The sequence below is a fragment of the Muscardinus avellanarius genome (genome assembly GCF_963383645.1).
Source record: "Muscardinus avellanarius genome assembly, chromosome: X".
Lineage (NCBI taxonomy): Eukaryota > Metazoa > Chordata > Mammalia > Rodentia > Gliridae > Muscardinus > Muscardinus avellanarius.
In genome coordinates this window covers 41,557,658-41,616,379 of record NC_137792.1, presented here as the reverse complement: position 1 = coordinate 41,616,379, position 58,722 = coordinate 41,557,658, and the positions used below count along the sequence as shown (strand labels likewise).

At 46.0% G+C, this 58,722-nt stretch overlaps 1 protein-coding gene across 11 annotated transcripts; it reads left to right on the top strand.

Moving 5' to 3' along the window:
- Positions 1-15,557: 15,557 nt before the first annotated feature.
- Positions 15,558-58,073, top strand: GRIPAP1 (GRIP1 associated protein 1; the record flags this gene model as incomplete). 11 transcript variants are annotated; one of them, XM_080719609.1, is made up of 26 exons in its annotated part: positions 15,558-15,599; positions 19,834-19,900; positions 20,039-20,100; positions 22,747-22,773; positions 23,578-23,685; positions 28,260-28,410; positions 29,330-29,514; positions 29,673-29,720; positions 30,871-30,902; positions 30,993-31,040; positions 31,157-31,256; positions 37,536-37,613; positions 37,830-37,922; positions 38,634-38,768; positions 41,761-41,856; positions 42,161-42,373; positions 42,508-42,621; positions 45,582-45,659; positions 45,744-45,839; positions 45,964-46,020; positions 46,130-46,229; positions 51,098-51,228; positions 55,677-55,799; positions 55,931-56,024; positions 56,784-56,938; positions 57,981-58,073. In XM_080719609.1, the coding sequence occupies 26 exons, from the start codon at positions 15,558-15,560 to the stop codon at positions 58,071-58,073; spliced, it is 2,526 nt and encodes an 841-aa protein (XP_080575735.1). The 11 variants fall into 11 exon arrangements, with proteins under 11 accessions (XP_080575735.1, XP_080575738.1, XP_080575739.1 ...); XM_080719612.1 differs by lacking the exon at positions 22,747-22,773; XM_080719613.1 differs by lacking the exon at positions 29,673-29,720.
- Between the last annotated feature and the right edge of the window lie 649 nt (positions 58,074-58,722).

Sequence of the window (58,722 nt, the reverse complement as noted above, 5' to 3'; positions counted from 1 at the left end):
TTACACCTTGGAGACAGAGGGCCAACCCAGGGTAAAAGTTGAAAATATGATGCTAAGCCGGGCATGGTGGCCTACACTTGTAATCCCTGTGCTTGGGAGGCTGAGACAGGAGGATCGCGCAGGTTCGAAGCCAGCCTCAGCTACTGAGTGAGGCTCTCAGCAACTCAGTGAGACCCTGTTTCCAAATAAAATATAAAATAGGTCTAGGAGTATAGCCCGGAGGTAGAAAGCCTCTGGGTTCCACCCCCAGTACCACCAAAAAAAAAAAAAAAGAAAAGAAAATATGATGCTAAGCAAAATCAGCCAGACACAGGATAAATATTGTAGAATTCCAGAATACAGTGTTACCATGGGCTGGGGGAGGAGGATAGTGGGGAGTTATTGCTTAATGGGTACAGAGTCTCTGTTTGGGATGATGAAAATATTCTGGAAATAGATCGTGGTGAATATATTTAATGCTCCTGATTTGTACAGTTAAAAGTGATTATAGAGCCGGGCGTGGTGGCGCAAATTTGTAATCCCAGCATTCGGGAGGCTGAGACCAGAGGATCGGGGTTCGGGGACAGCCTCAGCTACTTAGTGAGGGCCTCTACAACTTCATGAGACCCTATTTCAAAATAAAAAATAGGGCAGGGAGTGTAGCCCAGACCAGCCAAAAAAAAAAGTGATTATAAAAGCTAGGTGTAAACCGGGCATGGTGGTACTCTTTTGTAATCCCAGTACTTGGGGGGCTGAGACTGGAGGATCACAGGTTCCAGGCGAGCCTCAGCTACATATGCCCTCTGCAACTTAGTGAGACCCTGTCTCAAAATGAAGAATAAAAAATAAACCGGGTGTGGTGGTGCACGCCTGTAATCCCTATGCTTGGGAGACGGAGACAGGAGGATCACACAGGTTCGAAGCCAGCCTCGCTGGCTTAAGAGACACTGTTTCCAAATAAAAATGTAAAAAATAGGTGTCTGGGAGTGTAGCCCGGAGGTAGAAGGGTTTCCAGGAAACCTAGTACCACCAAAAAAAAAAAAAAAAAATAGGTCAGGGGTGTAGCTCAGAGGTCGAATGCCCTTGGGTTCTATCCCCAGACCCGCAAAAATAAATAAATAAGTAAATAAATAAATAAATAAATAAATAAATAAATGGTGCTGGAGAGCCGGGCAGGTGGCGCATGCTTGTAATACCAGCATTCCGGCCGCTGAGACCGGAGGATCGTGGTTCATGAACAGCCTTAGCTACTTAGTGAGTCCCTCTGCAACTCATTGAGACTCGGTTTCAAAATAAAGAATAAAACTAGAATGCCCCTGGATTCCATTTCCAGAACCGGAAAACATATAGGTCTGGGGATACGTATAGCTTGGAGGTAGAATGCCTCTGGGTTCAATCTCCAATAAAACACACACACACACACACACACACACACACACACACACACACAGTTATATAAACCAGATGTGGTGGTGCACACCTGTAATCCCGAGTACTTGGGAGGGGGAGACAGAAGGTTCGCAGTTTCGAACCCAGCCTTGGCAATTTAGAGATGGTCTCAGCAACCTAGCAATTCCCTATTTCCAGATAAGAAATAAAGTAATTCCAGCATTCCAGAGGCTGAGACAGGAGGATGGCAGTTCAAGGACAGCCTCAGCTACTTATTGAGGCCCTTTGCAATTCAGTGAGAACCTGTTTCAAAATAAAGAATAAAACTAGGAGCCAGGTATGGTGGAGCACGCTCGTAATCCCAGCATTTGGAAGGCTGAGACTGGAGGATGCCGTTTTCAGACAGCCTCAGCTATTTAGTGAGGCCTTCCATAACTTAGTGAGACACTGTTTCAAAATAAAGAATAAAAAATAGGGCAGGGGGTATAGCTTGGAGGTCAAATGTCCCTGGGTTCCATCCCCAGACCCACAAAAAAAAGAAGAAGAAATAAAATTGGTCTGAGGGTATATCTTGGAGGTAGAATGCCTCTGAGTTCAATCATGAGGACCATAAAAAGCAAACGTGATTATAAGCCAGGCATAGTGGTGCATGCTTGTAGTATCAGTACTTGGGAGACTGAGATAGAAGGGTTGCAGGTTCAAAACCAGTCTCAGCAACTTAGTGAAGCTCTCAACAATGTAATGAGACACTATTTCCAAATAAAAAGTAAAATAGAGCTGGAGGTAGAGTTTGGAGGTAGAATGCTCCTGGGTTCCATCCTCAGTACATTTAAAAAACGTAATTATAAACTAGTTGTGGTGGCACATACCCATAATCCCAGTACTTGGTAGATGGAGAGACAGGAGAATCACAGGTTCCAAAGTAGCCTCAGCAATTTTTTTTTTGGTGGTACTGGGGTGGAACCCTGGGGCTATTCTACTTCCAGGCTATACTCCCAGACCTATTTTATATTTTATTTGGAAACAGGGTCTCACTAAGTTGCTGAGGCTGGCTTCGAATTTGTGTGATCCTCCTGTCTCAGCCTCCCAAGCGCAAGGATTACAAGTGTGCACCACCACACCTGGTGCCGTGTGTGTGTGTGTGTGTGTGTGTGTGTGTGTGTGTGTGTTTTACTGGGGATTGAACCCACAGCTATTGTACTTCTAACCTACACCCCCAGCCCTTTTTGAAGGGTCTTGCTAAGTTGCTGAGAGCCTCCCTAAATTGCTGAGGCTAGATTTGAACCTGCGGTCCTCCTGTCTCAGCCTACCAAATTCTGGGATTACAGGACACATCCAGCTAACCTAAGAAATTTATTGAGGCCCTCAGCAACTTAGCGAGATGCTGTTTCAAAACAAAAATAAAATAGGAGAGCCGGGCGTGGTAGCGCTCGTTTATAATTCCAGCATTTGAGAGGCTGAGACCTGAGGATCGTGGTTCGCAGACAGCCTTAGCTACTTAGTGAAGTCCTCTGCAACTCAGTGATACCCTGTTTCAAAATAAAGAATAAAAAATAGGGCAGGGGGGTGTGGCTCGGAGGTCAAATGCCTCTGGGTTCCATCCCCAGACCAGCAAAATAAATAAATAAATAAATAAATAAATAAATAAATAAATAAATAAATATCAGAAGAAGCCAGGCTTGGTGGTGCATGCTTGTAATCTCAGTACTTGAGAGGCAGAGACAGGAGGCTCACAAAGGTTCGAAGCCAGCCTCAGCTACTTAGTGAGGCTCTCAGCAACTTAGTGAGACCCTGTTTCAAAATAAAGAGTAAAAAATAGGACTGGGGGTATATCTCAGAGTTAGAATGGCTCTGTGTTCAATTCCTAGTACTGAAAAAAAAAAAAGGGGTGTGTGTGCAGGTTAGCTCAGAAGTAGAATATCCCTGGGTTCAATCCCCAGTGCCACAATAAATAGATTAGATTAGATTAGATAGATATATAGATAGATAGATAGATAGATAAAAAAAGAAAGAGAGCCTGGCATGGTGGCGCATGCTTGTAATCCCAGCATTTGGGAATCTGAGACCGGAGGATTGCGGTTCATGGACAGCCTCAGCTACTTAGTGAGGCCCTCCGCAATTTAGTGGACCGGGTTTCAAAATAAAGAATAAAAAATAGGGCAAGGGGTGTGGCTCGGAGTTTGAATGCCCCTGGGTTCCATCCTCAGACTCGCAGGGGAAAAAAAAGAAAGAAAGAGACAGAGGTGGGACCTAAGAAGTCCTTGGACAGGCTTCTCCATGTGCTGTACCTTCCTTGAGGCAAAGGGAAAGAAGGCAAACATTCCAAGAGTCCTCTCCCAGTGGAGTCATGAAGGACTCAGTTCCTTCAGTGATGAGTGTGAAAACAGGTTTGAGGTGTGGCCCACCAGGTAGGCTTATTATGGAGGGACTCAGTGCCCAAGGTTTCCAGGGGAGGCTGGTCAGTAGGCAGCCTCTGCCCAGCTCATACCACAATTCCAGACTCTGAAGGAATGCGGGTGTTCAGCATAAACCACATTGCTTCTACTAACAGTTTAGTCATGGTGAGCTTTTTTTTTTTTGCAGTGCTGGGGATGGAACCCAGGGCCTTGCACATGCTAGGCAAGTGCTCTACCACTGAGCTACAAATCAGCCACAGCCACTCTTATTTAGGAAAAAATTTCTAACAGTGTAGGGAACTGTTTACCACCCAAGTTTCCAGATACTACTAGTCAAGGGCCAAACTTACAATTAGGTCTTTTTAAGTATAACAGCCTCCCTTCCATCCTTCCTCCCTTCCTTCTTTCCTCCTCCTCCTCTTCCTCTTCCTCTTCCTCCTCCTCTTCCTTCTCCTTCTTCTCCTCCTCCTCCACCTTTTTTGTGGTACTAGGGATTGAAGCCAGGGGCATTGTACCTCTGAGCTACACCCCCAGCCCTGTTTTATTTTTATTTGGAAGCAGGGTCTCGCCAGGTTTATGAGAGTCCTCTCCTGTCTCAGCCTTCCAAGTACTGGGATTACAGGTATGCACAACCACACCCAGCTTTTTTTTTTTTTTTTTTTTTGGTGGTACTGGGGATGGAGCCCAGGGGCCTTCTACCTCCCAGACCTATTTTATATTTTATTTGGAAACAGGGTCTCTTAAGCCAGCTGAGGCTGGCTTCGAACCTGTGCGATCCTCCTGTATCAGCCTCCCAAGCACGAGGATTACAAGCGTGAGCCACCACGCCCGGCTCAGCTTTCTTATTTTTTGATGCTATGGATTGAACCCAGGGACATTCTACCTCCCAGCTATACCCCCAGCCCTTTGCTGAGAATCTTGCTAATTTTCTGTGGCTGGTCTTGAATCTGCAATCCTCCTGTCTCAGCCCCTTTCAGTACTGGGATTACAGACATGTGCCACCGTTACCAGCTATTCTCAGTGTTTTGTTTGTGTGAAGACATTAAAAAGAAAGACTTTTTTATTTTTTATTTTTCTGTGGTACTAGGGATGGATCCCAGGATCATTCTACCTCTGAGCTACACCCAAGCGCTATTTTTTTTTTTTTTTTGCGTGTCTGGGGATGAAACCCAGGGGCATTTGACCTCCGAGCTACACCCCCTGCCCTATTTTTCATTCTTTATTTTGAAACCGGATCTCACTGAGTTGCACAGGGCCTCACTAAGTAGCTGAGGCTGTCTGCGAACCACCATCCTCCGGTCTCAGTCTCCCGAATGCTGGGATTACAAGCGTGCACCACCATGCCCGGCCACCAAGCGCTATTTTTTATTCTTTATTTGGAAACAGGGTTTCACTGAGTTGCTGAGAGCCTCATTAAGTAGCTGAGGCTGGCTTCAAACCTATGCAATTCTCCTTTCTTAGCCTCCCAAGTACTGGGATTACAAGAGTGCGTACCACCATGCCTAGCGAGAAAGACTTTTTATATAACTGCAGTATCCTCATCAAAATTAAAAAATTAAAAACTGATACAAAAAACTAAGTGCAAATGGCACATGCCTATAACCCTGGCATTTGAGAGGCTGAAATAGGAGAATCTAAAGTTGGATGCTAATGTTTAGAAATATGGCAAGACTCTGTTTCAAAATAAGATTAATACCAGTACTTGGGAGACTGAGATAGGAGGACCACAGGTTCGAGGACAGCCTTAGCAAGTTAGTAATAACGTCAGCCATTTAGTGAAGTCCTCCCTCTTTCAAAATACAAAATAAAGAGCCGGGCGTGATGGCGTACTCTTGTAATCCCAGCATTTGGGAGGCTGAGACCTGAGGATCATGGTTTGCGGACAGCCTCAGCTACTTAGTGAGGCCCTCTGCAACTCAGTGAGACCCGGTTTCAAAATAAAGAATAAAAAAATAGGGCAGAGGGTGTAGCTCAGAGGTTAAATGCCCCTAGGTTCCATCTCCATACCCACAAAAAAAAATATATATATATATACATATATATATATATATATGTATATATATATATAATAAAAATGAACCGGACCTGGTGGTGCAGACCTGTAATCCCACTACGTGAGGTTTTGTGTGTGTGTGTGTGTGTGTGTGTGTGTGTGTGTGTGGTACTGGGGTTGGAACCCAGGGGCTTCCTACCTCTGGGATACACTCTCAGACCTATTTTATATTGTATTAGGAAACAGGGCCTCACTAAGTTGCTGAGAGCCTCACTAAGTAGCTGAGGCTGGCTTCGAACCTGTACAATCCTCCTGTCTCAGCCTCCCAAGCGCGGGGATTACAAGCGTGCGCCACCATGCCCGGCTATTCCCACTACTTGAAAGGCTCAGAAAAGAGGATCTTTGCCAGACATGAAAAAGAAAAAAGAAGATCTCAGATTCAAAGACAGTCTCAGCAGCTTAACAAGACTTTCAACAATTTAGCAAGACTCTGTTTCAAAATAAAAAATAGGGTTGGGGGTTTAGTGGTGCATGCTTGTAATCCCAGCATTCAGGAGGCTGAGATAGGAGGATTGTGGTTTGCGGACAGCCTCAGCTACTTAGTGAGGCCTTTTGCAGCTCAGTGAGACAAGACCCTGTTTCAAAATAAAGAAAAAATAGGGCTGGGGCCGGGCTGGTGGTGCACGCTTGTAATCTCAGCATCCAAGGGGAGGAGACCAGAGGATCTCAGTTCACAGACAGCCTCAGCTACTTACGGAGGCCTTTCGTGATTCAGTGAGACTGTTTCACTGGGATTACAAGCGTGTGCCACCATGTCCCGCTATTTTTTTTTTTTTTTTTTGAGACAGGTTCTCACTAAGGGGCAAAGTTTATCCTGACTTCAATCCTCCTGCCTCAGCCTCCAGTGTTGCTTGGATTGTACGTGTGATCCACTGTGTCTGGCTAACAATTCCAATACTGCTATACATGTTGGGATTAAACAGTTAAGTAGATGGGAGGTGGATGGTTGGAGCTTGGTTCTTCCCATTGGAGTGGGAGGCTAAAACGAAGCAAAAGGGAAGTCTAAACTGGGTTTAGTGACACACGCTTGTAATCCTGGCATTTGGGAGGCTGAGGATCATGGTTTGTAGACAGCTTCAGCTGCTTAGTGAGGCCCTTTGCAATTCAGTGAGACCTTGCTTCAAAATAAATAATAAAGCCGGGCGTGGTGGCCCACGCTTGTAATCCCTGCGCTTGGGAGGCGGAGACAGGAGGATCGCGCAGGTTCGAAGCCAGCCGCGCGCGCTGGCTCAGGAGACCCTGTTTCCAAAAATGAAAATGTAAAAATAGGTCTGTGAGTGTAGCCCGGAGGTAGAAGGGCTTCCAGGAACCCCAGTACCACCAAAAAATAAATAAATAAATAAATAATAAAAAATTGGGCAGGGGGTGTAGCTCGGAGGTCAAAGGCCCCTGGGTTCCATCCCCAGACCCCCAAAAAAAGAAAGAAAGAAAGAAAGAAGGAAATAAGAAAAGAAAGAGAAAAAAAGAAAGAAAGAAAAAAAGAAAGAAAGAAAAAAAGAAAGAAAGAAAGAAAGAAAGAAAGAAAGAAAGAAAGAAAGAATAAAAATAGGGCTGGGGCCGGGCGTGGTGGCACACGCTTGTAATCACAGCATCCGGGAGGCTGAGACTGGAGGATCAAGGATTGCGGACAGCCTCAGCTACTTAGTGAGGCCCTCCGCAACTCAGTTTCAAAATAAAGAATAAAAAATTGGGCAGGGGGTATAGCTCAGAGGTTGAATGACCCTGGGTTCCATCCCCAGACCTGCAAAGAAAGAAAGAAAGAAAGAAAGAAAGAAAGAAAGAAAGAAAGAAAGAAAGAAAGAAAGAAAGAAAGGGAGAAAGGGAGAAAATAGGGCTGGGCGTGGTGGCGCACACTTGTAATCTCAGTATTCAGGAGGTTGAGACCGGAGGAGCACGGTTTGCGGACAGCCTCAGCTACTTAGTGAGGCCCTCTGTAAGTTAGTGAGACCCTGTTTCAAAATAAAGAGTAAAAAATATAGGGCCAATGGTGTAGCTCAGAGGTCAAATGCCGCTGGGTTCCATCCCCAAATCCGCAAAAAAAAAAAAAAAAAAAAAACCGGGCATGGTGGCGCACGCTTGTAATCCCCATGCTTGGGAAGCAGAGACAGGAGGATCGTGCAGGTTCGAAGCCAGCCTCGCTGGCTTAAAAGACCCTGTTTCCAAATATAAAATAGTAAAAATAGGTCTGGGAGTGTAGCCCGGAGGTAGAAGGGCTTCCAGGAACTCCAGGACCACACACACACACACAAAAAAAAATAGGGCTGGGAGCCAGGCCTGGTGGCACACACTTGTAATCCCAGCATTTGGGAACCTAAGATGGGAGGATTGCGGTTCGCAGACAGCCTCAGCGCAAGGCCCTTCGTGACTCAGTGAGATCCTGTTTCAAAACTAAAAAGACTAAAAAATGTGGCTGGAGGTATATCTCAGAGGTAGAATGCCCCTGGGTTCTGTCCCCAGTACCACACACACACACACACACACACACACACACACACACACACAAAAGAAATCTAGAATAAAGCATGTTGGGGTTGGGCATATAGCTCACTGGTAGAGCGTTTGCTTAGCATACACAAAGCCCTGTGTTCAATCTCTAGTATTACACACAGATCGAATGAAGCATGTGGCACTAGAGTATAACAATGAATTTGTTGTTATTTAAAAATACATATGGATGAAGCCGGGCATGGTGGCGCACACTTGTAATCCCAGCATTTGGGATGCTGAGACCGGAGGATCGCGGTTCCCAGACAGCCTCAGCTACTTAGTGCGGCCCTCTACAACTCAGTGAGACCTGGTTTCAAAATAAAGAATAAAAAATAGGGCAGGGGCTGTAGCTCAGAGGTTGAATGTTCTTGAGTTCCATCCCCAGACCCGCAAAAAATAAATACATATGGATAGCTACAGAAATTATTATAGGCATGTATTTATACACAGACTACCATACATACATGTAATTCCTAGCTTCCAGAATCATAAACATAGTTGAAAGAGAACTGAAAACTCAAAGAAAAATACATGCGACATATTTAACACTGAGTGTTACTATCCCCAACATACAAAAAACTCTTGAAAATGAAAGAGAAAAAATATATATTTGGCCGAGTTTGGTGGCGCACACTTGTAATCCCCGCACTTGGGAGGCAGAGACAGGAGAATCACGCAGATTTGAAGCCAGCCTCGCTGGCTTAAGAGACCCTGTTTCCAAATAAAAATATAAAAATGGGTCTGGGAGTGTAGCCCGGAGGTAGAAGGGCTTCTAGGAACTCCAGAACCACCAAAAAAAAAAAAGTCTCTTCATCCTGATGGTGGTTAGAAGGTTGAATATATTTGCTGAAACTCTCTGGTAGCAATTTTATTTTATTTTATTTTATTTTATTTTATTTTATTTTATTTATTTATTTTGCGGGTCTGGGGATGGGACCCAGGGGCATTCTACCTTGGAGCTACACCCCCTACACTATTTTTTATTTTTTATTTTTATTTTTTTGCGGGTCTGGGGATGGAACCCAGGGGGCATTTGACCTCCGAGCTACACCCCCTGCCCTAGTTTTTATTCTTTATTTTGAAACCAGGTCTCACTGTGTTGCAGAGGGCCTCACTAAGTAGCTGAGGCTGTCCGCGAACCATGATCCTCCGGTCTCAGCCTCCCGAATGCTAGGATTACAAGCGTGCGCCACCACGCCCGGCTTATTTTTTATTCTTTATTTTGAAACCGTGTCTCACTGAGTTGCAGAGGGCCTCACTAAGTAGCTGAGGCTGGCTGTGAACCACAATCCTCTGGTCTCAGCCTCCCGAATGCTAGGATTACAAGTGTGCACCACCACGCCCAGCTTCTGGTAGCCATTTTAAAGTGGGTGATAGCTAGGCTTGGTGGTGCATGCTTGTAATCCCAGCATTTGGGAGTCTGAGACAGGAGGATTGCATTTCACAAACAGCCTCAACTACTTAGGGAGGTCCTCTGCAACTTAGTGAGACCCTTTTTCAAAATAAAGAATAAAATACCACTATGATGTATGAATACAGTGCACCAATAAAATAAAATTAAAAAAAAAGAATAAAATATAGGGCTAGGGGTGTAGCTCAGAGTTAGAACGCCCCTGGGTTCCATCCCCAGTACTGAAAAAAAAAAATAGGGCTGGGGGTGTGGCTTGGAGGGAGAATGCCCTTTGTTCTATCCCCAGTAGTGCAAAAAACAAACAAACAAAACAAAACAAAACAAAACAAAACAAAAAAACAAAAGGAGGTGCAGCCAGCATGTGGCTGGGCACACTTGTAATCTCAGTGCTTGGGAGACTAAATACAGGAGGATCGCAGGTTGGAGGACAGCCTCAGAAGTTAGTGAGATTCTCATCAACTTAGTGAGACCCTGTTTGAAAATAAAAATAAAATAGGGCTGGGGATATAGCTCGGAGGTAGAATGTCCCAGGGTTCAATCCCCAATACCAACCATACACACACACATACACAACACACACACACACACACACACACACACACACACTGCATTTTCTGTGCCTGGTGGCATACACTTGTAAGCTCAGTACTTGGGAAACTGAGACTGGAGGATCACAGGTTCAATGCTAGCCTTGGCAATATAGCAAAGGCTTTCAGAAACCTAGTGAGACCCTGTTGTACCAGTATTTGGAAGAGACTTCAAAATGTATTAATGTGCCGGGCTTGGTGGTGCACACTTGTTATCCCAGCATTCGGGAGGCTGAGACAGGAGGATCGTGGTTCGCAGCCAGCCTCAGCTACTTAGTGAGGCCCTCTGCAACTTAGTGAAACCCTGTTTCAAAATAAAGAATAAAAAATAGGGCAGGGGGTGTAGCTCAGAGGTAGAATGCCTCTGGGTTCCATCCTCAGACCCGCAAAAAAAAAAAAAAGTCTTCGTGAGGCCCTCTGCAACTCAGTGAGACCCAGTATTCAAAATAAAGAATAAGGCCGGGCGTGCAAGCTTGTAATCCCCGCCCTTGGGAGGCTGAGACAGGAGGATTGTGCAGGTTCTAAGCCAGCCTCAGCTGGTTTAAGAGACCCTGTTTCCAAATAAAATATAAAATAGGTCTGGGAGTGTAGTCCAAAGGTAGAAGGCCTCTGGGTTCCATTCCCAGTACCACCAAAAAAAAAAAAAAAAAAGTACAAAATAAAGAATAAGCCGGGCGTGGTGGCGCACGCTTGTAATCTCCACGCTTGGGAGGCTGAGACAGGAGGATCGCACAGGTTCGAGGCCAGCCTCAGATACTTAGTGAGGCTTTCAGCAACTTAGTGAGACCCTGTTTCCAAATAAAATAAAATAAAAAGGTCTGGGAGTGTAGCCCGGAGGTAGAAAGCCTCTGGATTCCACCCCCAGTACCACCACCAAATAAATAAATAAATAATAAAAAATAGGGCAGGAGGTGTAGCTCGGAGTCTGAATGCCCCTGGGTTCCATCCCCAGACCCGCAAAAAAAAAAAAAAAAAAAAAAAAAAAAAATATATATATATATATATATATATATATACATATATATATGTATTAATGTACCAGTATTGGGAAAGATTTCAATTTTTCAAATAGATCTGTTGGGGTGAGCTCTCAGCTCGGAAACTCAGGATTGCAGGTCCTTGCCTAACATGACAGAAAAGAATTTCAGCATGTGACAGAGACATGGACAGGTTTATTTGGGGAAAAAGGGGAGAAAATACACATTCAAGAGAGAATGTGGGTCCCTCAAGATGAGGAAGGCATTTTGGGGAGTTCAGGGTTCTCTTCATTTTTTTTTTTTTTGCAGGTCTGAAGATTGAACTCAGGGGTATTCAACCTCTGAGCTACACCCCCTGCCCTATTTTTTATTCTTTATATTTATATTTTTTATTTTTATGTAAATTTTATATATAATATATATACATTTTATATATAAATTTTATAAATAATATATATATATAAATTTTTATATTTATATTTTTATTCTTTATTTTGAAACAGGGTCTCACTGAGTTGCAGAGGGACTCACTAAGTAGCTGAGGCTGTCAGCGAACTGCGATCCTCCTGTCTCAGCCTCCCAAATGCTGGGATTACAAGCGTGCGCCACCGCGCCTGGCTCTGGGTTCCCTTCTTATAGTCGACTTTTATGAGGGGTGGGCTCGAGGATGAGCTCAGTCTGGTAGTCCCAAGGGGCAGGTGGTCTGGCAGCCTTAGGGTGGATGAGCTCAGTCCAGTAGTCCTGAGGAGCTTTCTGATGGTCTGGTGGTCTGGTCAGCCTTAAGGTCTTCAGGCTGACTGGGGTCCTCATTAGCTGATTGATGGATAAACTGGAATATCTTAAATTATAGGTTTCTTGGAAATATTGTAGTTAACTCTAGGATCTACAGGTTTCCCAGGAATTTGGGGAGAGTCAGGCCTGTGAAAGAGAACTGGTTTGTGGAATAGAGGCTGAAGCCCTTTAGGTCCAGGTTCTTATATTAAAGTTATATTTGACTTTTTCCTTCTGGTCTCTCTCCTTTCTACCTACTTAGTTCTTCTATCCTACATCCTCTCTTTGGTAGTAAAAGAAGCCAGGAGCTTCAGAGAAAGGGGCTGCAGGATTCCAGGCACCAAGGGTGATTAGCAAGACAACAGAGATAGTTTCAGGGCCTTTTTCAGTGTAAAGATAAGATTTCCCAAGGAAGTGGAAGGATGCCATAAAACTTCGGGAGATCCCAGACTTCGATAATCATGGGAGGATACCCTAAGCCTTCGAGAGATACCAGATTTTGATGATCAAATAACACATTTTGGGGTGTAACAAGAGACTTGGGTCTGTACCAGAAACTGGACAGACCGGCGGGAAGTAATCCCCCACAACAAAAGGGCTGGCCCTAGAGGGGGCGGATCTGGTTGGGTTAGGAGACTGGCTATAAGAATACTTTGTGTCCAGGAATCTTCAGTGAATTGTTCCAACCCTCCCCCCCCATGCCACTCCTGAATGGCAGGGGGCTGTGACTGTCTTCTGTATTTCTATCATTTTAATAAACTCATTTAAATCTTCAGCAAGAGTCTGGGCTATTGCATATTTATCCTTAGCTCAGGAAAAAAAACTGAGGTTTTGATGGAAATAGTTTCCAGGAGCCTAACAAAGGGCCCCCAGGACAGTTTCCCAAACCGTAACACTGTTTCCAAGTAAAGAAATAAAATCAGGCCGAGGTGTAGCTTGGAGGTAGAGAGCTTGTGGGTTCAATACACAGTATCAAAAATTTAAAAAGTGGATTTAAGCTTTAAACCAGGCATGCAACATATGTAACAGTGAAGTGTTATATACATGTGGTGGCACATGCCTGTAATCCCAGTACTTGAGGGACTGAGACAGGAGGATTACAGGTTCAAGGCCAGACTCAAAAAATTATTGAGACTCTGAACAACCTAGAAAGACTCCGCTTCAAAACAGAAAAATAAAAAAAGGGCTTGGGGAGGGGCATGGTGGCACACGCTTGTAATCCCAGCATTCACAAGCCTGAGACATGAGGATCGCAGTTTGAGGATAGTCTCAGCTACTTAGTGAGGCCCTTTGCAACTCAGTAAGACCCTGTTTCAAAATAAAGAATAAACTGGGCGTGGTGACACACACTTGTAATCCCAGCATTTGGGAGGCTGAGACCAGAGGATTGGGGTTCGCCGACAGCCCCAGCTACTTAGTGAGGCCCTTTGCAACTCAGTGAGACCCTGTTTCCAAATAAAAAATAAAAAATAGAACTGGGGGTATAGCTCGGAGGTCGGATGCCCCTGGGTTCCATCCCCAGACCTGCGCGCGCGCGCGCGCACACACACACACACACACACACACACACACACACACACGAATAAAAAATAGAGCTGGGTGTGGTGGTGCACGCTTGTAATCCCAGCATTTGGGAGGCTGAGACAGAAGGATCGCAGTTGCCACCTCAGCTACTTAGCGAGGCCCTTCACAACTTAGACCCTGTTTCAAAATAAGGAATAAAAAAAAAATAGGGCTAGGGGTGTAGCTCAGAGGTAGAATGCCCCTGGGTTCCATCACCAGTACCAAAAAAAAAAAAAGAATAAAAAATAGGGCTGGGGGTGCAGCTTGGAGGCAGAATGCTCCTGGATTCCATCCCCAGTATCACACAAACAAAAATAAACAAAAACATAAAGAAAATAAAAAGGGGCTTGGGGTGTTGCTTGGAGGTAGCATTCCCCTGGGTTAAATCCCCAGTAACACACACGCACACATTCACAGAAACACGCATTTATATAGATAAATTTTATATCTCATTAAAGTTCATTAAATTACGAAAGAAAAGCCGGGCGTGGTGGCGCACGCTTGTAATCCCAGCATTCGGGAGGCTGAGACCAGAGGATCACGGTTCGCAGACAGCCTCTGCTACTTAGTGAGGCCCTCTGTAACTTAGTGAGACCCTGTTTCAAAATAAAGAATAAAAAATAGGGCAGGGGCTGTAGCTCAGAGGTCGAATGCCCCTGTGTTCCATCCCCAGACCAGCAAGAAAAAAAATTAAGAAAGAAAAAAAAGAGCCCTGTCTGAAAATGTTTTCATAACAGGCAAATAATTTTATTCTGATGTTTTGTCGTAAGAACAATTAAATTGAAGCTCCGCATGGTGGCGCATGCTTGTAATCGAAGTACTTGGGAGGTGAAGACAGAAGGATCATGAGTTTGTGTACAGCCTCAGCTACTTAGTGAGGCCCTCCACAACTTAGTGAAAGCTTGGTGGTAGAATGCTTCTGGGTTCCATTCTCAGTACCCTAAAAACAAAACAAAGGAACACTAAAATTGCACTGAGATCTTACTCCCAGATCAGTGAGGGTTATGATGCATTATTCTGGTCCTATTCTCCTTTTCTTTCTTTGGAATGGGAGATTGAACCCTGGTCCTTCTACCTCCGAGCTACACCCCCATCCCTATTTATTTTTATTTTGAAACAGGGTCTCCCTAGGTTGATGAGAGTCTCGCTTCTGTCCGTGAACCTGCGATCCTCCTGTCTCAGCCTCCCAAGTACTAGGATTACAGGCATGTGCCACCAGGTCCAACTTTCAGTTCTCCTTTCTTCTGTTGAGTATCGAATTCAGGGCTCCCTTTTTCTTTTCTTTCTTTTTCTTTCTTTATTCTCTCTTTTATCTTTCTTTATTCTTTTTTCTTTCTTTATTCTCTCCTCTGTCTCTCCTGACTCACTCATATTCTTTCACTTTTTTAATCTATTGGTGGATCTGTCAGTTACTGAACATGATGTACAATGTAATGTTAATCAAATCATTCTTAAATCTTAAAAGGGGAGTCCGGAGTGGGTACCAAACCCTTCCTTCACCAGAGGCAGGATTCCCTCTGGGGTCACCGAGAAGAGGGCGGGAACCAGACCAGAGGAATGCTTCCGCTTTCATTTCTCCGGTTATTAAGTCAAACAATCTCATTAAAGGAATACCGCGGAAGGGTTCTTTTTGGTCGGCAAACACTTCCTTAGCGACGAGTCCACCCATGAGACAGGGATAGCATAATGTCGCACAACAATGGTTAGTCTATAAAGTTCAAATTCCAGATAAGATGAATTTCGGTCTAGTGAACCAATAAATTGAAAGTCACAGGACCCGCCACTTTTGTTCTCTTTTTTTCTCTGTCTCCAAAATGCTGAACTTCTCAATTAGGTTCCTTCCCCTCCATTCCCGGCCAGTGGTTCGGTCCGACCTTAATACAGAGAGGAGGGCACGAAGTGCGCCTGCGCAGAAAACTGGTGGGGGGGGGTGGGGGGAGGAACATGGCGCAAGCTCTGTCTGAGGAGGAGTTTCAACGGATGCAGGTGCCGCTCGCTGTGGGAAAGACCACCGCGCTGGGCGACTAGGGGTGGGGTAGAGAGAGGTCGTGCCACCGGCTTCGAGAAGGAGTTGGTTGGGATGGACCTCGAGTCTAAGGGCTTGGTCTGGCGAAGGGAAACTGAGGCTCCGAGTAGCGAGACTGATTCCTAGATACTATTTGGACTCCGAAGATCCGATTCTGTTAGTCTTGTGGGAAGGGGACTGCCTCCTTGAGTAGGCGGTACCTTACTTAGACCCCAGAGCTAATGCCCTTTGGGTTTGTGTACGGGGGAATACCATCGGTGGGTGAATGATAGATAATATTGGGCTTTGAAGGAAAGAGATCCTGAAAGGGCGAAACCATTTTGCCTGGAGAGGAAGGAAGCGGGCGTTGGGCTGTTTGCGTCATGGTGGGGGGAGCCCTTGAAAGGGTAATACCATTAGCCTGTGAGAGGTGGAAAGTTTTGTGGGAGATACCACTATGCCAGGGGGTTGGGAAAAAACTAGCTGTCTTTCTGGGAGGTGGAGATCTTGTGCCATTAGTGGTAGAGGACCCGGTTGCCATTGGTGGTAGGGGGCGGTACCATTAGATGACTAGGGGTGGTCTCATTAGGCAGTGGTAAAAAGGGCTTTGAATGGGTAATACCATTAATCCCTATGGGGGGGGCAGAGAGGAGGTAAAGAAGTGAGATCTTGGACTGAATGGAGAGAACACTGAACTTTTGGGAAGGTACCCTGACCACTTCTTTTAGGGTGGGAACGGAGAGGGATGAAAGGCCATAGCATTGCACCATGAGTGGATTCTTGACCAGGGAGAGTTCCTCACTCCGAAAAGTTCTGAAAGGAGGAAACCCTGAGTAGAGTTCTATGAGTAGAGGGGAGGAACTCTGAGTAAGGTCAAGTAACCTTACTGGTCCTTGAATGAGAGAAGGGCTCTGGGAATGCAAGGGTGCGATCATTGGACCGTGAACCGGGAAGATTAGCGTAGCCTGTGTAAGGGATTCTAAGTGAGGAGCAATAATCTAACTGCCCCACCCAAGGTGTTGTATTTGAAAGCCCCTGAAGCTGGTAGAGTCTACCCATTGGACAATGATTTGTGGGGAAGTAGAGGCAATCCTTGAGTGAGGAGGATTTATTCCAGTGAGCCACTCGTGAGGAGAAACCATTGGACTCTGTTGAGGAGGGTGGAAATTGTTTCATTTGAACTAGGACTTAGACAGAGCCCTGAGTCCTGGGAAGGACAGGGGCAGGAAAGATTCTATAGAGGCCAATCCCTATGACCCTGAATAGACCACCAGGGGAAAGAAATAAAGGCTGGTGCTTTGAGAGGGAGAAAAAGGTTCTGGTGAGATAGGGGATAGTGAGTTGGTCTGGGAAGAATCCACTTCAGGCCCTTACAGGGCTTGTGGGAAGGAGTGTGCTGTTTGGCATGGTCCAGACTTCACTTTCTCAAATATGTATGTGTGTGTGTGTGTGTGTGTGTGTGTGTGTGTATGTAATATATATATATAACATATTACTGGAGATTGAACCCAAGGGCATTCTACAACCCCAAACCAATTTTTAAGTATTTTTCTAAAAATTTTTAAACAAGGTCTCACTGAGATGCCAAGATGCCTCTAATCTGCGATCCCCCTGTCTCACCTTCCCAAGTAACTAGGATTAGAGACGTGCACCACAAGCCCAGCTACTTTCTCATAATTATTTGTGCGTGTGTGTGTGTGTGTGTGTGTGTGTGTATCTAGTACTAGGGATTGAACCCAAGGATGCTGTACTACTGAGGTATATCTCCAACACATTTTTAACTTTTATGTTTTTGGGGTACTATGGATTAAACCCAAGCATGTTCTACCTCTGAACTATATCCCTAGTTCTATTTTATTCTTTGTTTTGAAACAGGGCCACCCTAAGTTGCTGAGGCTGGCTTTAAACCTACAATCCTCCTGTCTCAGCCTCCCCAGTATTAGGATTACAGGCATGGACCACCATGTCTGTCTCTGTTTTAAATTTTTCTTTGTTTAAAATTTTTGAGAGTTGAACACAATGGCACATGCTTGTAATCTCAGTACTTGAGAGGCTGAGACAGAAGGATTGCAGGTTTGAGGACAACCTCAGCAACTAGTGAGACTTGCATCAACCTAGCAAGATCCTATTTCCAAATATAAATAAAATAGGGCTGGGGGTATAGCTCAGAATTAGAATGCTTGGGCTTAATCCCCAGTGCTATAAAAAAAAAAGCTTTTTTTTTGAGACAGACTCTGGCTAAATTGTCAAAGGTCTCACTGAATTGCTGGCCTTGAATTTGCAATCCTGTCTCAGTCTCCCTCATACTGGGATTATAGTCATGTGCTGTTGCTCCCAGATCTTTTTTTTTTTTTTTTTTTTTGGTACCAGGGATGGAACCCAGGGGAATTCTACCTCCAAGCTACACTCCAAGCCCTATTTTTTAGTCTTTCTATTTTTTGAAACAGGGTCTCACCGAGTTGTGAAGGGCCTCATTAAGTAGCTGAGGCTGTCCACGAACCACTATCCTCCAGGTCTCAGCCTCCCGAATGCTGTGATTACAAGTGTGCGCCACCACGCCCAGCTTATTCTTTCTTTTTGAAACAGGGTTTCACTAAGTTGCAAAGGGCCTCACTTAAGTAGCTGAGGCTATCTGCGAAACCTGGATCCTCCTGTCTCAGCCTCCCAAATGCTAGGATTACAAGCATGCGCCAACACGCCCAGCTTACCAGGCTTTTTTTTTTTTTTAATAGAGTCTCACTAAGTTGCTGAGGACCTACCTTGCTAAATTGCTAAGGGTGGCCTCAAACTTGAAATTATCCGGTTTCATTTTCCCATGTTCTGTGTTATAGGCACGTGCTATACTTTCCCTTAATAATAATAGTTGTTAATATTATTATTATTACTAGGTACTAAGGATTGAACTCCAGGGAATTCTACCTCTGAGCTATACTTCCAGCCCTATTTTTTATTCTTCATTTTACTTATTTTTTGTGTGGTACTGGGGATTGAACTCAGGGACATTCTACCTCTGAGCTATACCCCAGCCCTGTATTTTTATTCTTTATTTTGAAACAGGGTCTCACTAGGTTGTAGAGGGCCTCACCAAGTAGCTGAGGCTGGCTGACCACAAACCTATGATCCTCCTGTCTCAGCCTCTCAAGCACTGGGATTACAAGTGGGTGCCAAAACACTTGACTTTCTTTTTGTGTGTGTGTGGTACTAGGGGTGGAACCCAGGGGCTTTTCTACCTCTGGGCTATATTCCCAGACCTATTTTATATTTTATTTGGAAACAGGGAAACAGGGTCTCACTAAATAGCTGAGGCTGGCTTCGAACCTTTGTGATCCTTCTGTCTCAGCCTCCCAAGTGCTGGGATTACAAGCATGCACCACCACGCCTGGCTATGGCTTTCTATTTTTTATTTTTATTTTTATTTTTTAAAATTTTTTGAGGGTCTGGGGATGGAACCCAGGGGCATTCAACCTCTGAGCTACACGCCCTGCCCAATTTTTTTATTTTTTATTTGGATACAGGGTCTCACTGAGTTGCGGAGGGCCTCACTAAGTAGCTGAGGCTGTCCATGAACTGTGATCCTCTAGTCTCAGCCTCCCAAATGCTGAGATTATAAGCGTGTGCCACCGATCCTCCAGTCTCAGCCTCCCAAATGCTGGGATTATAAGCATGCACCACCACGCCCGGCCCCTTAATTCTTGAAGTGGGCTTGGCTATGTTTTGAGAACCTTTGGAGTGTTAGGAGCCTGGGAACCCTCTGACTCAATGAAAGTTGGGGGAGGAGAATACCAGGCCCTCTTCCATTGGTATAGAGGTAGAAAGGAGTGCCCCTGCCTCTTTCCCTCAGGAACTTACAGGTCTGGCTAGGACAATGTTGGGTCAGTCAAGATGAGATGGTGGAACTTTGTCCTGCAGGTATGGAGAGTCATGTAACGCACATGAATGGGAGTCTTACTGGGTCAGTAGTGTGATGGCCCAAGTGCAGAATAGATTGGAGGGGTGAAGCTGGCCAGGGTTATAAGTGGAGCTGGAGAAAATGGAGCAGGGCCTCAGGACCTGGCATCTTACTTAGGATGCAGTATGCCCAGGTCACAAGGAGCTGCTGGGGAGGTACATGAATGGTGCTGGTCCAGTCCATAGTGCTCAGGGGCTTGGTTGCCTCATGGTGAGTGTAGAAGCACTTTCTTGACCATGTCATTTTCTTTTCTTTTCCCCCCAAAGGCTCAGCTCCTGGAACTTCGGACAAATAACTACCAGCTTTCAGATGAACTACGCAAGAATGGTGTTGGTGAGCCAAGAGGGTCTCATTATTTTGGAGGGAGGCTTTGAGGGCCAAAGGCTGAGTTTCTACCTCGGAGGCTTGGCAGGAAGAGTCTTTGGTTTTGCCTTTGTCTGAGGCTGCTATTTCTTGATTTTCCAACAACAGAAATTGCCACTCTTCGACAGAAGGTCACCCACCTGGATAAGGAGTTCAGTAAAGCTCAGAAGGTACCTCCCTCCACCCACCCAGCCACCCACCCCTGTTCTCCTCTACCCGTCTGACTCACTCATCTATCCAATGAGCACCTACAGCAAACTAGATCTAATATTGCATACTGTTTATCTTTTTCTTTCTTTTTTTTTTTTTTTTGGTACTGGGATGGAACCCAGGGGCATTCTACCTTCGAGCTACACTCCCAGCCCTATTTTTTATTCTTTATTTTGAAACAGTGTCTCACTGAGTTGCAAAGGGCCTCACTAAGTAGCTGAGGCTGGCCACAAAACATCATTCTCCTGTCTCAGCTTCCCAAATGCTGGAATTACACCAGCCCTGTTATTTATTTTGAAACAGGATCTCACTGAGTTGTAAAGGGCCTCACTAAGTAGAGGTTGTTCACAAACCACGATCCTCCAGTCTCAGCCTCCCAAATGCTGGGATTATAAGCATGCGCTACCGCACCCAGCTTATATACTGTTTTCATGTTGTCATTTAAAGAATTCTCACAGAAGTTGTTTAGCTTGCTAATTTTACCTAATTCCACGATTTATTGAATACATTTAACTGACTCTTAATTCATTCTAATTTCAATTACTTGTTTTTATTCACTAACTTTTTTTTTTTGCGGGTCTGGGGATGGAACCCAGAGGCATTTGACCTCTGAGCTACACCCCGTGCCCTATTTTTTTTTTTTTTTTGGTGGTACTGGGGTTCTTGGAAGCCCTTCTCCCTCCGGGCTACACTCCCAGACCTTTTTACTTATTTATTTGGAAACAGAGTCTCTTAAGCCAGTGAGGCTGACTACGAACCTGCACGATCCTCCTGTCTCAACCTCCCAAGTGCGGGGATTACAAGCGTGCGCCACCACGCCCGGCCCTACTTTTTATTCTTTATTTTGAAACAGAGTCTCACTAAGTTGTGGATGGCCTCTCTAAGTAGCTGAGACTGTCCATGAACCACGATCCTCTGGTCTCAGCCTACTGAATGCTGGGATTACAAGTATGTGCCACCATGCCTGGCTTGTTCACTAATTTTTATTTTTATTTATTTTATTTTATTTTATTTTATTTTATTTTTGGTGGTACTGGGGGTGGAACCCAGAGGCTTTCTACCTCCGGGCTATACTCCCAGACCTTTTTTATATTTTATTTGGAAACAGGGTCTCACTAAGTTGCTGGAAGCCTCACTCAGTAGCTGAGGCTGGCTTCGAACCCATGCGATCCTCCTGTCTCAGCTTCCTAAGCGCAGGGATGACAAGTGTGCGCCACCACGCCCAGCATGTTCACTAATTTTTAAATAGTAAATTCTATCAGTAAATCTGCCTTGAATCTGCTTCCCATCTTCCACTCACACTCCTGCCTGTGTTGCTACTTGCCATCTCTTTTCTGTTCCTATTGGTAAAATGAGACCAAACTCACCTCTCAGTTCCTCTAAATATGAGATTAGGCTGGGCGTGGGGGCACATGTTTATAATCCCCACGTTTAGGAGGCTGAGACAGGAGAATCACAAAGGTTTGAAGCCAGCCTCAGCTACCTAGTGAGGCTCTCAACAACTTAGTGAGACCCTGTTTCCAAATAAAGTATAAAATAGGTCTGGGAGTATATCCTGGATGTAGAAAGCCTCTTGGTTCCACCCCTAGTACCACCAAAAAAAAAAAAAAAGATGAGATTATGGCTCTAAGACGTTCAAGGTCCTTTGTCTTGTCACTGCTCTGCCCCCATGAATAGCACAATGTTATATATAGTAGATGCTGGATCAATATTTTATTTATTTTTTGTGGTACTAGGGGTGGAACCCAGGAGCTTTTCTACCTACAGGCTATACTCCCAGACTTATTTGTATACTTTATTTAGACACAGGGTCTCACAGCCGGGCATAGTAGTGCATGCTTGTAATCCCAGCATTCGGGAGGCTGAGACTGGAGGATTGTGGTTTGTGGACAGCCTCTGCTACTTAGTGAGGCCTTCTACAACTTAGTGAGACCCTGTTTCAAAATAAAGAATAAAAAAACAGGGCAGGAGGTGTAGCTCATAGGTTGAATGCCCCTGGGTTCCATCCCCAGACCCCCCCAAAAAAGAAAAGAAACAGGGTCTCACTAAGCTGCTGCGAGCCTCACTAAGTAGCTGAGGCTGGCTTCGAACCTGTGCAATCCTCCTATGTAAGCCTCCCAAGTGTGGGGATTACAAGTATTCGCCACCACGCCTGGCTTGAATAAATATTGTTGGATGAAGAAATACAGAATGCAGAAAATCTGGGTAGGGTTCTGATTCTCCACCCCTGGCCAGGCCTTCAGTTGTCCAGTAGGAGAGCAGCAGTTTCAATATTGCATGGGAGGGATCCCCATAGACATGTCTGGATAGATGTAAAAATGAAGCCACAATTTCTGAGCCTGGAGATCTAGCCTATAAAGAGTTGAATACTGAGACTCTCCCCCACCCCAGAAGAGCATAGAGCAAAGGAATTATATGTGTGTGTCTTATAGCACCAAAGCAAGATTCTCATTCATTCCTGCGGGCTTCGCATTGTTGGGAAAGTTCTGAGGTTGAAGATAGCCACATCCCATAACTGGTGTCTTTATTATCTTCCTTAGTCTTCATACCTTACTGAGGGAGTCCATCGCTTTTCACTTTAGCTCTTTTCCCACCCCTTCCTTTAGGCACTAAGCAAGAGCAAGAAAGCTCAGGTAAGGGGGCCTGTGGAAAATGTGTTCGGGAGACTGTCTTAGGGGGTATTTCTGTTGCTGGGATCTCCTAGTACTGCCTTTTTCCTCTGTGTGTGGCTTTGCATCTTTTACTTCCTCACTGCCATGTGTCTCTGTCTTGGGTTCCCCGTGACTGTCTCTCATTCTGTGCCTCTCTGCATATCTCTTTCTCCTTTATATCTCTTCCTCCTTCTCTGTGAGTCTTCTTGTCCCTGGCTTTGTTTCGTTCCCCTCTGACTCTTGTTTCCCTCTGCAACCTTATCTTTGTCTCTTCCCCTCCTGTTTCTATCACTGTCATCATTTCTTTTCTGCTGTGTCTTTCTTTTTCTCTCTGACTCCTTGTTTCTCTCCCCATTTCCTCTGTCTCTTCCTGCCTTATTTCTTTCCCTGACCCTCTCCCTTGTCTCCCTGTTCTCCTTTCCCTGTTGTTTTCTTTCTGTCCCTTTCTACCTGCCTTCCTTCCTTTTCTTTTCCTTTCCCTTCTAATCTTTCACTTCTTTCCTATCTCCCTACTTCCCCATCTCTCTTTGCCTCCCTTCTCCCCAATTACCATCATTTCCTCTTTGTCTTCACTTCACCCTCCTTGCCTGTTTCTCCTTTGTTTTCTCTTCTACTTCCATCGTGTCTCTCTATCATTTATTCCTCCTTATATGTCTCTCTGCGTATCATCTCATTCTCTGCACCCTGTGTTCTCCCCCTATTTGTCATTTTCTCCCCTCCCTCTTTCTTTGCCCCACCTCTCCTTTCTGCCTCCATTGGAGTCCTGACCCATGTCTGCCACTGCAGGAAGTTGAGGTGCTGCTGAGTGAAAATGAGCTGCTGCAGGCAAAGCTGCACAACCAAGAGGAGGACTTTCGTTTGCAGAACAGCACACTTATGGCCGAGTTCAGCAAGGTGCTGGTGCCCGGGATAGATGAGGGGGGAATGGGAATGGTGCATGTGTGTTTTATGTGCAAGCAGATGTATGTAGGGACCACCTACGCTGACACCCAGCAGCAGCAGAGGGTATTTGGAAAGGGTCTGGCCCTGAAACACTGTCCATGGTGCTGAAACAGGTCCTGCATTGTTTCTGGGGGTCAGTGATGGACAAATTTGGCCATTTACTGTGGTGGGATCAGAGGGCCTTGAGCCCTCAGGTCAGCTTATTCCTTGGCCAAGATGCTCCTTTTCCTTGAGCTTCAAGTCCTATCTGTGTAGTTTGGGGCTGATGCTATGGAACCCCAGGGACCTGGGAATTTAGGTAAACTTCTTTTGCTTAATATGCCCAGCTCAAAAGAAAAATTCCGGGCATGGTAACACACATTTATATTTCTAGTACTTGGGAGGCTGAGACAGGAGGATCACGGGGTTCACTAGTGAGGCCCTCTGCAACTCATTGAGACCTTGTTTCAAAATTAAAAAAAAAGATTAAAAATAGGGCTGGAGGTGTAGCTCAGAGTTAGAATGCCCCTTAATTCAATCCCCAGTACTAAAAAAAAAAAAATTATATGGTTGGGCATGGTGGCACTTGTGGTTTGCAGACAGCCTCAGCTACTACTTAGTAACCTTTTGCAACTCAGTGAGATGCTGTTTCAAAATAAAAAAATAAAAAATAGGAGCCGGGCATGGTGGCGCACGCTTGTAATCCCAGTATTTGGGAGGCTGAAACCGGAGGATTGTGGTTCGCGGACAGCCTCAGCTACTTAGGCCCTTCACAACTCAGTGAGACCCTGTTTCAAAATAAAGAATGAAAAATTGGGCAAGGGGGTGTAGCTCAGAAGTCAAATGCCTCTGTGTTCCATCCCCAGACCCGCAAAAAAAAAAAAAATAGGGTTGGGGGTATAGCTCAGATGTAGAATGTCCCTGGGTTGTTATAACCCCCATCTCACAAAGAAATAAAAGAATGGGAGCTGGGCATGATGGTGCACACTTGTACTCCTAGCATTTGGGAGGCTGAGACTAGAGGATCATGGTTCTCAGGCAGCCTCAGCTACTTAGTGAGGACCTTTGCAACTCAGTGAGACCCTGTTTCAAAATAAAGAATAAAACAGTAGGGCTGGGGGTGTAGCTTGGAGGTAGAATGCCCCTGGGTTCCATCCCCAGTACTGAAAAAAAAATAGTTCTGGGAGTGTAGCTCGGAGGTAGAATGCCCCTGGATTCCATCCCCAGTATTTAAAAAAATGGATGGGGGTTTTATTTCTAGATAAAATGCCCCTGGGTTCAACCTCTGTACCAAGTAAAACATTAAAAAATAAAAAGGAATCTGGGAATGGTGGTGTACACTTGTAATCCCAGTACTTGGGAGGCTGAGACAGGAGGATTACAGGTTCATGGCCAGCCCCAGGTACTTAGGCCCTCCACAACTTAGTGAGACCCTGTTTCAAAACAAAGAATAAAAAATTGGATGGGGTGTAGCTTAGAGGTAGAATTCCTCTGGGTTCAATCCCCAGTTCTAAAACAAGAAATAAGTAAAAAATAAAAAGTTCTGGGCAGAGCCGGACGTGGTGGCGCACACTTGTAATCCCCGCGCTTGGGAGGCTGAGACAGGAGCATCAAAGCCAGCCTCAGCTACTTAGTGAGGCTCTCAGCAATGTAGTGAGACCCTGTTTCCAAATAAAAATATAAAATAGGTCTGGGAGTATAGCCCGGAGGTAGAAAGCCTCTGGGTTCCACCCCCAGTACCACACACACATAAAAAGTTCTGGGTGTATAGCTTAGTAGTAGAGCACTTCTGAATTTAGTCCTTAGTAATACAAATAACCCTGTAAACAGTTACAATGCTGTTTGAAGTGTTCTACATTATTCACTCATTTGATCCTTTCAACAAGCCTCTGAAATATTTTCAATACTCCTATTTAGCAGGTGAGGAAAACTCATCTGAGAGCCCAAAGGGAGATTAACTTGTCTAACGGTCACCTGACTAGTAAATGGCATAGTAGAAATTCACATCCAAGAAGACTGATTTCAGAATCTGCCTTTCTAAGCCGGGTGTGGTGGCGCATGCTTGTATACCCAGTACTTGGGAGACTGAGATAGGAGAATCATAGGTTCGTGGCCAGCTTCAGCAATTTAGTGAGGCCTTCACAACTTAGTGATAACCTATTTCAAAATAAAAGAACAAAATTGAGCTGAGGGTATAGCTTGAAAGTAGAATGCCCCTGGGTTCCATCCCTGGTACCACACACAGAAAAAAGAGTCTGCCCTTGTGATACTATCACACACACAGAAACACTAAGGCTGGGATTATGTATGTAGCTCAGGCAGAATGTTCCTGGGTTCAATCCCCAGTACCACCAGAAGAAAAAAAAAATCTAAAATAGGCTAGTGGTGTCACTCAGAAGTAGAATGCTTCTGTGTTTAATCCCTGGCAACACACACACACACACACACACACACACACACACACACACACACCTTGGGCCTTTGTTTGCTCATCTGAAAATGGGGACAAGGGCTCATCTCAGGACTGCTATGAGACCTTTACTGTGCCAAGGGGAGAGAATAGGGGGTAGCTTAATTTTGGGGGGGTTAGTCTTTTTTTGTGGGTCTGGGGTGGAACCCAGAGGCATTCTACCTCCAATCTACACTCCCTGCCCTATTTTTTATTCTTTTTTATTTTGAAACTGGGTCTCACTAAGTTGCAAAGGGCCTCACTAGGTAGCTGAAGCTGTCTGCAAACTGTGATCCTCTGGTCTCAGCCTCCCAAATGCTGGGATTACAAGCGTGCGCCATCATGCCCGGTGTCTTTTATTTTTGAAGCAGGGTCTCACTGAGTTGCAAAGTGCCTCACTAATTACCTGAGGTTGTTCCTGAACTGTTATCCTCCAGTCTCCACCTCTGAATGCTGGGATTACTTACAAGCATATGCTGCCACCCCCAACTTAGTTTTTTTTTTTTTAATTGTTCACCTTTCCAAGGTCAGGGGCTAGTATGACAGGACCAAGTGGTATTGCTGGCCCTAGAAATACCCGTAAAATTGTCTGGCAATTGTGCTGAGAGGGAGCTGTCCCTGGAATAAGGATCCAGGACACAGCTGTCCACAGAAAGCATGACCGTGGGGCTCTCCATGGTGCTGACAGCTTCCAGAGGAACCCGAGTTCTCAGATTTCATCTGAGAGGTGGGGAGCAGGCAATGAGAAAATTGTTCTTGATATTCTCATCCTTTTTTATTGTTGCTTTGGGGGGTTACTGGGGATTGAACCCAAGGCCATTCTACCTCTGAGCTATATACCTAACCATTTTAATTTTTTTTTAAATTTTGAAATAGGGTCTCTCTAAGTTGCTGAGTGTCTGGCTAAATTGAAGAGGCATGTCTCAACCCTGTGATCCTCCCAAGTACTAGGATTATAGGCATGTACCACCATGACCAACTTCTCAAACTCTTTTTTTGTGTGTGTGGTACTGGGGGTGGAACCCAGAGGCTTTCTATCTCTGGGCTATACTCCCAGACCTTTTTATATTTTATTTGGAAACAGGGTCTCACTAAGTTGTTGAGAGCCTCACTAAGTAGCTGAGGCTGGCTTCGAACCCGTGCGATCCTCCTGTCTCAGCCTCCCAAGCACGGGGATTACAAGCATGCACCACCACACCCGGCTTCTCAAACTCTTTTTTTGGCAGATCTGGGGATGGAACCCAGGGGGATTTGACCTCCGAGCTACCTGCCCCTGCCCTATTTGTTAGTCTTTATTTTGAAACAGGGTCTCATTAAGTTTTTTGGGGGAGCCTCACTAAGTAGCTGAGACTATTCGCGAACTGCAGTCCTCCTGTCTCAGCCTCCCAAAGTCTGGGATTATAAGCGTGTGCTACTATGCCCGGCATTCTCAACCTTTTTTTTTTGGGGGGGGCATCTAGGGTTAGAACCCAGGGGCATACCACCTCTAAGCTACATCCCCTGCCCTATTTGTTATTCTTTATCTTGAAACAGGGTCTCACTAAGTTTCAGATGGCCTCACTAAGTAGCTGAGGCTGTCTGCAAACCATGATCCTCCGGTCTCAGTCTCCTGAACACTGGGATTGCAAGTGTGTGCCACCATGCCCAGTTTTTCTCAACCTTTTTTGAGTCTGCCTCATTTTTTGTGTGGTTCCAGGGACTGAACCAAGGGCATTCTGCCTCCAGAGTACACCCCCAGCCCTTTTTATTTTTTGTTTTTTTTTATATTGAAACAGGGTCTTACTAGGTTGATGAGAGTCTCACTAAGTTGCTGAGGCAGTCCTCAAACCTGCAATCCTCCTGTCTTAGCCTCTCAAGTATTGGGATTATAGGCATGTGCCACCATGCCTGACTTTGACTTTGCCTATTAACTGTTGTATGAATATGACATTAACATCTGCATGCCTCAGTGTCCTTCATGTAGTGAGAGTCCCCTATATCTTAGGGTCTTTATGGGAATGAAATGAAATGAATTATAAGCTACATGGCCAAGTCCTCCATATGTTTCAGTGCCTATTGTTCTGATTTGCTGCTTTTCTGTCACTTTTTCTCTGCTTAGCTCTGCAGCCAAATGGAACAGTTGGAACGGGAGAACCAGGAACTGAAGGAAGGGGCTGCTGGAGCAGGGGCTATCCAAGCTGGGCCCCATGTGGATGGGGAGCTGTTAAGATTGCAGGCAGAGAACACGGCCTTGCAGAAGAATGTGGCAGGTACAAGGAGGTCCTTCTCAGGCTGTCAGTACCTCAGGGCTTGAGTAGAGCAAGGAAGCGTGGCATTCTCTCAGCAGAAGGGCTTCAGAGTGAGACTTGGCCTTGCCATAAAACAGTGTGTGGCTTTGTTTTGTTTTGTTGATTAGTACTGGAGATTGAACCCAGAGATATTATGTATCCAAGGTACACCCTAGCTATTTGGAAATTTTTTTTGAAACAGAGTTTCGCTAGGTTCCTGAGAGTCTCACTACATTGCTGATACTGTTCTCAAACCTATGATTCTCCTGTCTCATCCTACCAAGTACCAGGATTATAGGTGTGCACCACCATGCCTGGCTCAGTGTGTGGCTTTGGACAAGCCATTTCACTTGTGTGAGCCAAAGGGTCCTCATGTACACAGTGATGTCTGCTACCTGGAAGAGGGTAGTAGAGATAAGAGTTGGTATCATTCTGCATTTTGTTCGAGGCCTGGTTCCTATCACATGTTAAGAAAGCAGCAGCGTGAACATTGAAAAGATATTTGCTAAGTGGAGAAAGTGAATGACTGAGTGTTGGGAAGATTCTGAGCCCCAATTGTAAGTGGGGTCTTGAATGAAAGCTGAAAGACAGTTGGTAGAGCTTTGGTGAGAAGCCAGGATTTCTTTGGTGGTAGATGCTGGCTCCACAGTCAACAGGGAAGCTTGGTTGAATGTGGGTGGAAATCAGGAGGTTCTGGAGAGTTTCAGATGTAAGTAGCAGGTGAAGCATAGTAGACAGGATCTCAGAAAGCTTTGTGAAAAGCATGGATAGGGTTTGTGGTCATTTGGGGATGGGGTCTCTGTGAACTGAAGGGTTGAAGGTCAGTTTTCCTTCTTTTGAGGCATGGCAAGAGGCTTTGGAGACACCCTCATCAATCACATTTCCTTGTTTTACCCACCAGCCCTACAGGAACGTTATGGGAAAGAGGCTGTGAAGGCCTCAGCTTCCAGTGAGGGCCAAGGAGACCCCCTGGAGGGCCCATCTCCCCCTGCCATGGCTCCCATGCCATTGGCAGAGGTGGAGTTGAAATGGGAGATGGAGAAAGAAGAGAAGAGATTGCTCTGGGAGCAGCTGCAAGGCTTGGAGGTAAGTCTGGGTCTATTGCAGCTGGGGAGCCACGGAGATGTCTGTGACATCACCATTTTGTGGGCAGAGGGGAAGGGGTACGGGAGTCAGGAGGACAGGAGGAGAGAAAGACCTTCCCTTGTCCTTGCTCATAACAAATCCTTTATCTTTCCTTGCAGAGCTCAAAGCAGGCTGAAACATCTAGGTTGCAGGAGGAACTTGCTAAGGTGGGGCTGCCCAGCTTTTTCGTGCCAGCAGAAGGGACATTGTGCTCCCTTCCAAACTTCAGTTTCCTCATGGGTGAAGTGGAGAGAATTACACTTATGTCTCAGAGTTGCTTTTGATACGGTCCCACTCAATCTTGTGCCTTGACAGGCCCATCCCTTCTGCCTCCTCCCACCTTTGCCCATTTATTCATTTATCCAAGCATTTACAGACTTCTGGTTCTCATCTTAGAACCTGGAGGGCCAGAGATGAGACAACTAATCAGGATCCTGCTTTCCAGGCCTCCCAGCCTACCCATTGTATGACATGGCCACTGGCCCCTATTTTGGGGTTGTAAAATGCTGCTGGCCTTTGGAGTCCTGGGGATCAAGATGGAGATGATGCTATTGCTGCTAATTGGATAGCCAAATTATTTAACCCTTTTGAAACTCTCAGTTTTCCTGTTTGTAAGACTGGTAGTACTCACTTCCCTAGGCTGTTTTGAGGATTCCACAGGATAATATAAGTAAATCCTGGCTCCAGGGAAGGATTCGGTAAGAAGTGTCTGGGCAGGCGTGGTGGCACACACTTGTAATCCTAGCATTTTGTAATCTTAGCATTTGGGAGGCTGAGATAGGAGTATTGTGGTTTGCGGCCAGCTTCAGCTACTTAGTGAGGCTCTTTGCAACTCAGTGAGACCCTGTTTCAAAATAAAGAATAAAAATATAGGGCTGGGTATATAGCTTGGAGGTAGAATGTCCCTGGGTTCTATCCCCACTACTGCAAAAAATAAAAAGAATAAAAATAGGGCTGGGGGTATAGCTTGGAGGTAAAACGTCCCTGGGTTCCATCCCCACTACTGCAAAAAAAAAGTCTGTGAATATTAATTTTATCAGCCGGGCATGGTGTCACATGCTTGTAATCCCAGCACTTGGGAGGTGGAGACAGGAGGATTGTGGTTCGAAGACAGCCTCAGCTACCACTTAGTGAGGCTCTTTGCAACTCAGTGAGACCCAGTTTCAAAGTAAAGAATAAAAATAGGGCTGGGGGTATAGCTTGGAGGTAGAATGGCCCTGGGTTCCATCCCTAGTACCGCAAGAAAATATTAATTTTATCTATTAATATTATTCTCATTGTTATCACTTTTCTATACCCTTTTCTCCCTCCCCCCAGCTCTCTGAGAAACTAAAAAAGAAGCAAGAAAGGTACTTCATTTCTTTTTTCCAGGGTTTTGGGGGCCTGGAGGGAAATTAACTGTAGAACTGACCTATGTATGTCTGTCTTTCTGTGCCTAGTTTTTGCCGTCTGCAGACAGAGAAGGAGACACTATTTAATGATAGCAGGTAACTGCCAGGGTTAGGAGCATTGGTGGACAGATTGGGACTGTTCTCTGTAGAAGAAAAAAATAGGAGACTGAGCCTCGATCCATGCCTTGTACACCCTTTCTCTCCTTCCCCAGGAACAAGATCGAGGAGTTACAACAGCGAAAGGAAGCGGATCTCAAAGCCCAGTTGGCTCGCACCCAGAAGCTACAACAGGAACTCGAGGCTGCTAATCAAGTAAGAGGGGGCTGGGTCCTGAAATTCCTAGGGTGGGGGCCAGGGTTGGTAGTTTGGAGAGGTCTGAGATGCCTGGAGTCTGGCTGGGGAGTCTGAGATTTCCTGTGTTGGATATATAGGGACTGATGGCTCTAAGACCCCCAGGAGGTAGGAAATGGGAGTTCAGGAGCTCTGAGAACTGTAGGAGTTGGGATAGGATTCTGTATGAATCAGTGGTCTTAGGGCTGAGGACCTGGGGGATTGTGTGCTGAAAGTTTATCCATCTAAAACTCCCACTGGCCAGGCATGGTGGCGCACCCTTGTAATCCTCGTGTTTGGGAGGTGGAGACAGGAGGATCGCGCAGGTTTGAAGCCAACCGTGCTGGCTTAAGAGACCCTGTTTCCAAATAAAAATATAAAATAGGTCTTGGAGTATAGCCCGGAGGTAAAAGGGTTTCCAGGATCCCCAGTACCACCAAAAACAAACAAACAAACAAACAAACAAACAAAGGAAAAAACTCCCACTGGAGCTGGGCGTGGTGGTGTATGCTTGTGAGACTGAGAAAGGAGGATCGCAGTTTTGAAGCCAGCCTTGGGTATTTAGTGAGGTTCTCAGAAACTTAGTGAGACCCTGTTTCCAAATAAAGTATAAAATAGATCTGGGAGTATAGCTCAGAGGTTCTACCCCCCCCCAGTACCACAAAAATAAAAATAAAAATAAAATGATAAAACTCCCACCGGGGTCAAGCATGGGCACATGCTTGTAATCTCAGTACTTGGGAGGCTGAGACAGGAGAATTGCAGGTTCATGGCCAGCCTCATCTACTTAGTGAGGCTCTCTGCAACTTAATGAGACTTTGTTTCAAAAATAAAGAATATCTTGAGCTGGGCATGGTGGTGCACACTTGTAATCCCAGCATTCGGTAGGCTGAGACTGGAGGATCATGGTTCGCGGACAGCCTCAGCTATTCAGTGAAGCCCTCTGCAACTTAGTGAGACCCTGTTTCAAAATAAAGAATAAAGAATAGGGCAGGGAGTGTAGCTCAGAGGTCAAATGCCTCTGGTTCCATTCCCAGACCCACAAAATAAAATAAAATAAAATAAAATAAAGAATAGCTTATAATTTCAGAATTTGGGAGGCTGAGACAGGAGGATCTCAGCTTTGGGGCCAGCCTCAGCTACTTAGTGAGGCCCTCCACAACGTAGTGAGATCCTGTTTCAAAATGAAGAATGAAGCTGGGCGTGGTGGCGCACACTTGCAATCCCAGCATTTGGGAAGCTGAGACAGGAGGATCATGGTTCAAACCCAGCCTCAGCTACTTTGTGAGGCTCTCAGCAACCTAGTGAGACCCTGTTTCCAAATAAAATATTTTAAAAAATTGGTCTAGGAGTATAGCCCAGAAGTAGAAAGCCTCTGGGTTCCACCCCCAGTACCACCAAAATAAATAAATAAATAAATAAATAAGAATAAAAAATAGGGCAAGGGGTGTAGCTTGGAGGTCGACTGTCCTGGGTTTCATCCCCAGACTTGCAAAACTAAAGAAAGAAAGAATGAAAAATAGGGCTGGGGGTAGAATGCTCCTGTGTTCAATCCCCAGTACCACAAAATAAATTAATAAATTAATAAATTAATTAATATAAAAATAAAAAATAGGGCTGGGAAGCTGGGTGTAGTGGCGCATGCTTGTAAACCCGGTATTTGGGAGGCTGAGATAGAAGGATTGCAGGTTTGCAGCCAGCCTCAGCTATTTAGTGAGGCCCTCTGCAACTTAGTCCCTGTTTCAAAATAAAGAATAAAACAAACAAACAAACAAACAAGGGAGCTGGGTGTGGTGGCACAGGTTTGTAATCCCAGCACTTGGAAGGCTGAGACAGGAGGATAGCAAAGGTTTGACCAGCCTCAGCTACTTAGTGATCCTCTCAGCAACTTAGTGAGACCCTCTTTCCAAATAAAATATAAAATAGGTCTGAGAGAATGCCTCTGGGTTCAATCCCAAATTCCTAAAAAAAAAAAATTGGATGGGGACTTGGAGGCAGAGTGCCCCTGGGTTCAATCCCTAGTACCTCCAAAAATATAAGTGGCCAGACATGGTGGCACACTCTTGTAATTCCAGCATTTTTGAGGCAGAGACTGGAGGATTGCAGATTGCAAATAGCTTTAGCTACTTAGCGAGCCTCTTTGCAACTCAGTGAGACCTGTTTCAAAAGATAAAAAAGACTAAAAACTAGGGCTGGGAGTATAGCTCACTCCTGGGTTCCATCCCCAGTACCACCAAAAAAAAAGGGGGGGGGAGGCTGAGACAGGAGTATTGCAAGGTCAAGGATAGTGTCAGCAAGTAGCAGTACTCATCAACCCAGTGAGACCCTATTTCCAAATAAAAAACAATATTTGTCTGGGGGTGTAGCTCAAAGGTAGAATGCCTCTGGGTTCAATCCCCAGTACTACAAAAAATTTAATTAAAAAGAAGCCAAAAGGCCGGGCTTGGTGGCGCATGCTTGTAATCCCCGTGCTTGGGAGGCAGAGACAGGAGCATCATGCAGGTTCGAAGTCAGCTGTGCTGGCTTAAGAGACCCTGTTTCCAAATAAAAGATGTAAAATAGGTCTGGGAGTGTAGCCCAGAGGTAGAAGGGCTTCCAGGAATCCCAATACCACCAAAAAAAAAAAAAGAAGCCAAAGCTGGGTGTGGTGGCATATACTTGTAATCCCAGCATTTGGGAGGCTGAGAACGGAGGATCATGGTTCAAGAACAGCCTCAGATATTTAGGCCGTTCACAACTTAGTGAGACCCTGTTTGAAAATAAAGAATAAAAAATAGTCAAGGGGGTGTAGCTTGGAGGTCAAATGCCCCTGGGTTCCATCCCCAGACCTGCCAAAAAAAAAAAAAAAAAAGCCAAAACTCCCTCTGGGAATTGGTACCAAGAACTGATTAATTATAAACTCCCTGGAAGTCTGGAATGGTGGTGCACGCTTATAAACCCAGCATTTGGGAGACTGAGGCAAGAGGATCAAGGTTCTTGGACAGCCTCAGCTTCTACTTAGTGAGGGCATTTGCAATTCAGTGAGACCGTTTCAAAATAAAGAATAAAAACTAGCTAGGAACCAGTCATGATGGCACACGCTTGTAATCCCTGTGCTTGAGAGGCGGAGACAGGAGGATCGGAGACAGGAGGATCGCGCAGGTTCAAAGCCAGGCTTAAGATACCCTGTTTCCAAATAAAAAAGTATAAAAATAGGTCTGGGTGTGTAGCCAGGATCGCTGGTTTGAGGCCAGTCTCAGCAATATAGCTAGATACTTGGCAATTTAGCAAGACCCTGTTTCAAACTAAAAAAAAAAAAAAAAATTAAAAGGGCTGGGGCACAGGTTCAAAACCAGCCTCAGCAACTTAGTGAGACCATAGGGCTAGGGGTGTAGCCCAGGAAACTAGGGTTTCCAGGAACCCCAGTACCACCAAAAAACAAAAACAAAAAAACCCAATAAAACTAGCTGGGCATGGTGGCGCCCACGTGAAATCCCAGCATTTGAGAGGCTGAGACCGGAGGATCACGGTTCGCCGACAGCCTCGGCTACTTAGGCCCTCCACAACTTAGTGAGGCCCTGTTTCAAAATAAAGAATAAAAAATAGGGCTGAGGGTGTAACTCAGAGGTTGAATGCTCCTGGTTCCATTTCCAGACCCGAAAAAAAAAGAATAAAAAATAGGGCTGGGGCTGTAGCTCAGAGGTATATTGCCCCTGGGTTCTATCCCTAGTACCGCAAAAATAAACAAATAAAATAATAAAAAAATAGGGCTGGGGGTGTATCTCAGAGGTAGAATTCCCCTGGGTTCCATCCCCAGTACCACAAATAAATAAATGAATAAATAAATAGCCGGGTGTGGTGGCGCATGCTTGTAATCTCAGCATTTGGGAGGCTGAGACTGGAGGACCGCAGTTCGCGGACAGCCTCAGCTACTTAGTGAGGCCCTCTGCAACTCAGTGAGACCTGGTTTCAAAATACAGATTAAAAAAAAATAGGGCAGCCAGGCATGGTGGCACACGCTTGTAATCTCCGCGCTTGGGAGGCAGAGACAGGAGGATCGTGCAGGTTTGAAGCCAGCCGCGCTGGTTTAGGAAACCCTGTTTCCTAATAAAAATGTAAAAATAGGTCTGGGAGTGTAGCCCAGAGGTAGAAGGGCTTCCAGGAACCCCAGTACCACCAAAAAAAAAAATAGGGCAGAAGGTGTAGCTCAGAGGTCAAATGCCTCTGGGTTCTATCCCCAGACCCGCAAAATAAATAAATAAATAACTTCCAGCAGAAGATGGGAATGGTAGCACATGCTTGTAATTCTAGCATTCAGGAGGATGAGACAGGAGGATCGTGGTTCTCGGATAGCCTCAGCTACTTAGTTAGGTCCTTTGCAACTCAGTGAGACCATGTTTCAAGATAAAGAATAAAAAGTAGGGCTCGGGGTGTATCTTGGAGGTAGAATGCCCCTGGGTTCAATCTCCAGTACCGAAATAAAAAATAGGGCTAGGGTGTAGCTCAGAGGTAGAATGTCCCTGGGTTCCATACCCAGTACCAAAAAACTAAATAAATAAATAAAATAAACTCCCTGGAGGCTGGTTGATATTTGTTGAGCCCTTTTTTGGGGGGACGGGGGGATATTGAGGATTAAACTCAGAGGCATTTTGCCTCCAAGCTATACCCCCGGCCCTTTTTATTTTTTAATTTTGTTATTTATTTATTTACTTATTTTTGTACTAAGGATTGAACCCAGGGGCATTCTACTTCTGAGCTATACTCCCAGCCGTTTGTGTGTGTGTTGTTGGGGATGGAACCAAGAGGCCTTCTACCTCTGGGCTACACCCCTAGCCCTATGGTCTCACTAAGTTGCTGAGGCTGGTTTTGAACCTGTGCCCCAGCCCTTTTAATTTTTATTTTTTAGTTTGAAACAGGGTCTTGCTAAATTGCCAAGTATCTAGCTATATTGCTGAGACTGGCCTCAAACCAGCGATCCTCCTGTTTATTCACTATGCTTGAGGCTTTTAAGGGCTAGAGTATTAGTATGGTTGAGACTCCCAGGAACTCAGGACTTGGAACTGAGTAGACACATGCAAGGACGGGACAGTTGATGCTTCATTTGGAGTGTATTTGACACCCTCAAGGTCTAGGGGGCTGCTTTGGATCTGAGATGGCTAGGAAATGGGATTTTGTTGACTGTGTGGGCCTGAGAATTTTGGAGGCAATGACCAGAAGGCTGGTTAATCTGAGACTTCCAGGGGCTAGAATAAAAGTTTAGTTGGGTCTGAGATTCCTGACTGTCAGGGGCTGGGTAACTTTAAAGCTTCTGTTTTCCCCCCTAAAAGGGGTGAGTCAGAGGTCCTTTGGGGTGGGGAATCCCATGGCTTATGGACATAAGGCTCTCTTTTTTTGTGGGTCTGGGGATGGAACCCAGGGGGCATTCTACCTCTGAGCTACAGCCTCAGCCCTATTTTTTATTCCTTATTTTGAAACCGGGTCTCACTGGGTTGCAGAGGGCCTCATTAAGTAGCTGAGGCTGTCCTCAAACCATGATCCTCTGGTCTCAGCCTCCCAAATGCTGGGATTAAAAGTGTGCGCCACCACGCCCGGCTGGCATAAGGCTCTTAAAACCTGGGAACATGAGGGCTGGGACAGGAGTCTTGGTATAGCTAAACCATACACACAATTAGTAGTGAGCTGGGTCTGAAGATCTCCAGAGACTGAGGACCAGGGTGATAATTAGGAAGGTCAGTCTGAGACTCCTCCAGGATCTGGAAAATACGAGGTTGTATGAGTTCGAGACCGCTAGGGTCAGGCACTAGGAGTTTGTATGGATCTGAGACCTATAGAGACTTGGGACATGGGGGCTGAGTGTGTTTGAAACCCTTGGTGGTTGGGGTCTGGAGTCTAGGTGAAGCTTCTAGTTCTTGAGTGCTGATCACATCTGAAATTCTTGGAGGCTGGGTATGTATGAGAATCCTGGGGCTCCCAGGCTGATATCTGGGGGAGTGTAAGACCTCTTATGGATGAGAGCTAGGGTTATGTGAGCCGCAAAGGGACTAGGGCCAGGAGCTTAGGTGTGTCTGAGATGCTTGGAGACAGGGATAGAGTATTTGAGTGTGTCTGAGGCTCCTGAAAGTACTTGGAGTTTGGATGGGTGAACCTGATGAGTACTCCCAGACCCACAGGTGCTGGAGACACACTATTAGATATCAAAAGAGGAGGCCTGTGTAGTTATGTGTACCCCAGAGTAGGCCCTGTGGCCACGAATGGGTTCCCCTGACTTTCTGGTCCCCACAGAGCTTGGCAGAACTGAGAGATCAGCGGCAGGGGGAGCGCCTGGAGCATGCAGCAGCTTTGCGGGCTCTACAAGATCAGGTACCTTGTACTGGGTGGGCTCAGGGGGGTAAGGTTGAGGGTGGGGACAGCCCGAGTGAGCACAATACTAGCAGGCGGGGCCCCAGGGGTCTCGCTTTTCCTAGTCTGGTCTGTGTGTCTGTGTCTGTCTCTCTGTCTCCTTTCTTTCTTGGCTGCGGGTAGGTCCTGTATCCCTGTTCTGGACCTGGCTCTCACCTGTCGTGGGGGTGGGGCCAGGTGTCCATCCAGAGTGCAGATGCGCAGGAACAAGTGGAAGGGCTATTGGCTGAGAACAATGCCTTGAGGACTAGCCTGGCTGCCCTGGAACAGGTACAGGATACCTGGGCATCCTCACTGATCTCTCCCGTTCTTCTGTCTCCCTCTTCTCTCTGGTGTACATCTAGGCAGGACAGTCTGGACTCCATCCTGTTCTCTGGTCTCTGCTTCTGTTTCTCTTTTCTGTTGGTTTCTAGCCTTCTTTGGCCATCCATTCCTGCTTCTCTGGCGTTCTAGTTTCTCTCCAGTAAAATGCATGAAATGTAATCATCTTAACTGTGTTCTCCGTGAATCCTGTCTGTCTATCTATCCATTTATCTTCCTACCTATCTCATTGTAGCCACCTCTCAGACAAAGATTTAGAAAATTTTCAGCACCCTAAAAGGTATCTCTTTGCTCCTTCCTGTCAATACTCCCCCAGAAGTAACCATTATTCTGACCTTGAGCAATATAGATTTGTTTTGTTTGTTTTTTAACTTCATATACATGTAATGCATGTTCTTTTGTCTCTGGCTTCTTTCTGGCACCCTTGTATCTGTGAGGTTTATCCATAAGTAGCATGAGTCTGTTCATTTATCACTGTACAGTGTTCCATTTTCATGAAGACACCACATTTATCCATTCCCCTCACCATTGTTCTCTTTGAAATTTTCTCATTTCCTACCTCTCTTCACACCTCTCTCCCTGAAACCAGGAGGCCCTTGCCATGGGCCTGGGCCCAGGGGCCCCTTTTACTCCATTTCCCATCACTACTCCTCTCTCCAGATCCAAACAGCAAAGACACAAGAACTGAATATGCTCCGGGAACAGACCACTGGGCTGGCAGCTGAGATACAGCAGCGGCAGGCTGAATATGAGGATCTCATGGGACAGAAGGATGATCTCAACACCCAGCTCCAGGTGATCCCTCTGGCTCTGACCTGTCTTGTAGTTTCCTAGTACTGGCCCGGCAGAGTCCCCATCAGGTGGAGTGGGAAGGCTGGATAGTCAGGAGGACCTAGATTTCGGACTTGGTACCCTAACTTATTAGTACCTGTATGTCCTGGCACAAATCATTTCACCGAGACTGAGCCTCTTCATTTTGTTAGGATATCCATTCTGACTCCATAGCAGAGCTTGTGTATCCTTATCTGAAATGTCTGTAATTAGAAGTGTTTTGGATTTCAAAACTTTTTGGATATTAATATAATCGCATATGCTTACTGAGATAGGTTGCTAATGGGACCCAAGACTAAACATGAAATTTATTTATGTTCATATGCACCTTAAATACATTTTTTTTGGTACTGGGGATGGAACCCAAGGGCATTCCACCTCCAAGCTCTACCCCCAGCCCTATTTTAAATTTCTTATTTTGAAATAGGGTCTCACTGAGTTGCAAAGGGCCTCACTAAGTAGTAACTGAGGCTGTCCTCGAACTGCAATCCTCCTGTCTCAGTCTCCCAAATGCTGGGATTACAAGCATGGGTCACCACACCCAGCTGTTCCAGAACATAATTTGGAACAATGTTTTTAATGTACCTGCAGGATTTTGGAGGGGTGTACAGGTCTCGCAATGTTCTTCAGTCTCTCCTTGAAATTACAGTCCTCCTGCCTGAGCCTCATAAGTACCTGGAATTACAGTTGTATACCACTGTTCCTTCCTTTCACTTGCCTTTTGTGACCTATCATAGGAGGTCAAGTGTGGAATTTTCTACTTGTGGCATTATGTTGGCACTAAAAACGTTTCAGATTTTTAGCCCCAAACACTGGCACATGCCTGTAATCCCAGTACTTGGAAGCTGAAACAGGAGGATTGTAGGTTCGAGGCCAGTCTTGGTAACTTCCTGAGATCCTGTCTCAAAATAAAAAAATAGAGCTGGGCGTGGTGGCGCACGCTTGTAATCCCAGCATTCGGGAGGCTGAGACTGGAGGATCGCAGTTCGCGGACAGCCTCAGCTACTTAGGCCCTTTGCAACTCAGTGAGACCCTGTTTCAAAATAAAGAATAAAAAATTGGGCAGGAGTTGTAGCTCGGGGGTCAAATGCCTCTGGGTTCCATCCCAGACCCGTAAAAAAAAAATAAGCTGGGTGTGGTAGCACACACTTATAATACCAGTAATTGGGAGGCTTCCAGAACTTAGTGAGACTCTGTTTTAAAAAGGTGGGGCAGGGGGCGGGCGTGGTGTTGCACACTTGTAATCCCCGTACTTGGGAGGTGGAGACAGGAGGATCATGCAGGTTCGAAGCCAGTCTTGCTGGCTTAAGAGACCCTGTTTCCAAATAAAAATAAAGAATAGGTTTGTGAGTGTAGCCCAGAGGTAGAAGGCCCCTGGGTTCTATCCACAGTACCACCAAAAAAAAAAAAAAAAGGTGGGGGGGGGCCGGGTATGGTGGCGCACGCTTGTAATCCCAGCACTTGAGAGCCTGAGACAGGAGGATTGAGCAGGTTCAAAGCCAGCCTCGGCTACTTAATGACGCTCTCAGCAACTTACTGAGACCCTGTTTCCAAATAAAATATTTAAAAAATAGGTCTGGGAATGTAGCCTGGAGGTAGAAAGCCCCTGAGTTCCAACCTAAGTACCACAAAAAAAGGTAGGGGGTCAGGCGTGGTGGCGCACACTTGTAATCTCAGCATTTGGGAGGCTGAGACAGGAGGATTTCGGTTCACAGACATCCTCAGCTACTTTAGTGAGGCCCTTTGCAACTCAGTCAGACCCTGTTTCCAAATAAAGTATAAAAAATAGGGCTGGGAGTGTAGCTCAGAGGTAGAATGTCCCTGGGTTCCATGCCCAGTACCGCAAAAATAGGAGGGGCTGGGGATATGGCTTGGCATTAGAACACCCCTGGTTTCAATACCCAGTACCACCAAAAGTAAATAAGTAATTTATTGATTTTTTTTGTGGTAATGGGGGTGGAACCCATCTCCAGGCTATACTCCCGGACCTATTTTTTTATACTTTATTTGGAAACAGGGTCTCACTAAGTTGCTGAGAATCTCACTAAGTAGCTGAGGCTGGCTTCGAACCTGTGCGATCCTCCTGTCTCAGCCTCCCAAGCGCTGGGATTACAAGTGTGAGCCACCTCACCCGGCTATGTAAATAAGTAATATCTTTTTTTCTTTTTAGTGTGTGTATCTGGGGATGGAACCCCGGGGCATTCGACCTCCGAGCTACACCCCCTGCCTTATTTTTTTTATTTTTTATTTTGAAACCAGGTCTCACTGAGTTGCAGAGGGCCTCACTAGGTAGCTGAAGCTGTCCGTGATCCTCTGGTCTCAGCCTCCCGAGTGCTGGGATTACAAGCGTGCGCCACCACACCTGGCTGTAAATAAGTAATTTAATAAAGGGCTAGGAGCTGGATGAGGAGGATTGCAGGTTCAAGGCCAGCCTCAGCAATTTGGCGAGGCCCTCAGCAAGTTAGTGAGACCCTGATTCAAAATAAAAAAAAATAAAAGCTGCGTATGGTGGTACATGTTTGTAATCCTAATACTTGGGAGGCTAAGACAGGAAGATTGAAGGTTTGTGGCCAGCTTCAGCCCTCTGCAACTTAGTAAGAGCCTTTTTTAAAATAAAGAATACTAAGTTGGACTGGAGGTATAGCTGAGAGGTAGAATGATCCTGGGATTAATCCCCGGTACCACAAAAATAAAATTACAGAATAAAAATAAAAAATAGTTGGGCCTGCTGGTGCATGCTTGTAATCCCAGTACTTGGGAGGCTGAGACAGGATTGCAGGTTCACTGCCAGCCTCAGCAACTTAGTGAGGCCCTGTTTCAAAAAATGGGGCTGGGTATAACTCAAAGGTAGAATGCCTCTGGGTTCAATCTCCAGTCCCCCCTACAGTATCTAGTGTGACCAGCAGCTACTGGAGGCTCTTTGTCAAACTCATCATCCCCTTCGTTCCTGCTTTAGGAGTCATTACGGGCCAACAGTCGGCTGCTGGAACAACTTCAGGAAATAGGGCAGGAGAAAGAGCAGCTGACCCAGGAACTCCAGGAAGCTCGGAAGGTAGGGTGCCACAAGGAAAGGGGAGAGGGATTGGCCCAGCCTAAGAGGGTGGGGAAGTGATATGGTCAAATTCGTGGGAGTGGGAGGGAGAAGGGACTTTCATGGTTGGCCAGTTTCTTGGCCAAATCCATGAGAATAGAAGGGAAAGAGAGTGACCAGTTCCATAAGAGTGGGAGAGTGACTCAGCCAGATTGATTGGGTGGGGAGGGGGTGGGGTCTGACTAGTTCCTGAGTGCAAGGAAAGAGTGGTGGGCCTTTTCCAGTGTTGGGGGAGGAGGTTGACCGCCATCTTCCTGGTCCTCAGAGCGCTGAGAAGCGGAAGGCCATGCTGGATGAGCTAGCAATGGAAACGCTGCAGGAGAAGTCTCAGCACAAGGAGGAGCTGGGAGCAGTCCGACTGCGGCATGAGAAGGAGGTGCTGGGGGTGCGCGCTCGCTATGAGCGTGAGCTCCGAGAGCTGCACGAGGACAAGAAGCGGCAGGAGGAGGAGCTCCGTGGGCAGATCAAGGAGGAGAAGGTGAGTGGGTGGGTGACCGTGCCCTTCCTCCTCCAAAACTTGGGGACCACAGCATGGCTGATAAGCCAATGGAAGACATGTATGAGGTGCTTAGTCTGCAGCCTGTCTGACCCATGACCATCTGCCCCTTCCAGGCCCGAACACGGGAGCTGGAGAATCTCCAGCAGACAGTGGAAGAACTGCAAGCTCAGGTACACTCCATGGATGGAGCCAAGGGCTGGTTTGAACGGCGCCTAAAGGAAGCAGAGGTGAGTTGGTGGTACCCATGCCAAGCCAGGGGAGCAGAACTGGTTAAGCCCTGCAACTTTCTGAAATGTCCTAGATTTATGGGTATCCTTATAATCCTGCTGGCTCAATAGTGGCCCTCTGGAGCAGACCAGGGTATGGCCAACCGATAGGGCAGAATGTTAGGTGTACAGGCCTACTCTGCCTTTGTGCAAATTCAAAATGGCACCACTTCTTCCTGGAACCATACTTCTGTCAGGAAATTATGGTACACTGATTTGTACGGGAATCTTTTGTGTGTGTGTGGTTGATACTGGGGATTGAACTGAGCAACATTCTACCTCTGAGCTACACTTTAGCCCTATTTTTATTTTTATTTGAAAACAGGGTCTCGCTAAGTTGTTATGGGCTGAGGGCCTCACTGAGTTGCTGAGGCTGGCTTAAAACCTGTGATCCTCCTATCTCAGCCTCCCAAATACGGGGATTACTGGCATGTGCCACCATGACTGGCTATTTATTTTAAATTTTGAAACAGTTTCACTAAGTTGCAGGGATCCTTACCTTAAGTTGCTGAGGCTGGCCATTAGCCTGCCATCCTCTTGTCTCAGCTTTCCAAATAATGGGGTATTATTTTATTTTATTTTTTTGTGGTACTGGGGTTCCTGGAAGCCCTTCTACCTCTGGGCTACACTCCCAAACCTATTTTATACTTTTTATTTGGACACAGGGTCTCTTAAGCCAGCACAGCTGGCTTTGAACCTGCACGATCCTCCTGTCTCTGCCTCCCAAGCACGGGGATTAGAAGCGTGCACCACCACGCCCGGCATAATGGGATATTAGTCATGTGCCACCATGCTTGGCTTGAACAAGAATCTTTATTGCCACTTCCTGGAAAATTCCTGAAAGAACATAAAATGCAATGCCATATAGCATTGAAGAGAACAGACTGAAGCTAGTTGTTTGCCTAAGTTTGAGTCTTGTTTCAAGCTGGGTGTAATGATGCACACCTGTAATCCCAATATTTGGTAGGCTGAGACAAGATGACCCCAGGTCCGAGGCCAGCCTCAGCAATTTAGTGAGACTCTGTTTCAAAATAAAATATAAAAAGGGAGCCAGGCATGGTGGCACACACTTGTAATCCCAGCATTTGAGAGGCTGACAGGAGGACCATGGTTCGTGGCCAGCCTCAGATACTTAGTGAGGCCCTTTGCAGCTAGTGAGACCCTGTTTCAAAATAAAGAATAAAAACAATAGGGCTGGGGGTAGAGCTTGGGGGTAGAATGTTCCATTGGTTCTATCCCCAGTACTGCAAAAATAAATAAATAAATAAATAAATTAATTAATTAAAAGGGCTAGTAAGCCGGGTATGGTGGTGCACACTTATAATCCCGGCGCTTGGGAGGCTGAGACAGGATTGCAGAGGTTTGAAGGCAGCTTCAGCTATTTAGTGAGGCTTTCAGCAACTTAGTGAGACCCTGTTTCCAAATAAAAGGTATAAAAAAGGTCTGGGAGGAGCCGGGCGTGGTGGCGCACGCTTGTAATTCCCGCACTTGGGAGGCTGAGACAGGAGGATCACAGAGGTTCGAAGCCAGCCTCAGCTTCTTAGTGAGGCTCTCAGCAACTTAGTGAGACCCTATTTCCAAATAAAGTATAAAATAGGTCTGGGAGTATAACCCAGAGGTAGAAAGCCTCTGGGTTCCAACCCAGTACCACCAAAAAAAAAAAAAAAAAGGTCTGGGAGTATAGGCTGGAGGTAGAAAAGCCCCTGTGTGCCACCCCCAGTACCACACACACACAAAAGGGCTAGGAGGCTGGGACTGGTGGCACACACTTGTAATCCCAGTACATGGGAGGCTGAGACAGTAGGATCTTAAGTTCACGGCAAGCCTCAGCTATTTAGGCACTCTGCAATTTAGGGAGCTACTGATTCAAAATAAAGAATATAAAATAGGGCTGGAAGCCAGGCATGGTGGCACACACTCGTAATCCCAGCATTTGGGAGGCTGAGACAGGAGGATCTTGGTTTGCAGCCAGTCTCAGCTACTTAGTGAGGCCCTTTGCAACTCAGTGAGACCCTGTTTCAAAATAAAGAATAAAAAATAGGACCAAGGGTATAGCTGAGAGGTAGAGTGCCCCTGGGTTCCATCCCCAGTACCGCAAAAAAAAAAATAGGGCTGGGGGTGTAGCTTGGAGCTAGAATACCCCTGAGTTCAATCCCCAGTACCATAAAAAAGAGCTGGGGGTGTGGGTCAGTACCCAGTATCCTCTCCCCTAAAACAAAAATCCTGTCTTAGCCACTTCCTAGGTATGTGACCTTGGGCAAGCGCTCTGTGAGTTGTTTTTATATTTGGTAGAAAGGGGATAACATGCCGGGCGTGATGGCACATGCTTGTAATCTCCACGCTTGGGAGTCTAAGACAGGAAGATCACACAGGTTCAAAGCCAGCCTCAGCTACTTAGTGAGGCTCTCAGCAACTTAGTGAGACCCTGTTTCCAAATAAAATATAAAATGGGTCTGGCTGTATAGCCCAGAGGTAGAAAGCCTCTGGGTCCCACCCCCAGTACCACCAAAAAAAAGAAAGGGGATAACAATAGGGTCTGAGGATGTAGCTCAGTGGTAGAGTGCTTGTGTGAGGCCCTGAGTTCAATCTCCAGTACCAAAATAAAATTAAAGTGCCTACTGTCTAGGTATTGTGAGAGGACTATAGAAGATAGAGTTAATATATGTAAAACCTTTAGAACATTTCTGGCAAGTAGTGTTATGTTTTGTTAAATAAAAGAAAATGTAAATGCAAATCTAGATCTACTGTATGAGTGACACAGGCTTAAATGTAACACTTGCATACTTCTGCAACACTGCTTAACTGGTGTTTTCTGCAAGAAGTTTTCTTTGTACTGAAGGGGCCCCACTCCAGCCCCTCATACCCTTACCTGGGCATGATGTCTCCTGGGGACTGTGGCAGACCTCAGACTTGTTTTGCAGGACTCCTTGCAGCAGCAGCAGCAGGAACAAGAGGAAGCCCTCAAGCAGTGCCAGGAGCAGCATGCTACTGAGCTGAAGGTTCCTCTCCCTGGGTACTGACTCTCCCTGGCAGGAGGACAGTGGTTTCCCATTGTGCAGGCTGAGCTGCTCTCTGCTTTGCAGGGCAAGGAGGAGGAGTTGCAGGGCGTGCGGGATCAGCTCCAACAGGCCCAAGAAGAGCGAGATAGCCACCTGAAGACCATCAGCAGCCTTAAGCAGGTTAATGGTTCCTCCATGGCTCCAGACACACCCCTGGGCCCCAGCGTGCAGCATGGGACAGGTAGGGGGGACACTGCAGGGGCCCATTCTTTCCCATGTCAGCCACGTCTTTTCCACCCCACAGGAGGTGAAGGACACAGTGGATGGGCAGCGGATCCTAGAGAAGAAGGGCAGTGCTGCGGTAATCTGGGGAGGTGCCCCCACACAGCACCCTCTGGGCCAGGACCCCCTTTTGTCTCAACTGTGCCCCTTCAGGCTTCAGCCCTCATAGTCCCCTGTCCCTCCCTCAGCTTAAGGACCTCAAACGGCAGCTGCACCTGGAGCGGAAACGGGCTGACAAGCTGCAGGAGCGGCTGCAAGACATCTTGACCAACAGCAAGAGCCGCTCTGGTGAGGCACTAGGATGAGTGGGCAGGCTACAGTGCGGGCAGCCAGGGCCTGTGCACCCCAGGGCCGCCTCCAAACTCCCTTGACCCTCTGTCTCTTCTCTCCCTTTCAAACTCTGTCTTTGACCTGTTCTTTCTTTGTCTCCGATTCTTCTTCTTCTTTGTCTTTTGTGTGTGTGTGTGGTACTGGGGATTGAACCCGGAACATTCTACCTTAGAGCTATAACCCCCCCAGCCCTATTTTTATTCTTTTTTTGGTGGTATTGGGGTTTTTGGAAGCCCTTCTACCTCCAGCTACACTCCCAGACCTATTTTTTATTTTTTATACTTTTTTATTTGGAAATAGGGTCTCTTAAGCCAGCACAGCTGGCTTTGAACCTGCGCAATCCTCCTATCTCTGCCTCCCAAGCGCAGAGATTACAAGTGTGCGCCACCATGCTCGGCTATTTATTTTTGAAACAGAGTCTCACTACATTGCGGAGGGCCTAAGTAGCAGAGGCTGGGTTCGAAACTACAATCCTCCTGTCTCAGTCTCCCAATTACTGGGATTACAAGCATGTGCCAACATGCCTGACTTCTGTTTTTTTTTTTTTTGTCTTAATCTCTTTTTTCTGTGTGTGGTAGTGGGGATGGAATCCAGAGACATTTTCACACTCTCATCCCTATTTTATTTTATTTTTAACACTTCCAAAGTCTTTTATTATTCACATACTGTTATAGTTATGATACACTAGCAAAAAGCTTTGTTTACAGAGCTTGTTATCTTCTCTGTCTCTTCCATCCCAAACTCTGTAAACCAATAATCACAGATAAGGACAGCTTTACTGGCTACATATATCTTTTTAAAATATGATGTTTTATGAAGAGACAAAAAAGCACCTTCCAAATACAGTATTTGTCAGTAATCTACTAAACTGCCCAGAGCTTCGTTCACCCTGACTTTAATGCTCAGATCATTCCCCACTGTATAGAGAATTCAATTCTGTTTGAAACTGGCCTACATGCTGTATAGCAGGCTACAAGGCTGTGAGGCCAACTTCAGTAGTATTTTTCCTCCTTTTACGACCACCAAGACCAATATTCAGATCTAATGGGAACCTATTTTATTTTTTATTTATTCATTTTTGTGGTACTGTGGATTGAACCCAGAGGTATTCTACCTTTGAGCTACACCCCTAGCCCTATTTTAATTCTTTATTTAGAAATAGGGCCTCACTAAATTGCAGAGAACCTCACAAGTTCCTGAGGCTGGCCGCGAACCTTTGGTCCTCCTATCTCAGTCTCCCAAGTACTGGGATTACAAGCATGCTCCACCATGTCTAGCTCTTATTCTTTTATTTTGAAACAGTTTCACCAAGTTGTAAAGGGCCTCACTAAGTAGATGAGGCTGTCTCAGCCTCCCAAGTACTGGGACTATATGCGTGCGCCACCATGCCCGGCTCTGTCTCTTTTAGGTCTCTTCTCTCTGTCATCTCTCTATACCTCTATCAGTCAAATTTTGTTCTTTTTCCCTTTCCTTTGTATCTGCGTTCCTCTCCCTGCTTTCTTTCTCTATTTTTCTCTCTCATATTTTTCTCTGTCCCTTTATTTCTTTCTCTCTCTCTCTCTCCCCCTGTATACTGGCTCTGTCTTCCCTTAATCACATGTACACTTTCCCATGCCTTACTCAGTATTTCTAAATCTACATATCCATTCTTTCTTTCCATAAATCCCCATGCTCAAGTACAGAGTCCTTGGAATGAAACACTCTGGATTTCTCCTCTCCAGGAACTTCCAGTGGAGTTAGGGAGACAGACATGCTGCTCTGTTTTCTTTTCTTTTCTTTTTTTTTTTTTTTTTCGGGTCTGGGGATGGAACCCAGAGGCATTTGACCTCTGAGCTACACCCCCTGCCCAATTTTTTATTCTTTATTTTGAAACAGGGTCTCACTGCATTGCAGAAGGCCTTACTAAGTAGCTGAGGCTGTCCACGAACCGCGATCCTCAGGTCTCAGCCTCCTGAATGCTGGGATTACAAGCATGCACCACCACACCCGGCCTCTGTTTTCTACCTTTCTTTCTTTCTTTCTTTCTTTCTTTCTTTCTTTCTCTTTTTTTGGTTGTACTCGGGGTAGAACCCAGGGGTTTCTACCTCTGGGCTATACTCCCAGACCTATTTTATATTTTATTTGGAAACAAAGTCTAAGTTGCTGAGAGCCTCACTAAGTAGCTGAGCTGGCTCGGAACCTGTGTGATCCTTCTTTCTCAGCCTCCCAAGCACAGTGATTACAAGCATGTGCCACCATGCCTGGCTATTTTCTATCTTTCTTTTCTTTTTTTGTGATACTGGTAATTAAACCCAGTAATTCTCTCTCTCTCTTTTTTTTTTTTTTTTGGCAGTACTGGGGATTGAACCCAGGGGCATTTCTACGTTTGAGCTACATCCCTAGCCCCATTTTTTATTCTTTATTTTGAAACAGGGTCTCAATAAGTTGGAGAGAGCCTCACTAAATTGCTGAGGCTGGCCATGAACCTGCAATCCTCCTGTCACAGCTTCCCAAGTACTGGGATTACAAGTATGCACCACCATGCCTGGCTTTGGGAGTTTTATCTCTGAGCTATACCTCTAGTACATTTTTTGTTGTTCGGAAGATGGAACCCAGGGGCATTCTACCTCTGAACTACAGTCCTGTTTTATTTTTATTTTGAAACTGGGTCTCACTAGGTTGATGAAAGTCTCACTATTTACTGAGGCTGTCCTCGAACCTTCAATCCTCCTGTCTCAGCATACCAAGTACTAGAATTACAGCTATGTGCCACGGAGCCCAGCTAGTGCCTGCGTTTTATTTATTTATTTATTTTTATTTTTTTTAATTTATTTTATTGGTGCATTGTAATCATACATCACATTGGAATACAAGACTTGAGAGGATATACAAACACACATCATCCAATTAGCCCTCATCCAGTCCCCATCCCATTCCCTCCCCCTTCCTCGATCCCATGCTTGTTTGGTGATTAACTTTGATACATATGTTTATGTACCTCCTGCGTTTTAAAGAGGCTCCATCCTCCCCTATTCCATACCCTCTGATTGGTCACCTTAATTGCTTCACTATAGGGCCCTTTCTATAGCTCGACCACTTCCTGTTGCACCTTTCCTCCTAGTTATTGCTGATTAGGGGAAGCATCTGGTTTTAATTTTCTGTGATATTTCTCTGTGCATGCCGCGTTGCAAATACCGATCCCACTCGTGACGGCCCCAGTTGTGGCCTGGCTACCCAGTGGACTGATCCAGACCTCGCTGGCTCAAGCAGCGGCCTTGCCTCATGGGAGGCCCCGATTCTGGTCTCGCTGGCCCCGACACTGGCCTAACCCCTCAGCTGGCTCTGATCCTGGCCTCGGAGGCCCCAGCACCGGCCTTCCTCACGGCAGGCTCCGATGCTAGCCGATGGCCCCGGCATCGGCCTAACCCCTCGGCAGGCTCCGATCCAGGCCTCGGAGGCCTCAGTAGCGGCCTTGCTTCACGGAAGGCTCCGATGCCGGCCGCTGTAGTGCCTGCATTTTAAATGACATGGCAAAAGCCGGGCGTGGTGGTACATGCTTGTAATTGCAGCCTTTGGGAGGCTGAGACAGGAGGATCACGGTTCATGGCCAGCCTCAGCTACTTAGGTCCTTTGCAACTCAGCAACTCAGTGAGACCTTGTTTTTTTTTAGGTCTGAGGTTGGAACCCAGGGGCATTTGACCTCCAAGCTACATCTCTGCTCTATTTTTTATTCTTTATTTTGAATCAGGGTCTCACTAAGTTGCAGAGGGCATCACTAAGTAGCTGAGGCTGTCCGCGAACTGCGATCCTCCAGTCTCAGTCTCCCAAATGCTGTTATTACAAGTGTGTGCCACCACGCCCGGCAAGAGACCCTGTTTTAAAATAAAGACAAAAAATAGGGCTGGGGGTATAGCTTGGAGGTAGAATGCCCCTGGGTTCCATACCTAGTACCGAAAAAAAAATGACATGGCAGAACATGTATACCTTAGCAAATCAATTTTTCTTCAAGACACTCAATTTCCTGAAATAGCCTCTCTTAATAACTGAAGAGTTTGGGTTTTGTTTTGTTACATATTAATGCAAGAGACACAGAACAGATTAGAACTGTGTACTTTATATTTTCCTTGTATTCTATAATTCTCTTTGTCTGATAAGTGGAATGGAGATCTAGGTTCATGGTTATGAGTCTGTTTCTTTCTTCTCTGTTCTGACCTTGTCTTTCTCCAGGGTCTCTGTCTTCGTCATCTTCTCTAGCTTCCTGACTCTCTGGGGTTTGTTCTGCACATGAATGTGTCCCATGCCCTCTCTAGCCATCTCTTTTTCCTCTCCATTCCCAAGTGTGAGTGTTTATGCCACTTGAGACCCACACAATCTCTCTTTTTCCTAGCCTCTTCTACTTTGCCTCTTTTCGTGTGTGTGTGTGTGTGTGTGTGTGTGTTTGTGTGTGTTGCTAGGAATTAAATCCAGGGTTGTTCTTCCTCTGAGCTGTACCGTATCCCTTTTCTTATTTTTCATTTTGAAACAGGCAAACAGGCTCTCACTACATTACTGAGGCTGTCCTCGAACCCACGAGCTTCCTATCTTGAGTCCCAAATAGTGGGATGACAAGTATGCCACTGTGCCAAGCACTTTGCCTCTCTCTGTTGTGTGTGCTTGCCAACAGAGGGAGCTCTCTTTTTGTTTGTTTCTGTCTCTCCCTGTCCTGTCTGCGCTGCCTTTCCTAATGCCGAAGTGTGTCTTTTTGCCATTTCCCATTTCCGTCAAATCTATTTCTGCCTCTTCCTGCCAGTTGTTGCCTTGGGACCTGGGAGACTGGGGCTCAGGTTTCTCTTTCTTCCATTGCCCAGGCCTTGAGGAGCTGGTTCTCTCGGAAATGAACTCACCAAGCAGGACCCAGACAGGAGACAGCAGTAGCATCTCCTCCTTCAGCTACCGGGAGATCTTGCGGGAAAAAGAGAGCTCAGCTGTTCCAGCCAGGGTAAGGGGCAAGGAAGCACCTGCAATCCCACCTTTTCCTACCCCAAATCTGGGGTGCTACCCCCACACTTTCCCTTCACCTGAAACAGGAGGATCTACTGTAAGACTAACAGAGCCTTTCTTTTTTTTTCATATTTTGGTGCTAGGTATTGAACCCAGGGCCTTGGGCATACTTAGCACATGCTCCATCACTGAGATACATCCCGAGAACCTGGCACAAGCATTTTATTGTCAGCTTCTCCCTAAGCTCATTAACATGGATTTTGGTTGCTACATGGGGGACAGGCCAATGATTTCTTATCATCTATGGGCTAATTCCGCCTTTACTGGTACCATAAAGTATGTGACTTACAGTAAACGTACCTTCCACGTAGAAAGTTCTTTTTTCCAAATAATGCTTTGAATTCTTGTGTGTGTGTGTGCGTGTGTGTGTGCGTGTGTGTGTGTTGCTTGGGAATGAACCCAGGGGCATTCTACCTCTGAGCTATACTCCCAGCCCTATTTTATTTTTTAAATTTTTATTTGAAACAAGATCTCACTATATTGCTAAAAGTCGCTGAGGCTGGCTTCAAATATAAAATCTTACTTTCTTAGCCTCCCAAATATTGGAGTTATAGGCATGTACTACCACATCTGGCTTTAGCACTCTGTGTGTGTGTGTGTGTGTTTGTGTGTGTGTGTGTGACTGATGATTGAGTCCAGGGATATTCTACCTCTAAGCTACACCCCCAGCCCTATTTTATTTTTATTTTATTTTGGTGGTACTGGGGATAGAACCTAGGGGCCTTCTACCTCCGGGCTACACTCCCAGACCTATTTTATATTTTTTTATTTGGAAACAGGGTCTCTTAAGCCAACTGAGGCTGGCTTCGAACCTGCGAGATCCTCCTGTCTTAGCCTCCCATTATTTTTTATTTTAGGAACAGGGTTTCACTAAGTTGCAGAGGGCATTGTTAAATTGCAGAGGCTGGCTGAGAACCTGTAATCCTCTGTCTTAGTCTCCCAAGTACTAGGATTATGGACATGCTCTAATAGGCCCAGTTTACCATTCATTTTTATTGCTACCTGTCATGTCAGCTTCCTTGCCAGAAACTTCTTTTTTTTTTTTTTTTTTTTTGCAGTACTGGGGATAAAGCCCAGGGGCATTCTACCTCTGACCTCCGAGCTACACCCCAGCTCTAATTTTTTATTCTTTATTTTGAAACAGGGTCTCACTGAGTTGCAGAGGGCTTCACTAAGTAGTCAAGGCTGTCCACGAACCACGATCCTCTTGTCCCAACCTCCCAAATGCTGGGATTCTAAGTGTGCGCCACCATGCCCGGCCCTACTTTTTATTCTTTATTTTGAAACAGGGTCTCACTGAGTTGCGGAGGGCCTCACTAAGTAGCTGAGGCTGTCCATGAACCGTGATCCTCCTGTCTTAGCCTCCCAAATGCTGGGATTAAAAGCGTGACCCACCATGCTGGGCTCCAGACAATTCTATTTATTTATTTATTTATTTATTTATTTATTTATTTATTTATTTTGTGGTGTTGGGGATTGAACCCAGGGGCATTCTACCTCTGAGGTAGACCCCCCAGTCCAATTTTTTAAATTTTTATTTTGAAACAGGGTCTCACTAAGTTGCAGAGGATCTCACTAATTAGCTGAGGCTATCAACGAACATTGATCTTCCTGTCTTAGCCTCCCAAGTATTGGAATTACAAGCGTGCGCCATCACACTCAGCTCAGACACTTCTATTTAAAAATAATTTTTTTGCAGTACTGGGAGAGGAACCCAGGGGGCATTCTACCTTTGAGCTATACCCCCAGCCTTATTTTTTTATTCTTTATTTTGAAACAGGGTCTCACTGAGTTGCAAAGGACCTAAGTAGTTGAGGCTGTCCGTGGACCATGATCCTCCTGTCTCAGCCTCCCAAGCGCAGGGATTACAAGCGTGCACCACCATGCCTGGCTAGATTTCTGAAAAATTTAAATATCAAGAAATGTCAAGCCAGGCGTGGTGGCGCACGCTTGTAATCCTAGCATTCGGGAGGCTGAGATTGGAGGATCATGGTTCGCAGACAGCCTCAGCTACTTAGACCCTCTGCAACTCAGTGAGACCTGGTTTCAAAATAAATAATAAAGCTGGGCGTGGTGGCGCATGCTTGTAATCCCCATGCTTAGGAGGCGGAGACAGGAGGATTGCGCAGGTTCGAAGCCAGCTGCGCTGGCTTAAGAGACCCTGTTTCCAAAAGAAAAAAAAGTATAAAATAGGTCTGGGAGTGTAGCCCGGAGGTAGAAGGGCTTTCAGAAACCCGAGTACCACCAAACAAAAATAAATAAATAAAATAAATAAAATAAAAAATAGGGCAGGGGCTGTAGCTCAGAGGTCGAATGCCTCTGGGTTCCATCCCCAGACCCGCAAAAAATAAAAAAAAGAAACCCCATTTTCCCATTTTCACCAACCTGATATTATTATTTTAAATTTGGGGAGGGTACTGGAGAATGAACCCAGAGACTTTGTACATCCAGGCTACACCCCCAGCCTGATTTTATTTCTTTATTTGGAAATAGAGTCTCACCAGATTGCTGAGAGCCTTACTACATTGCCAAGGCTGGCTTTGAACCTGCAATCCTCCTGTTTCAGCCTCCTGAGTACTGGGATTACAAGTGAGCAACATGCCAGGTATTTTAAGTTTTTAGTTGAAGTTAGAGTGATGTTCACCTGCTTTCCCAGCTACTCAGGAGGTTGATGCAAGATTTTTTTGTGTTTGTGACACTGGGGATTGAACTCAGGGGCATTCTGTCTTTGAGGCCAATCCTCAGCCCCTTTTTTATTTTTTGTTTTGAAATAGTGACTTGTTGGGTTGGTGGGGCTGTCCTCGAACCTGTAGTCCTCCTGTCTCAGCTTCCCAATTACTGGGATTGCTGATGTGGGCAACAACACCTAGGTTCCCTCTTTTGTAACCTAAGCAAGAGCCGGGCATGGTGGTGCACGCTTGTAATCCCAGTACTTGGGAGGTTGAGACAGGAGGATCACAGGTTTAAAGCCAGCCTCAGCAATTTAGTGAGGCTCTTGGCAACTTAGGAAGACCCTGTTTCCAAATAATAAAATAAAAAAGAGCTAAGGATGTAGCTTGAAGGTAGAATGCCCTCAGGTTTAATCCCCAGTACAGATATATATATATTTAAGCCAGTCATGGTGGTACACACTTGTAATCCCAGTACTTAGGAGGCTGAGACAGGAGGATTGCAGGTTCGTGGCCAGCTTCAGCTACTTAGTGAGGCTCTGTTTCAAAAGTAAACAATAACATTAGGACTGGGGTGTGGCTTTAAGGTAGAATATTTATGGGTTCAATTACCAGTATGCAAAAGATATATATATGTATATGTATGTATATATATGTATATATGTATATATATAAAATAAATATAGAAATATATTTATATAAACCTAAATGAGATTAATAGTAGACTGTTTCTGTTCAGCTGATCTCTCCGCCTTCCCAATTTGGAGAATTTTCATCTCATCTAATGCTTTTATCAGATTTCTCTAGTTGGCACCCAAGTGTTCTTTATTGCTGGTTTTCAGAAAACCAAAATTCAATTTCAGAACACAAGTTCCATCTGGTTGGTTTCTGTCCCTTAAGTCTCTTTAATGTGCTCCTTTTTTTTTCTGATACCAACTTGTGTCCCAGATCAGCCCATTTGAGCTGCAAGAAGTGTTCCACCTTTTGGATTTTTCTCCTGACTTCCTAGTTCTATCATTTAGCTTTTTTTGCTCTTGCCTTCATTTCCTATCAGCTGGATGGTAGATCTTATTTACTAATATATGACCCTTAGTCTTCTCAATAAGGTTCTATTTTGGTGGTTTTTTTCTTTTTTCTTTCCTTTTTTTTCAGTACCAGGGATAGAACCCAGGGGCATTCTACCTCTGAGCTACACCCTCAGCTCTATTTTCTTTTCTTTTTTTCTGGTGGTACTGGGGATGGAACCCTTCTACCTCCAGGCTACACTCCCAGATCTATTTTATATTTTATTTGGAAACACGGTCTCTTAAGCCAGCTAGACTGGCTTTGAACCTGTGCGATCCTCTTGTCTCTGCCTCCCAAGCGCGGGGATTACAAGCGTGCGCCACCACACTTGGCTTCGGCCCTATTTTCTATCCTTTATTTTGACACAGGGTCTCACTGAGTTGCAAAGGGCCTGCTGAGGCTGTTCACAAACTGCAATCCTCCTGTTTCAGCCTCCCAAATGCTGGGATTATAAGCGTGCACCACCACGCCCAGCATTTGGTGTTTTTTCTTGACATCCTTTAGGCCAGGGTGGGCACAGTGTTTCTGAGGGTGCTAAAACTAGTAGACAGCCCCATGACCCAAGTTCCTATCCACCATTAGCCCCTGACTTGTGTCTGGGTTTGCCAGTGTTGAACCTGGGGCTGGCCTTTCTCTCCCCTTGTTCTTGCAGTCCTTATCCAGCAGCCCTCAGGCCCAGCCCCCTCGGCCTGCAGATTTGTCAGATGAGGAAGTAGCTGAGCTTTTTCAGCGGCTGGCAGAGACACAGCAGGAGAAATGGATGCTGGAGGAGAAGGTGCTGTCTGCCCACTTGTTCCCACTTGAAGTGTTATGGTGGGGGTAGCATGGATGGGATCTGGCTGGGCCCCTCCTCATGGGTGAACATGTGCAGTTGAGAGGCCTGAGGTGGGCTGGGCCATCTTGCAGGTGAAGCACCTGGAGGTGAGCAGCGCCTCCATGGCAGAGGACCTCTGCCGGAAGAGCGCCATCATTGAGACCTACGTCATGGACAGCCGGATCGGTCAGTGCCCCCTCCCCTCCTGCACCCCCGGTCCAGCCTTCACCTGCTCCACTCCCTTGTTCTATGCCATGGCTTCTCTCCTCATGGAACTCAGCAAAGCCACTGACAAGACCACGATTCATGAGGGAGAGCAGGGAAGCTCTGTCTATATCTTGCCTCCATCTTGCCTCCTCTCCCTCCCCTCCCTGTGTCCCTGTTGTCTCTCCATTCCATTCTCTATGGGTTTCTCTGGCCTTTTCCATTTTCTTTCTTCTCCCTATGTCTTACCTTCTTCTTTTCTTTCCTTCTTCTATCTTCTCCTTGTGTTTCTTTTTTCTGTCTCCCCTCCTTCTCCTCACTGGCAATATCTGTTCTGCCTCTGTGCAGGTTTTGTTCTCTGTATCTTTAGCTCTTTTGTGGGTCCTTAACTCTTCTCTCTCTTCCCTGGCCTTCTTCTCTCCTATTCATCTTCCATCTTCTTTCCTCTTCCCGGACTTTATTTCTTTTTTCCTTTTTTCCAAACCTTCTCCTTCTCCTCCTGATCTTTCCTTATTTATTGGAACAAGAGCCACTGGCATGTGCTAAGGGTTTACTGTGAGCTCTGTACTTCGCATGCATTTATGCATCTTTCCAGCTCCATGAGTTAGGCATCACCCCCTACAGGCCATGGCTTCTTTCCCTCCCCTCCCCCCTGCTCTTTGTTTCCCTCTTCTCCTCTGGCTCTGCCTGTCTCTCCTCTGGCTCTGCCGAGGGGGTGGTGCTCAGCCTGGGCCCTTGCAGATGTGTCTGTGGCAGCAGGCCACACAGACCGCAGCGGACTGGGCAGCGTCCTGAGAGACCTAGTGAAACCAGGTGACGAGAACCTTCGGGAGATGAACAAGAAGCTGCAGAACATGTTGGAGGAGCAGCTCACCAAGAATATGCACTTGCACAAGGCAAGTGTGGCCCTCCAGCCTACCCATTCGTCCATCTGGCCCCCTCCCTCCCCAGCCACGCAGCCCCTAGGGCATCTGTCAGTGTCCTAGCCACCAACCCAGCCTTTGTCCTCCCAGCTATCCCCTACCCATGCCTCTACCACCCTTTCACACTCTCATCTTCCATCTTTTTATCAGTTTAGTCTCTCACTCTTCTCTCTGTCCTACCCACCCACTCATCCATTCACACCCACACTCACTCAACCATTTACCATCTGTCCATCGGCCCACCCTACAATTTACCCAGAGAATCATCTTTCCTTTTTCCTGACCTACCCCTCTCTCTAGTTTACTCATCAGTCACTTTTTGTCTTACATTATTTGACCACCCAATGACATTCCTGCCTACTTATCCTCCTTCTGTCCTTTGCACAACTCATCTGCCCACCTTTTTGCCAGCCACGTGTCCATTTACCCAGCCTGCCTCCCAAATATGCTCCCATCTCTGGGGAGTCAGAAAGGAGTCAGACTCAGCTCCTGCCTTGGAGAGGCACTCTCACATTTGGTAGAAGAGACGGTGGCAGGCTGGGCGTGGTGGCACATGTTTGTAATCCCTGAGCTTGGGAGGCTGAGACAAAAGGATCACACAGGTTCGAACCCAGCCTCAGCTACTTAGTGAGACCCTGTTTCCAAATAAAAAAAAATATAAAATAGATCTGGGAGAATAGCCCAGAGGTAAAAAGCCCTGGGTTCCACCCCCAGTACCACCAAAAAAAAAGAAGAAGAAGAAAGAGTGGCAGTTGTATCCTCCAGCAGCACTGGGCCACAGAAGATGACCCACCTCATCTTCTTAGCTCCAAGGCTCCCTACCCATCTTTGCATCGTCTCCATGCCCAGCTCTCTGCTGGGGGCTCTGTGAGCTCCAAGTACTTTTCCTTCCCAGGCCAAACACCGCTGCACATTGATTAATAAGGGAGAAGGAAATCACATAGGACATACCAGGTTTGATGAGGTGGTACCCCTGTCCCCTTCTCTGGCCCCTGATGGCTCATTTGTTTCTTAGGATATGGAAGTTCTGTCCCAGGAAATTGTGCGGCTCAGCAAGGAGTGCGTGGGGTCCCCTGACCCTGACCTAGACCCTGGAGAAGCCAACTAAGACCTGCAGGCTGCGGCCACTCCCTCCCCTTCCTATCCGCTCCCCCTCCCAGGAAGCCACTCCCTTGGGCTGTGGTGGGAAAATGGGGGATGGCATCCAAATCTAGTAGTTTGGAAGACTGGACATTAAAGGGGCTAGAGGCCTGATGGCTGGTGTTAATGACCTCTTCTTAGGGCAGAGACCCCTGGGGAATGGCAATCCCCAGGGAGGGGGCTGGAATTTCTCCTTCTTGGTCCTGGCTCCCAGGGGCTTCTGCCTTCATCTCTGCATGAGCTCTCCCTCCCAGAGACCAACTTTTTAATTTAATTTTATTTTATTTTTTAATTTATGTTTGGAAGCCTGGCTACTCTGCATTTGGGATTGGGGGTGTTGGGTGGGGGCGCGATCTGTATTCAGCATTTTAGCAACATGTGTGTGTGCGTGTGTGTGTAAAGGCTGTGCAGCCAAAATACCATCTGGCCAGACGGGCCCACCCACTGACTGTCTGGTCTCGTTCTTTTCAATCAAGAGGGATGTGCTGGGGGTGGGGAGGTCACTCTATCGGAATGGAATGGGGAGGGAGGTCTGTGACTGCAACTTTACTCTCTGTCCACCCTCACCTCCCCTGATCAACCTTTCAAATTGAGTGAAGCATAAATGTGTGTGTGTG